This window comes from Lactuca serriola, chromosome 1 (assembly GCF_051521515.1).
Source record: "Lactuca serriola cultivar US96UC23 chromosome 1, Lser_US96UC23_V15, whole genome shotgun sequence".
NCBI classification, from domain to species: domain Eukaryota; kingdom Viridiplantae; phylum Streptophyta; class Magnoliopsida; order Asterales; family Asteraceae; genus Lactuca; species Lactuca serriola.
Genome location: NC_136408.1, coordinates 81,627,771 through 81,699,859, shown reverse-complemented (window position 1 = coordinate 81,699,859; position 72,089 = coordinate 81,627,771). Strand labels below are relative to the sequence as shown.

Sequence of the window (72,089 nt, the reverse complement as noted above, 5' to 3'; positions counted from 1 at the left end):
CCTGGTCCACCCTCCGAGTCTAGCCATATACATCGAGTCTGCAGTGTGATTGGTCCGTCCACTCCGGGCCTTCAATCCACCTGGTCCAGTCTCTGAGTCTACAGTATGTCTGGTCCGCCCGCAACGGGCCTTCAGTCGGCCAGGTCGACTCTCCGAGCCTCGACACGTCTGGTCCGCCCTCTTGGGGCCTACAGCATATCCGGACCGCTCGTTGGGCCTTCGGGACAACCGGTCCGCCCTGGGTATCTTGGCCTACAGCACAAAGCAGGACCCGCCTCAACCCAACCCCAGTCCAACAACCATGTGCACATAAACATACAATCATATAACAATTCACAGTCAACAAGCCGATCTAGCAGATCACATAACATATCATCATCCTAACCAGGATACCGACCTAACCGGTCACTAGCATAGCATCATCCTACATAACAGGATACCGACCTTAACCAGGTCTCTAACATATACCATCCTAGCTACCAGGATGCAAACATATCAAAGCACTAACATAACAACAAATACCCGGATCTCAATCCGATAAAGGGCCGGCCTTGGTGCCTTAGACCCTGTTGATATAGTGAGGATAGCTCACCTTGCCACTGCCGAAACTCTGAACTGAAGAAGCAGATTCTCGAATCACCGACTCACCGAAAATCCCGAACTAGCCAACATAGCACAAATAATCATTAGGCTAAGCACAGTACCCTTCCAAGGATAAATTGACCAATTTACCCTTAACTGATTCCGGCCCAACACTAGATAAGCTCTCAAGCCCATTATTGGCTTAATTTACTAAATTGGGCCCACCTCACCAAATGGGCCTAGACCCATGGTCCAATATAATTAATGGGTCCACAATACTCCATCCATAATGTCCAGTCACGGCCCAAAATCGATCAGCCCAAAAACAGCCCAATCCCTAAGGCCCAAAATGAAAAACCCAACATAGGGAGTACGCTAGGCGTACCCTCCTTCGTACGCTGGGTGTACACGCTGATTCGCAACTGGGGATCAGGGCACTGACCCGCTACGCGGGGCGTAACTTCGCTGCTCATTAAGTCCACATAACTTGTTAATAGCTTAAGCTCTTAAGCCTAAACTTCAGATCCTTAGGCCAAATATGCCTAAGATTCATAAAGTCTCAAACTTTATCACTTGGGACGTCCATAAAGATCTTAATCCATTAAGACCTACTTATCTCACACATGGAGCAACCACATCCCTTGGGACCTCATTTTTCTCACTCAAGACCTCTCCAAAGGTCTGAAAGGATAGATAATCTCGACCAACTCGAAACATGCATCAAGATGAGGACTTTTGGGACAAGAATGATGTCAAAACTTCACAACACTTAGATCTATGCAATACAAATGACAAGCAAGAAGCTTTATACCTCAGATAGGCTCCAAAGGATGATATCTTTCCAGATCTATAAGCTCCAGCCACTCAACTCCTTCTTTGACAACTTCCTCTTTCTTTTTCTAGCCTCTCCTTTGCCAAAATAAGCTTTCCAAGGCCAAACACACCCAACAATGGAGGTGGAACGGCTATCTAGGGTTTCTGAGGTTAAGAGAGAGCTTATGGAGGCTAGGGTATGAACCAACATGCTCCTTATATAGTGGCTGACCCTAATTTTAGGGTTTTAGAACTCTGAGAGTACGTTGGGCGTACCTCTAGTACGCTGGGCATAGTCAACCTTGCACCCGCGTCCAATTACACACTTACGCTGGGCGTAACCCAGCTTACGCTGGGCGTACTCGGTGTGTCCCAAATTTCATATTTGGCCCTCTTTTTCCACTTTTCCCACAAGATGACCAAAATACCCTTCCTCTTAAATCCCGGGGACTCACAAATAAGTACCTTTAGAAACGGGGCGTTACATATGTGTTTGGATTTGTCACTAACCTTGTTTTGTGATTATGGTTTTGACAAATTCACATGGATAGGAACACATACACCATAAAAAAATCTAAGTGTCATAAGGTTTCTCTCCAATTCATGAAAATGATTGTGAGGAAACGCTTTCACTAAGTAGATTTTAAAGAGTTAGCAATTGTGATATTTGCATTCTCAAATTCGATTATGACTACGACATCCCTCTTCATAGTTCAAATTGTGAGAAATGGCAAAAGGTCAAAGCATTTGAGACTTATTGTTGTAAGTTCTAAAATTGTTTGGATACACATGTGAGCTATCTAAGGAAAGGTGTATGAGTTTGTGAAGCCTAGATAAAGTTTTATCGAAGTGTCTTGTATCAGAAATATGAACTTTGGTAAGAAAACCAACAAGTATTGATTTCTAGAAGTCCAACTTATTTCCGGGTATATGTCAATGCAAGTGGGAGCATAAGTGTTATGCTAGTAAGATAATAATTATTATGCTAGTGGGAGCATAATTATTATGGTAAGTGTTGCACTATAAGAAAAAGACCCTTTTACGACGCGCAAACCACGACACTCAGTGATTTATGTTACGCAAAAGAGAGTGACATTAAAAGAGTGACGTCTATTCAAAAAATTTAAGGATTTAGGTCACGCATTATTGCGTGACCTTAAATTAGTGTCTCATGTAAAAAAGTTAAAAACACAGAGGGCACTCGTGCGTCCTCTGTGAATGTCGTTTTATATTTTTTTTAAGAAACGCGCGTCTCTAAGAGGGAAAATGAAATCCCCAAATTTTTTAAACCCCCGCCTTCTTCTCCTACATTCATTTCCATATGACTCTCATATCTACCCACATCCACTGCCTCACAAAATTTTCACAAGCTAACGATTCCAGAGCCTGCTAGCGATTGGGGGTTATTTTCACATCTGCTCTACTTCCCATCGTCCATCTACTTCTACCCTAGATCCGACGATTGAAGAGTACAAATATGTCTAGGGTTTTATTTTATTTTAAGCTTCCACTTCTCCTGTTTTCTCTCAACCCAGTATGTGCGAGGGTCTTTCGTGGTGATCGACCGATGGTGAAACGATTCAGCGCCAAAAAAAGAAGCGGCTCTCCATTGTCTTCTCGATTGAGTTTTCTAAGGATTTACATCGGTATCTCAAATGACTTCAACTATTTTTGCAGATTTCTTCTCATCTGATTTTATGATTTCGGATTTCTTATTGGCGACTCATTTCCTCTCCCGTCGAGTTCGAAATTGTCACTCAAGGAAGTAATGGCAGCGGAAGATGATGAAGGGCCTTCAATGTTGCTTTGTTTATTACACTGTGGTAGCGGAGATGACGATGTTGTTGATAGCCCTAAACAATAGTCATCTTAAAAGAAATTATCAAAGAGAAAGGTACGTATCCGTTCTAGAGTTCTTATATAAAATTAGGTCATCTGTACCCTTCTTGGGCGCAAAATTGAATCATTTGTAAATCGCAATTGGTACAACAATATTTCTAATCTATCTTCGAAATTTGTGACGCACCTACTAGTTTATATTCAAAACTAGGTATTAAGTCCAATGATTTGGTCTAGTGGTCGGTTGCAATGGTTTTAACTCCAATTGCTGCCAAAATCAGACTTCCTTTCTTACTTGTCATGTGTGCCTTCATGGGAATTGGTGATGTTGGTATCTGATTCCAGTTCTTGTTTCATTAAAGTCTACCACTGGATCGATTTAATCTTTGGTTACAAACAACGTGGAAAACCAGCAGTCAACAACGTCGTCCGAATTTAGTCCGCCAATCCATCCCTGGTATACTATTTTTAATTGGATTGAATTTAATATAAAATAAATTCCATTTTCTATTTTGTATCCTTAATATGAAAATATTTACCATGCAGATCCAAAATCTACGGGTGATACCAAGTTTATGGATGGATTTGGTAATGTTTTTCAAGCGTATAAACTTTGTATAAATTCTCAACTTCAAATTTTAACTAATTTAGCTGCTCCACTTGTATTGCAGAGTTAAGTCTTGAGGAGGCTGAAGATGTCTCTTTCAAAGAGGTTAGCTTAGCTTTGCTCATTGTTTATTTTAATAAATTTTTATTTTTATTAAAATAAATATTTATTGTTGTTGTGTGCAAATGCAAAGGCTTGGCTGACATACTTTTGGAGAAGAGCAAAAGTTCATGGTGTAGAAGAGGATATAACTGAAGATAGGCTTCACTTTTAGATTAGTCGCAGTGCAACTTCTCCCACTTCTCATGATGCCGATGATGGTAAAATTTAGGAAAAAAAACATTCTTCTTCTTTATGTAAGTATTTATTTAAATAAAAAAAATAATAATTTAAATTGATATGATTTTGCAGTTGAAAGAGGGTTAACGGAGCTGAGGAAGTTGGGAATAGAACAACAGCTCTGGGAAGCTTCTCGCAGGGAAATAGACCAATCATCATCTTTACCAGTTCAATATTCAGGAGAAGAAGAAGACGCCACTTTGTAATTCATTTTTATTTCGTTTAATTTCTTATTCCAAAAAAAATTAAAAAAAGAAAATGAAATTTTTGCTGTTTGAGTGTTGATAAAATGAAAACTATGAGAGTTTGTTCCAAGTTTTACAACAATGCAGACGCCTCGTAGAATTGGTAGCCCTTTGGCTGAAAATATTGAACTTGGAGCACAATGTTTTACAACAATGCAGACGCCATCTGGCAATTTTCTTGTTTCATGTGGCAATTGGAAAAACAGCTTTCAGCTCATTTCCCTTAATGATGGAAGATTAGTGCAGAGCGTCCGACAGCATAAAGATGATTGGTCTATAGGTGACACCATATCTTATTACTGTGCACTTAAAATACTATTCATATTTATGTAATCAATATAAGCAATAACCAAGTCAATTAGGATCATAGATGTGGCCAAAATTATAGTTTTTTTAAATCACGTTATCATTATTTTTCTTATTCTTGTATATTTGTTCTCCACAACTATGGTCCATGGTTTGGTATCATGGGGGCAGGCCTATATTCAGTCACCCTTGCTGATCTCAAGAATGCTAAACAGGACATTTCATTTAATGTGTGGACCTACTAGGTTTGTTGTTAACTTTTACTATTTGGGTTTCTTTCACATTTGACACATAGTTTTGAGTTGTTGCATACTTTTAATTGCATTTAGGTGGGAACTGAAGGGGAAAGACTTGGACTTGATAAAACAAATGCTGCTAATAGTTCCTTATGGACCCATGGCACTGAATTGCCTACTAATCAGAGTCTCATTTGGTATAAGGTATGTAACCCTTCAATCATTAATAACAACAAGACACCACTACTTTCAATAATCTAATTCTTTTTTTCGTTATATATATTCAGTCCACATTCATTGCCCCTGAAGGAAAAGGTCCTCTATCAATGAACCTTGGAAGCATGGGAAAGGGTGAAGCTTGGGTCAATGGGTTGAGCATAGGAAGATATTGGTCAACTTACCTGTCACCATCAACAGAGTGTACAGATAATTGTGACTACAGAGGAACTTATAATGCACAAAAATGTCCGAAGAAATGTGGTCAGCCAGCCCAAATTTTGTAAGTAATTTATAAATATACACAGGTGATTGTCATTTTGGTTGTAATATATTCTCAAATAATATAATATATGTGTAGATATCATGTACCTCGGACATTGGTGCATCCTGGTGAGAACTTGGTTGTTCTTCATGAAGAGTTGGGTGGCGACCCTTCCAAAATTTTTGTGCTCACACGAACCGAGCTGAAAGTTTGTGGCCATGTATTGGAAGATGATCCGATTCCGGTTGAACTCTGGAAACCCAATTCCAATTCCAGTTCTCAAAGCCCTCAACTCCGATTGACATGTGATCAAGGCTGGAAAATTTCATCGGTTGGTTTTGCTAGCTTTGGGAATCCCAAAGGGGATTGTGGTGCTGGATTTACTCAAGGCAGTTGTCATATTGACGTTTTATCGATCGTTGAACAGGTACCACAATCCAAACATTTTTCTCAATTGTGAACATACAAACCGTGTGATTTCTGTTTTCTTTTGTTTCACTTTAAATATTTCATTAAGCTTATGTTGATGATCAATGCAGGTTTGTATTGGGAAGGAAAAATGTTTGGTTCCTGTTTCAACAGCTAAGGATGGGAGTTTACTTTTGTATTCCATTCAGAATCCCCAGCTTCATAAGATCACTGTTTCCAGGACTTTAATTAAAGCCAGACCTACACCTACATCTCAACACATGTTTATTTTTTCTTTTACTAAATGTATAAAAAGTTAAGTCCTAATCTTGTATAATTTTTACCTCATTTATTGTTTATTTTGTTTCCCCAATTATGCAATCATTTTTTTTCCTATTCAGGGGGCGCCCACTATACATGCTCAAAGGGAGATCTAGAAGACACTGTTGTCGACTGTTGAGTGCTGTGTCTGATCTTTCATACTTTTTTATAGTGGAAATGCAAGGAATAGCAATGTACTTTCATTTGTATGTTTACTTTAGCATCCTACTTTAATTTTTTCTGTTACAGAATTGTATTTTCAGTTTTTTGTTTTTATTACCCCATTGTACTCTAAAAATTCTACCCATTATTTCTACCTTTGTATTTCAAAAAAAATCTTATTAGGAAATTGTAGTTTGAAAAATCTACTAAATCACATAAAGGAAAATCAATTTGTATTTGAATGACAAACAAATAGAAGTATGTAGCTATATTTCATAGTTCTTTCCCCATTATCACAACTTTTTTCATAACTTATAGTGTTGTTTTTGGATTATATATGAAGGGTATTTTAGTCATTTAACTAGTAATAATATTGTTCAGGCATTCTGGGACTGTGTTGAGAAGAAGCAACTTGGATCCACTAAAGTTGAATGGTCAGTAACAAACGAATGGTCTCCTGATGGACTTTATTTCATGACTGCTACAACAGCTCCAAGGCAACAAATTGACAATGGGTATTATTATTATTATTATTTTTATAATGGGTATCATATTTTAGTGTTTGTTTGAACTTTGAATATATATATATATATATATATATATATATATATATATATAATTGCTAGTAATTTATATAATTGCAGTTGAAGCTTGGTACTGTGAATCCTGATGATCTTGGATATGTTGACTCCATTTCTGTAGAGGAAGTCGGTGGTGCTAGGGTATGTATGATTATGAAACATCATTTCTCGTTTGTTTGGTTTGGTGACTGAGACTGATGTCAAGAGGAAAAAAATTACAGTTTTTTATAAAGACAAAAATGCCCCTGTTGTTTGTTGTGTAGGTGACTGTTGTAAGAAACGAACAAGGTGGGAACTCTGTGACAACTGTTTTGCTGCGTGGAAGTACAGATAACATACTTGATGATCTGGAAAGGGCTGTTGATGATGATGTAAATACTTACAAGGTAATCTGGACCTTTTTTCTTTCACCAAAAACAATGAGAGGGTAGTTTGGGAAATGAAAGGAATTTTTTTTTGGAAAAACCTAAAGTGAGAGTTAATAATTTTGTTGCTTCTTGTTTTTGCATTTAGTAACAAGATAAAATGCATTACTGTTTGGATAAATTATTCCTTGTATTTTTTTTAGGCGTTATGCAAGGACGGTAGAATTGTGCTGGGAGCTGCAGCCACTGAAATTGAATTAGCAAGAAGACTGAAGGAGTTTTCTTTCTCGGAGACAGGGTAGGTAATCTAAATGATTAGTTTTTGTTTTACTAAATTTGTTTTTTGATTGATGATTGATATGATGCAGATTAGATCAATATGCAATTGGAAAATTTGCAAAGAGCTTTGAAATGATACCAAAAACATTAGCTGAGAATGTTGGGCTTAATGCTATGGAGATCATATCTACTCTATATACGGATCAAGCCAATGGAAATGTCAAAGTTGGTATAGATTTGGAGGAAGGAGCATGTAAGGATGTCTCCACATTGAAGGAAATCATATCATTATTTCTTGTGTTGTGCTTACAGGGTTGATGAAAGCGAATAGCTCTCGAGTTAGAAGAGGAAAAGAAAGCGCAAGCTGAAAGAGATAAGATGCTGCAAATGCAAGTGTTGCATTCTTCATTTCAATTGTTAGTATGAAAAACATAGTAGATTAGATGAATGTAAATTTATATATTGTAAGAAATAGAATTGTATAACATTAAATTTTATGTAAGGGATTGTATTTTTTTGTATATGGTATTTTATTTCTATTATGAGACATTAAATGAAAATCTAATTTAAAAATTAATAAATATATAAATATTTTTTTAAACATTTAGATTTACGATACGCAAAAATGTGTGTCATCTTCATTTATGACATAGCCTTTCTTGACAGTGGCTTTCTTGATACGCATTGTGTGTCATTAACACGTGCGTCGTAAGGTTACGACACACGAATGCATGTCGTCTTCCTTTATGACAGGGCCTTTCTTGATACGCTTTGTGTGTCGTAAACGCGCGTCGTAAATGAACGTCGTAAATGCGCGTCATCTCTCTTTATGACAAGGCCTTCCTTGACGCGCATTTGTGCGTCGTCTAAGCCCTTTACGACGCGCAATGAGTGTCGTAAAAGGCTGTTTTTCTAGTAGTGTTGCAAGTTAGCAATGTTAATTATAGAAAATAAAGTTTTCAATTCGCTAGGTTGCAAGGTTGAAAAGTTGTTTTGCTATAATTAAGGGAGAGGAACTTATACGTCATTTCAATTCTAAAATATTAGATTGAGATTTTAATCAAATTTAGTCAAGGATTTATATGAATACCATGTTGAAATGCTTGGAAATTCTATATATGGAAATATTATAGCAAAAGACTAGTCAAGTATCATGTCTTTATGTAAGACATTATGAATCATATCCCATATGCTTCAGGTATAGGATCGATTGCATATGCTGTAATATTCATGTGTTCTAAATTTTCCAAATGCATAGGGCATTAAGAGGGAAAAAGGACTAGAACTGGATATGACTAAAGATATTAAACAACTGTTAAGAACAATCCAAGGTTCAACAAAGATTGGTTGCTTATGGATAGTTGGAAGTATGGTAATGGATGGACCATATTGAAATTGAAACTTATACTTTATTTCAATTCTAAAAGATTATATTGAGATTCTAATCAAATTTAGTCAAGGATTTATATGAGTACCATGTTGAAATGCTTGGAAATTCTATATATGGAAATATTATAGCAAAAGACTAGTCAAGTATCATGTCTTTATGTAAGACATTATGAATCATATCCCATATGATTCATGTATAGGATCGATTGCATAAGTTATAATATTCATGTGTTCTAAATTTTCCAAATGCCTAGGGTATTAAGAGGGAAAAAGGACTAGAACTGGATATGACTAAAGATATTAAACAACTGCTGAGAAAAATCCAAGGTTCGCCGAAGATTGGTTGCTTATGGATAGTTGGAAGTATGGTAATGGATGGACCATATTGAAATTGGAACTTATACTTCATTTCAATTCTAAAAGATTAGATTGAGATTTTAATCAAATTTAGTCAAGGATTTATATGAATACCATGTTGAAATGCTTGGAAATTCTATATATGGAAATATTATAGCAAAAGACTAGTCAAGTATCATGTATTTATGTAAGACATTATGAATCGTATCCCATATGCTTCGGGTATAGGATCAATTGCATATGCTATAATATTCATGTGTTCTAAATTTTCCAAATGCCTAGGGCATTAAGAGGGAAAAAGGACTAGAACTTGATATGACTAAAGATATTAAACAACTGCTAAAAAGAATCCAAGGTTCACCAAAGATTGGTTGTTTATGGATAGTTGGAAGTATGGTAATGGATGGACCATATTGACATTATTATGAATTGACATGATTCTATTAACAATGCGTTGTCATATGGCAAATATGGAAATGTTTTCATAATGGGAGTTGGATATCAAGAATCTATAAGAAAGTTAGAAACTTTTATGCAAAAAGGATGTTCAAAGGAATGTGCTTTGAAGATGAGACTTCAGATCTATGCAATTGTCTTGTAACAATATCCAATGGAAAATGTTGTAATTGACAAAGTCTCTGTGACTTGTGTACATAGTCATTACAAAAGGATCACTGCATATAAGTTTAGAATCTAACAAATTACAGTAAGTGGCAAGAACTTGGAATTCCTACACTTACGATAAGGATTTGGAATTGTGAAATGAGTATCGGTGGAAATGTTTACAATTGATCTATTTCACAAAGTAATGAACGTAGGTAAACATAGTGTGCATGCTTGGAGCATGGGATAGCTATTGTTTTAATTCAAGTATTAGTTGATAAATCAAAACAATATACAATGAATAATGTGTGATCAATATGGTGATTACATAAAAGGTGTTTTATTTACACTCAAAAGTTTTGGGGCCATATAGGATTATTATTATTATTGTGTTTCACTTTGCATGTTTTGACTTCCCGAATAATAAGATTATTCAAACCATCCACAGTCGATCATACTTTGCAAGTAGGTAATGAGATTAGACTGTCATGAGTTGGCTTGTATATTGTCTAAGGTGTTAGACATAGCAAAAGTTTGCTATACCATTCATGAGTGCTCCTGAAATAAGATTTGAGTATTTGATTCAACCCGCGCTCAGTAACTTGATGGAATTTATCACGAGTAATTGTGAGATGATAATATCATATAATCTTCAAACTAAGATATATGAGTTGTTAACTACGAGTTGGTTGTGCATTGATGATACGAAAACGCACCAGTAACTTGATCTTATAAAATATATCGTTGTGCATGACTTAATGAGCAGTTAGTACAAGCATATAATGTTGAAGTTTATATGCTCCTTTTATCCTAAGAGGATTAAAGGCGAGATCTTGGGCCCCTCGATGAGTCTGTTTTGACTATGTGTCGGGCCCGGTCAAAACTAAATTGATGTGTTCAGTTATGTTCTATGTCAAACGAATCGGAAATCAAGACACGAGTTGTAGGACAATAAGGATGACTATGTTCCATGTATTTGTCCGCATAGATATCTTGAGAACAGAGGAATATATGATCCCTTATTTGAAGGACGCGTCACTGACTAGGTTAGAGTTCAACAACGGATTTTGAAAGCTTACGATTGCTAAGCCGGGTCCTAAAGTTGCATTGGCAGTTACAGTTATTAGACTTATCCAAGTGGGAGACTGTTGGATTTGGAGTCTAAGCCCATAACTATAACTGGGATGTACTTGACCCGATTGTAGCATGGTCCTTTTGGGTTGCCTTCACAAATGCAATGTGATAGGATGGACTTTTGAGAATAAGGTTTTTTATGATTTATTAATATATTACAAGTATAATATATTAATATGAAATCATATTATTTGATTAGTATTGATCAAGAATTAATTTGGAATTAATTTTGTGATCAAAAGAGACTAATTAAATACATGGGGATTGATTGTGTAAATCAATGATTCTTATAGTGTGGGCTAATGATCCATGGTAATTTAGCATAGGATAAACCAATGAGATAGTCCATGGAGGTTTTAACCCACGGAGCCTAAGTAATATGAAAGGTCATTAGGGTTTTCAAAGATGTAACCCTAGCACTATAAAAGGCACACCCTCATGACCAAAATGGATTACACGGATAACCCCATTCATTTTAAGAGAGTGAAGTTGATTTTGTGCTAAGTAACCTATTCTCTCAAGCCTCCTATTTCATATTGGTGTTTGTGAACCATTAGAGGTATCACACTTGGGGAGCTCAAGCTTTCAAAGGTCAAGAACTATAAGTCCTTCTAAAAGCTAAGTCATCTAACTAGTTGTATTGTTCAATTATTCAATTGTATGCTAGTTAGGGAGTATGCTTTGGAAAATTGAAAATATGCATGTATAATTAGAGAAAACATGGATCCAAATCATATAGGGTTGCAAGTGCACCATAGGAGTGTTACAGTGCTCAAAACCCAACAAAAACCACAACCCCCAACTATAAATCATGCATTGGATGGTTCGCCTCATGAGGGTTCAACTGCCTCGAAGTGTAAGCGATCACGTGACCCTTCTGCATCAGAACTGTACCCAAACTCATGATCGACACATCATAATAAACCATGAAGTCCTCAACACCCTCCGACAAGCTCAAAATCAGCGCCTCACACAACCTCTACCCCAAGGTCTCAAAAGTTGCTTGCTGCACAGGCCCCCACCAAAAAGTGACGGTCTTCTTCATCAACCGAGTTAGAGGAACCGCTATCTTGGAGAAATCCAAAATGAATCTCCTATAGTAACCTTTGAAGGGGTCTTCCTCTTCTTCCCTTTCCCTTTCCCGATTCCCAGAATAGGGGTGGTGGTAGGAGTAGGAGTGGTAACAACCAATTTACCTTTGAGACCACTTTCGGCGGTCTTCAAAAGTCCATGAAGCTTGTTGAGTGTGACCTCCTCCTTATTCATATGATAGGTCATTCGGAACTGATCATAACATGGAGACCTCCTCCTTGTTCATATGATAGGTCATTTGGAACCTAGGTAAGGAGTGCAGTATGATATTAATAGCCAGCTCCTCAGGGAAGTTCACATTCAACTTCAGTAAACGATCCACAAAACTTTGCATTTTCTGCATGTGGCCCGTGATGGGTTCAACATCCTTCATTCGGGATGTTATCATGGAAGATATGATTTCATACCTCTCTTGACGAGCACTTTGATGGTATCTATCCATCGGGTCCATGTGCATCTCAAAAGGGTAAAAGTCCTCATAGGACTTTTGGATTTCAGTTGTCATTGTGGCCAACATGATACATGCCACCTTAGTGGCATCTCTCTCATGAGTCCTTAAGTCAGCGATCTCTTGTGGAGTAGCAAAAGACTCATCAATTTCCTTCAGCTCCTTGTTGAGGACATATTCTTTGTCCTCATAATGTGTGACCATCCTGATGTTCCTGGTCCAATCATTAAAGTTGGAACCATCAAAGATGACTCTCCCACAAAGATTCATGAGAGAGAAGGAGCCGGTAGGGTTTAAGCTAGAAGCATTGTTGGAAGACATTTGAAAAGAAGAAAAGACAAGTTTAGATTAGATAAAGAATCCTTAATAAGACACCCAAATGTAATATTAAGGCTAGGACCCAACACAATATTTTATAACTTAGAAGAGGGATGTCGTAATCCAAGCTACAAAATATTTGAAGGTCGGCGAATGACAATTCACCAATTTCCACCATGAAAAATGAAATAAATTATTAAGTTTTAATGAATTGAAATTCCTAGATTCTTTTGAGATTCATTGAACTTTTCAATGGCATGTTTAAATCTCGATTGTGCCCTTCAAGTTTGTGACTGGGATGTCGAGGATCACAAAACAAGGTGTGAATAACCATGCAAATTAACATGGTACTCTTAATTTTATCACCTAATCGATGTGCCGATTAACCACACGCGATCCACCAATCTATGATAAACATTAAGTTACCCATTGCCACTCTTACTAGTCCATGTTAGTGTGCCGGTTAACCACACACGCTCCGCTAATGACTTGGTAAGGTAAAGAGTGTAATTTCATGGGTTAGCACCAAATTCACATTTTCCTAAACTAACTAAGATTGGGAATTTATAAAACATTTAGTTACTTTATAATAATCAATATACTTAATGAGAACTAGTGTCCTATCCTACCCGTTCGGCTAACGACCCTCCACCAGTCAAGGAAGCGGTGGGTGAGAGTGGACACCCATTAAGCTGCCATTTTATAGGCAACAACCTTATACCCCCCTTATAGACCGGCTTCGTGAATTACGCCTACTAACGGTAAGACTGACTTGATCTTATACAAATTCTAAATTTTGAGGGAAAGTTTTGAAACTATTCAAAACCTTTCATTTCTATAACTTATGAGTTTTAATGACTTTAATGGAAAAGACTCTTGGAATTCCATAACTTGAGGACAAGTTATGGAATCCATTAAAAGGTATTCATGATCAATAATTAAACTAACATTCAATGTCAAATAATCTATAATCTATCAAAACTCATAAGCATGCATAGTCCATATCAACAATTTTCAAGAATCATATGAACTTAACATAAAACTTGAAAGTTTGATAATTATCTTTGAAATTGGATTAGCATGATCATTACAACATCAAAAACAGGTTTATAAGTTCAAAAACAGTTAAGGGTAATGATCCTAGTTCAATTCCAACATTCAAACTCGAAATTTTGCACTATGGGCCTCCTACTCGTCGAGTGCATGAAGCTACTCGACGAGTAGGATGAGATTTCACATGGACTCGACGATTTCACTGAACAGTGAGCAGAAAAATCGATTTTTTAGCAATTTGCATCAAGTATAATTGAAAACAAGCCTAGGCTCTGATACCACTGATGGGTTTTGAGCATTCTAACACTCCTATGGTGTGCATACAACCCTAGAAACCTTGGATCTATGTTTTCTCTATTATACATGCAAACTTTCCTTTTCCAAGGTTTCATCCTAACTAGCATGTGATTGGGGTACATGTAATATAAAAAACTGGTAGGATGACATACCTTTTCTTGTGGTTGATTACGTGGAGCTTTAATAGCTTAGCACCAATAATGTGAATGCCTCAAGTGGAATCAAAAATCACCAAAACAACTTGGAAGACTTTGATAGAATATGATGCACTCTTAAAATCGGCCCACCCTTGTTATCTCACACACTAGTGTCATTTCAAGTGCCAAAGACCTCTTTATATAGTATGGTGGATTAGGGTTACATCCATGTAAACCCTAATACCCATGACCTTTCATTTCCATAGGATCCATGGGTTAAAAGCTCCATGGACTATCCATGGACTTCCATGCAAGCTTAGACCATCCTAAATGAACATTGGCACATTCTATATATATATATATATATATATATATATATATATATATATATATATATATAAGAGTACATATTTAATTAGTTTCTTTTTTAGTACTAAATTAATTTCAAATTAATTCTTGATCAATATTAATTAAATAATATGATTTCATATTAATATATTATCACTTATAATATATTAATAGATCATAAATACACTATTCTCAAAAGACTATCCATACAAATTGTTCGAGTGAAGTGCAACCCAAATGGACCATGTCGGTTCGGGTCAAGTACATACCAAATATAGTTATGGACTTAGACACCTTATCCAACACATAGCAGTAAAGCCCCAATCCAAAACCGTACTATGTCGACATATGCAAAACATAAACATAAACATATAATCAACAAGTACATGTAATCATACAAATCTACCAATCTAACAGATCGCTACCGCATAACAACATGATATACACAAGCATACATAACACAATCTAGTGGGATGACATTGTTGCCTTCGACCCACGAGTACAGTGAGGAAAACTCACCTCGCAGACTAAAAAATAGTTGCATAGATCACTGCCCCAAAAGCTATCTCTACAGGTCACTTATACTATTAACAGGGACCCAAATCTCAAAATACTATTCAAATTACCCAAAATGACCTTAGGTCAAACTTGGTCAAATTCTTGGTCAAAGGTCAAAGTCAAAAAGTCAAAGGGTCAACAGAGACTGAGTACGCCCATCATACTCAGTCACTACAACTTAGCGTAGCAGATCCTTGGCCTGATTATAGGGCCTTTTCCCAGTATGCTCCGTGTTCCACCAGCTACGCCCTATGTACTCGGCTTGATTCAAATTTTCTTCATTAAGTGCTTCATCCATTAAGACATTACTTCCAAAGTTCAAATGTAGTCCCAAATATCAATCTAATTCATAAAGTTTCCAACTTTGTGATTTTCCATGGCTAGAAGTTCAAACACCAAAACCCTAACTTAATACACAAACCAAATCATCATAACTCTTGCATGGAAAGGAGAATGGGACCAAGATCACATTTTTAAGACTCAAAGCACCCAAAAACGTCTAAAAGGACAACTCATTTGGATTAGAGTAAGGCATACTCATGAATACCAAGATTATGGGACCAAAATGCATAAAACTTAAGAACTTGGCAAGATCTAAGGAAACATTCATCAAGTCTCTAACTTTATACCTTCTGGAGTTAAGAAAAACAATGTTGTCTCTGAATCTAAAAGCTTGAGCTTCAACAATCAACTAGCTTGGACTTTTCTTTCTTTCAAAATGCACCTAAAACACATAAAAAGGCTCAAGATTTGCTCTAGGGGCTAGGGTTTCGAGTTGGAGGCTCAAGAGGGTGGTGGTTGATGTTAGGAAGGACCCCAAGGAGTTGGAGTCCTTAAATAGGGCTCAAAACTACGAAATTAGGGTTTTAACATTGCGGAGGCACACTTAGTGTACCATAAGTTATGCTTAGCATAACCCCCTAAAAATGTGTCCCCTTCAGCCTAGTACGCCCAGTGTACTACCTAGTGTACGTCCAACGTACTTCCAGACTTCCTTTTCTAGCTTAACTTCAAACAGCCATAACTTCTTCGTTTCAATTCCACTTTCGATGATCCTTATATCTAGGGGTGTTCGCGGTGCGGTTTGGAGTTGAAACCGCAAACCGCACCGCACATGCGGTTTGAGATTTTTGGAAACCGCAAACCGCACCGCGAAATCTCTAAACCGCATTATGTGGTGCGGTTTCATGCGGGCGGTTTGTTTGCGGTTTATGCGGTTTGATAAGTTGTTCCAATTTAGAACTTTTGTTGTTAATCATTCCGTTTAAACACTTTCAAATTTTATTAATTATATTGCATACCCTTTAAAATGCATAGATATTGCAAATAAAAAAAACCACATAATCTTTTTCTAAGTTGTTGTGACTTATGAAATTGATATCATAGTCTTTTAAGTCTTTAATTATCAAATTTAACCATCACATATAGAAAAAAGTTATTCGACAGTATGAAGTATTTGGTGATTGGAAACTTTTGATATATATATATATATATATATATATATATATATATATATATATATATATATATATATATATATATAATTAATTAATTTTTATTAATACAATGCGGTGCGGTTTGAACCGCAGTTTGGTAATTATAAACCGCAAACCGTGCCGCATAGTGCGGTTTGACAAAATTACGAACCGCAGACTGCACCGCGAAATTCTAAACCGCATTATACGGTGCGGTTTGGTGCGGTGTGGGCGGTTTGTGCGGTTTATGCGGTTTTTTGCACACCCCTACTTATATCCATGGAAAGGTATCGAAGAGCTTTACAATTATATCTTGATACTTACGACTAAAAACATCTCAAACTAAAATCCTTAATTTATGCAAGAAGCCCGAAACATAACATTTCCCATTTTACCCCTCAGCTTCCATCAAACAATCCAATGTTTAAATCAATTATCCAACATCATACACCTCCAATAGAGTCTAAACTCCATTACATTGAAGCCCAAGGCCTCTATTTGATCCATTTATTGTCCACAATCCTAAAATAAGAGCTTCTCGAAATAGGATGTTACACTTTGAAAAGGACTTCGACCTTTTAAGTTGCCTGCATTACCCGATTGATGGTTTTTGTACTAGGTTATGGGGTTGGATTGAAAATTGCCTAAATTTCTTTATAGCTTTGGTCTTGGTCAATGTTTTAAATGACGTGAGGCGTGACGTATCGTCGAAGTTAAGCCTCAAGCTTTACGAGTCATGACGTTCTTCAAAGCATGTTAAGTCGATAGTTTTATGTACATAAAATGATAAAAAAATCACATAATTATATATATATATATATATATATATATATATATATATATATATATATATATATATATATATATATATATATATATCTATCAAATTTTTATAAGTGACATGTGAACACCTAGGAAGGTGTTTGGGATTACTTTTCAAAAGACTTTTTTTAACTTTTAGCTTTTCCAAAAATTTAAAAACTTGAAAAGGTGTTTGATAATTCTAAAAGTCCTTTTAGAATGACTTTTTGGCAAGAAGAAAAAGTAGTGATTTTAAAAGTTAGAAATTACAATTTTTTTATGATTTTTGGCTTTTTAGCCTTTTTCCCTCAAAAAATAATTCAAACACATTTTAAAACATTTTTTTACAAAAAGCTATAATACAAAAAGTCATTTTGTTGAAAATGACTTTTTAGACTAAAAAGCAATCCCAAACACCTCTGATGTCAAAAAAGTTAGAGTAAATTACACGAATGGTCTTTATGGTTTGGGGTAATTTGCGTGCTTAGTCCCTAACTTATTTTTTTAACTCGGAAAGTCCTTACTGTTTGTTTTTGTTACGCGCTTGGTCCCTACTGTTTGTTTTTGTTACGCGTTTGGTCTCTACTGTTTGTTTTTGTTACGCGATTGGTCCATCTCTTACCTAAAAAGACTATTATTTAAATAGAAAAAAAATTGTGGGATAGATAAGGTAAGGTGACGGGGGTTGAGGTGTGTTTATTTTAAAAAAATTAAAAATCAAGGGCAAAATAGTTTTTTTAGATAAGAGAGGGACCAAGCGTGTAACAAAAACAAACAGTATGGACCTTCCGAGTTAAAAATATAAGTTAGGGACCAAACAAACAAATTACCCTAAACCATAGGGGAATCATTTGAGTAATTTACTCAAAAATTTAACAAAGGCTTCACGTACAATAAAAAGGGTGTTTTGAAAAAAGAAAAAAAAAAATTGTGGAAAGACACACCTAACCAAGCCTTTTTGGACGCCACGCCTAACACTTACCCTATTCATATTTCGAGATGACGTACCCACACCTTGACGCCTTGGCGCTACCATGATACACTTTTTATAACATTGGTATTGGTTAATGGTAGCTATACGATTTACGGCAATGAGATCTACTATCTCCCTTTTTTATTCATTATCATCATGATAGGTCTCCATATCTTTTTTAAAAATGTCGTTTCTACTTTTATTCTCCAAGGCACTCTCATAGGTAAGGTAACAACGAGTTAGTCTTATCTCAATTTTACGCAGTTGATGTTAATTACATAGGAAAATGGTCCCATCAAAATGTGCAAAATATTGTTGAAATTTTGCCTTTTCTTCACCTTGCTGTGGGATTAAAATAACTCTGTAAAAAATTACTTAAAGGGTGCGGGAGTCGATTTTCAAGAGGTTGAAGACTTAGCTTCGATCATTAGATGTTGCCTAGCTTGTCTTCCATTCATGTACTTAGCCTTACCAGTGGAATGTAATATCGCACGAGTGGCAGGATGTAATGTAAGCCTCTCGTTGAATGGTTCTTCAAAAAACTTTCCAATTAAAAAGTAAAAATGTTTTCTATCACAGGGAGAACTACTTTGATAAAGTTGGTTCTAGGAAGCGTTAGTGTTTATTTCATGTTTATTTTCAAAACTTTGAAAATAGTTCTCAGTCGTTTAGAGGCGTTGAGAAGTTTTTTTGGGGTTGGGAGTTGGGCAAAAATAAGAAGAGTTGGATAAGAAATGTTTGGCTAGAAAAAGAAGGTAGGCTTGGTATGTCTTTACGTGTTTAATTGGTCTCGTCTCTACAAATGACATTGGTCATTTCGAAAAGATACTCGATCTTTATAGTTTAAGGTAATTAAACTTATTCATATTTGGAATGGGGCCTTAGACCACCGGGTATGGGCAACGCCATACGACGTTAAGTTGACTTGGCAGCCCCATAACGACGCCATAACGTGTGTACACCATCCCACCCCTCCCGTTATTAGACGTTACGTGATCACTCGTTGCTATGGTAACGGGTGGTAACGTGTAATTTTTGACCGTTGATATCTTTTCCCCCGTTTAAAAACGGTAATATTGCCGTTTAAAAACGGTAAATTCAAAAAAAAATACTAATTAATTTTTTTAAACTATATAAATACATATATACCATATTGTTTTTACCTACACTTCTATTTCTCTATATCTATATCTAAATATCTATATCTATTTCTTTTATCATTCAAAACACAAACACAAAAATCAACCCAAAAACAAAAACCAACTATGGATCAAAATCCAAATACTCCTCCTCCAAACACAAACACATCCACTTCAATAGGTTTTGCGAGATACGAGGGCTACATTAACCTTCTCAACTCACAAAACTCACCACAATTTTCATATTCCGGCAATTTTTTCAATCCCGTCTCATCCCCACTACAATTCTCTACCTCGCCTTTTATGCAACAAACTGCAAACATTTAAAAAGACCTTTTTAACACATTTGGTCTCATGCGACAAACAATCACACAACCCATACCCATGCAAGAAACGGTTATCGAGACGCAAATCGGGGGTAGTCAGAAAGCATCGGGAAAAAAAGGAGATCAAAAAAGAAAGGGAAAGAGGTCGTGGTCGGGGAGGAGCAAACGGAAGCACCTCCAACATGGTGGACACCGAAGGAAGAGCATGCGTTGGCGGTGACTTGGTGGGGGACTTTAAAACAACCAACTTTGGAGAACGATATGAGGAGAAATGCTTTTTGGGAAGTCATGATTGTCAAATTCCGCACAATTTTGAACAAGAATGACACATATCGCAATCATGATATGCTTAGTGGCAAATGAACTCAAATTAGCCGGAAGTGCATCAAATTCAATTCCATCTACAACAAACTTTCTTCGCAACGGCAAAGTGGTGCGAATTAGTTCGATGTGTTTAGAACTGCAAGAGAGGAATATCACGTGCAAATGGGTTACGTATTTGAGCACGAAAAAATTTGGGAGATCGTGAGGAAAGATCCAAAATAGATGAAAACGCCAACATCATCGGAACAACAATCAAAGAGGTCTTGTGGTTCGGGTTCGGTTGACGTTTCCGACGGATGCACAAACATCGACCTCAACGCGGACACCGATGAGCTCCCGGACGAGTTTGACGACATCAAGGAAATCTCTCCGCCACGACGACCGATGGGCGCGACAAAGCGAAGTACGCTCAACGACATGCGGAGGAGAATGAAATTCGGCTTCGAGAGCACGCGGAAATGAAACAAAAATTCGACGCCCACACGGAAATCACAAATAAAAGTATGAATTGCAACGTCAACATTTGGAGTTTCTACGTCATGAATCCGAGCAAGATCACATATCGAAGGATTTGACAATTCTTACGACAAACGAAGAAAATATGCCACCAAGACGAGCTGAAGTGATACGAAGGATGAATGCAAAGATCGAGAAAAAGTACTTGGACAACGAATAGTTTATTGGTGTTTTTTGTTAAATTATCATGTGTTTTTAGGACTATCGTGTGTTTTTTGGTCAATGTTTTTTTTTTGTTTTGTATTGTGTTTTTTTAAGTTTGTATGGTATTTTTATTTTACTATTTTAATGAAATTATGTTTTATTAATTTGTATGTTTTTTTATATATATATGACATAAATAAAACAAATTAAAAATATATGAAGTAAATTAAAAAAATAATAGAAATTAAAAACATCCACAAAAAAATTAAAAAAAAATAAAAGAAAATAGTAGGTGTGTTATCTCATGTTATTTGGTGTTGTCCATTTCCACATTGGGTGTTATATTACCAAATTGTGACTAGGATGATGAGGTAGACATTTTTGGTGTGGTAACATGTAATAACATATTGTCCACACCTAGTAGTCTTAGAGATAACTCCCTTAGACTAAAAGTTCATGGTTTTTTTGGAGTAACATAATCAATTCTGTTAACAAACTTCAAGAGTTCAAGTTAAAGGAACTAGTTTAAAATATATGATATTTAAAAAGTGGAGAACAATTCTCAACTTGTTTTTGGGATGATATTTGGGTATGTGAAATTCCTTTAAAGAACTATATAATACTGATTCTTGTGCCAACAGTTGTGGTTCATACACTATGTCCAGGCGACTTGTCATCGCTAAAGCCTATATCGACGACATGTGGTCTATAAAAAGTTGTCAGTATAGGTCCGCCTATAAAAGTCGAAAATGTCGTCGGTACAGGTGTCGTCGGTATAACATTGTCAGTCCAGACGACATGTCGTCTGCAAAGGGTCGTCAGGATTGATTTTCAAGGAAATTAGAAAAAGTTTTATTCGCACCCTATAGAGACGACTTGTCGTCGGTAAGAGTGTGACACTATAGAGACGACTTGTCGTTTGGATAAGTATGAGCTATAGAGACGACTTCTCGTTTGTAAAAGTGAAAACCGCTTTTATAGTTGGAAAGATATACCGACGACATGTCGTCTCTATAGCCATTTTTTTTAATATCTTCCACAAGTTTTGTTACATATACCATTTAAAACAAATCCAAAAGGGATATTTGCAGAATAATATAAACATAACTTAACGTATCATTAAAATCCAAAAGCACTTAATAAACAAAACATATCATTCAAATTCTACTACATAACAAAATAACAAAAAAAAAAAAAAGTTTTTAACAAACATTGTTGTTATTACCATTCTAAGTTTCCTCCTCCTCATCATCACCACCATTATCAACATCATCAAACAAAATAACAAAAAAAGCAAGTTTTTAACAAACATTGTTGTCATTACCATTCTAGTTCTCCTCCTCCTCCTCATCATCATCATCATCATCCGCGAGTTGATTTGATGTTTCGGGGTTATTTTGTGGAACCATATTGGGATTAAACTGGAATTGTGGCATTGGTTGTGGTTGGAAGTTTGGAATGAAAGACGCGAAAGTGTTATTAAACATTTGGTTCATTTGTAGCATTTGTTGCTGCATGAATTGAATTTGTTGGGATAATACAGCAACTGGGGGATTATCTGAAGATTGTGATGTGGAAGCTTTGGAACATTTGGTATGTTCATTTGGAAATAAATCATTGTTGATGCTTGGTTTCCTTCCAATTCCGCGAATATGCCCACGTCTCTCACCGAGGGCACGAGCGAGACATTGTTCTTCATTTAACTTTTCGTTCTCCTCGAGTTGTGATTGCATCACTATCTTCTCTTGTTGAATGTTTTCCTAAGATAAATAAAACAATAAAAGTACATTAATTTAAAAAAATAACTAAATTTATACACTAAAATAATAATATTATACCTTAAACTAACTAAAATAATAATAACATATTTATCAAACAACTTATTAACTTTGTTTATTACTTATCTAAACTACTTCTGCTTGTGGTGTACACCAACCCCAACTTTCTTTAAATCGCATCTGTCTCCAACCGTCAATATGTTGCGGGTCTTCTCCTCTTTCTAGAAACCCAATGTCATGTAAGTAGGCATAAACTGTAGGCAAAACATGTCGATACGAATTCACACACGTTTTACACGAGCAACGCACTTTGCCTTTAGAGTTGACATGTTTCTCAGCAATCTTCATAAAGTTTTTAAGACCTTCCAAGTATTTTGAAGACATTCGGTTCTCTCTAATCCAACTCTTATCGATCGTCATCATTGTTTCACTTTTAAAAATTATATTATATATATAGTTATCGAAAGTTAGATTGTATTTGTGTTAGATAAATAAATATATACCCGAAAACGGATAGAGTATTCACAAGTATACAAAAAAATATATACTCGAGAAGTAAAAATCAGATTGATTGGATAGAGTATTCACAATGGTTATGAAGAAGAAACTTAAACTAAAAATCAACGATTCAACGTGTTTTAATAAGAAAATCATATTAATTTGATTTTGTATTTAATTTAATTTAATTTTAATATTAATATTAATTTGATTTTAAAACTAATTTAAGTTGATTTTAATTAATTTATCTTTACTTCATAATTATTGTAAAATTACTAAAAGTATGTTGCTATTAATAACCTAATTAAGCTAAAGCCATAATGACCAACATTAAGTCACTAATAAAATTAAACACTTTGAAACCATATTAAACACTTTACAATACAAACAATAGCATTTGATTACATCAAATAACTCAAGATAATACTTTTTAAGGTAATGTTTCTAACTTAACATAATGTATACATGAAGTTTGTTTACTAGTTCTATAAGGTTGCACATAAACTCAAATTATAAAGATCTTATAGCCTTTTATCATCACTTTTACTTGTAGATAAGTAAAATATATAACATTGTATGCACATAGAAAGCAAAATGTGCCCAATATATATGCACTTAGAAAGCAAAAAAGCAAAATGTGGCCTTATACCCTATTTTCACATATTTAACATTTAGACATTTAAGATTTATGCAACATTATGGTGCATAAACAAATGCATATACATATCATGGTTTATTGAAAAAAAATCGTCACTGTAGTAGCGTAAACAGGAAAAAAACTCAATAAACTAACCTCAAAAGCGGTATTAGAGATTGGTCAATCACCGCAAATCCTTTTCTATGGAGCAGTTGAACCTTCTTGCTGGCCAATAGAGAAATGGGGCAGTGATTTAGGGCTCCAAATTATTACAAATCAAGCACCAAGCTATTACAAATTAAGAAGCAATGAAGGACCGAAACACTTACCTTTATGGTGGCTGATGAACTCGAGTGCTGGAAACGCCCTGCGATCGCCGACAAGCTTGAGAGAAAAATGGAGTTGGTCTCGACTGCAAACAGAAAGCTAAAAGGGGTTTTTGTTACAGGGAAACACTATACAGACGACATGTCGTCTGTATAGGTACCCAAATACATCGTCGTTTAACTTCACGTGATTAATAAATAAAAGAAAATAAAAAAAAAAAGATTTCATGCGGATCGTTCCCACCTTTTCAGACGACATGTCGTCTCTATAGCATAAGAAACGACATCGTTTTCCAGTTTCTGCAACAAGGATAATAAATAAATCGAAATTAATTTTAAATCATCCTATACCGACGACATGTCGTCGGCATAGGATGACAAAAACGGTGGCGTTTTGACTTCCTGCTACAAGGAATTAAAATAAATCAAAATTATTTTTTTAGATCCTTTCCCAGACGACATTTCGTCCGTAAAGATTTTCGATATACCGCCAACAATTTCACGTTTCCCGTCGAGTTTATACAGACGACTTGTCGTCTGTATAGCTCTTATTACAGCACCTGGTTCCTGGTACGTATTTCTTGTGGCTAATATTTTAATTTTATGCATTTTTACCTTGGACTCGAAGAGTTGAAGGACCAACTCGCCGAGTAGGAGCGGGATAAGGCGCGGGGTTTGAACTTTGTACTCGGCGAGTCGGTCCCCGGACTCGGCGAGTAGACCCTGTTTGGACAAAAACCCTAATCCGGGCGTTTGCACCCTATTTAAACACTCTAACTTGGCCTCTTCAGTCCCTAACACTTCCAGAGAGCTGTAGAGAGAAACCCTAGCCCCCATATTGTTCTTAAGAGTGATTTTGGCCTTGTGGAGAAGGATTGGAGCTTAGAGAAAGGAAGAAGAGGTTGAAGTGTGCAAGGAGGGGAGGTAGATCCGGGATCTACACTATGAGAAGCTTCCATTTAGGTAGAAAATTTATTACCTTGATCATTAGTTCATTAGATCCCCTTTTGTCCCAAATTAGTGGTTTCAAGCCCTAAAATTTTAAATTCCATGTATTTATGCTTTAAGTTTTGAAAGGACTTCAGATTGGGACCTTATGGACATCCTAGAAGTATAAAGTCTCTGTGGTTGGGGTTATTGAGGTCCCTATTGAGTGTATGACCCTTTAAGAAGCTTGGATTTGCCTTCTTGAGCTCATAGGGCCATGCATGCACGTAAAGTTTTCAACTTTACGTGATAAGCATGCCCTAGGAGCTTAGATCTATGGGTTAGAAGCGTTGCATGTCTCAATTTTGGTATGTATGGGGAGTGGGTCGTAGGGACTCGGCGAGTCCCAAAGTGGAACTCGGCGAGTTCTATGAAGATGGTCTTAGACTCGGCGAGTTGGAAGAACAACTCGGCGAGTCCTATGAAGATTTCCTGGAACTCGCCGAGTTGTTCTTCAAACTTGGCGAGTCATATGAACTTTCACTAAGTAAGAAGGGATTTAAGTGTTGAAGGTCCAACCCTTCGTATCTGCACGAGGGGTCAACAGGGTAACGTAGTCCCAAAACCCCAAATCCTCTTGCGGATGTTCTGGTGAGGATTGGAAGCGAGTGGGGGACCTGCTCATGGAACTCGGCGAGTTGCTCTCGGACTCGACGAGTCGGGCCACGAGTCGGTTCCATAGTCCCGAGTAGTGAGTCAAGGGGTGACTCAGTGAGTGGAGAGAGGGACTTGGTGAGTATGACTAGCTTAGTAGGAAAAGGACTCGGTGAGTCTGTGCGACGACTCGGCGAGTCCAGTCAACTGGAAGTTGACTTTGACCAAGAGTTGACCTTGGACCAGGGATGGGTCAGTCAATTGACCTAAGGGTATTTACGAGTGGCTAATCTATGTTTATGGGTTTGTAGCCGGAGGATTACCGGTGCAGCAGCCAGACGTCTAGCAGTCAGACCTTCGGTAGCTACTCTTCGAGGTGAGTTTCCTTCCAGTAGTAACGGGTCTAAGGCACCAAGGCCGGCCAGTATAGACGAGATGTTAGTATTAGAGTGTGGGTCGAGCCCGTATCTCTTGGTTGAGTTGATTATGATATATGCCAGTATGATAGAATTGTCTATAATCGTTGTCTGTGTGATACTTGTATATTATGGGTTAGCAGCTGAGTGTGGGCGAGGCCCGTATCTCTCTGAGAGTGGAGTGTGGGCGAGGCCCGTATCTCCTAGATAGTGGAGTGTGGGCGAGGCCCGTATCTCCCAGCTAGCGGAGTGTGGGCGAGGCCCGTATCTCCTAGCTGTTCATTGTATGTTTGTATGGTATGAGGTATTATGGGGGGAAATCACTAAGCTTCATGCTTACAGTTTTCAGTTTTGGTTTCAGGTACCTCTTCTTCGAAGGGGAAGGAGCTGGCGCGGTAGCGGCCCATCACACACATGCCTCGTATTCCGCATTATGAGATCTTCATGGGGATTTGTACTCTGACATTTATTATGTTTTATGAAAATGTTTTTCAGACATGCGATATCTTTTATGAAATGTTATGATCGGTGAACGTTTTATTTCTAATGTTTTACTAAGTATATGTTTTAAAAATGAAATTTTTGGCTCGTATTTTTGGGACGTTACACTTATGGTCAAAGACAGATAGTCAATGTTTGAAAACCCTGTACCGACAACATGTCGTCTGTATAGATCGACTTTTGCCGACGACATGTGTCGTCTGGATAGGAGTCTTCTTCTGCATAGCTCTCTATTCTTGTAGTGAGAAGACAATGTGGGAAGTCATCGGATCTAACTCTAGGAAGTCACCTAATCTCGTACCCATACAAATGTGAAGGACGATCGATGATTGAAGATGAAGATGTGAACGAAGACATGGTCGACACTGCAACAAGTGAAGGTGGAGACTAACAATGGTGGACCGATGGATTGATTGGTTTCAATTAGGGTTCAACATTTTTTTTAAAAATACATAAAAAAAAAAAGCCATGTTTTAGTTTTTTATTTTAAAAAATAGAAAAAGCCACGTGGACCAAGTATAACCGGTGAAATCACTGGAATCAAATATTCAAATTGAATAATTCTTCTATTTAGTACGTAAGATGATACTCTAAGGATTATTGTGAAAAAAAAATAAAAAAATAAAAAAGAAATCATTATTGATCAAATCGAGAAAAAAAAAAGTTTAATAAGAAAATTTTAAGAAACTGAAAAGAAACTGGGCCAAAAGCTAGTTTTGGGATGAAGGCTGGTGTTGGACTAAGGAAATTTTAAGAAATTGCAAGCTGGCCCATGGAGCTTTAGAAAATCGATTTCAGCCATTGCTTAATTGCTTTTGATTTTCAACTTTAGGAAAATATATAGAGGTCTATAAATTTTATAAAATCATAGCTGTTTCGGAAGTTATAAAAAGTTTTAAAAAAATAACCGTGGACCAGTGGCATAGCCACATATCTTTAAGAGGGTCCTAGGACCTACCTAAGGTTTAATATTTTATTGAAATTATATAGAAATTTATTATATTAGGACATACCTTTCGGTATTAAAAAATATGAATGACCTATCTAGTTATATATGAGGAACCAAAGGGTGGCAATTTATGACACAACACGACAAAAATACACGACACAAAACGAAATTGGGACGAAACTGAAATTTGAATTCGTGTTCGTGTTAACTATAAAAAACACGATGTCGTATCGTGTCGTGTTCGTGTTCAAAATTCGACACGAAATTGATACGATTTAGCAGTTCTTTATCGTGTTTGTCGTGTTTTTCGTGTTATATTTGATAAAATATTCATTAAATAAACTAGTTTTTAGTATATGATATATTTTTCGTGTCGTGTCGTGTTTGTCATTTTTTAATTTCTTCGTTTTTGTGTTAGTTAAAAAAAACACGACATCGTGTCATGTCGTGTCGTATTCGTGTTACATAAAACCTTGTCGTGTCAGACAGAAACACGAAACGATAGCACGATTTGCCACCCCTAGAGGAACCATATAATTTTTTGTTCTAAATCCGTCACTGCATGAACCTTTTTACAAAACGATGGTTTGACCATAATTTTGGGATCCTGCCATTTTACTTCAAAAGTTGTAGAATTTATATTGGGCATGAAAATAAATATACTAATATAAAGCTCCCAAAAGTTATTTGTCGAATACGTCTTTACACTTTAGACGTAGGTTTAATGTCTGCCTTCCTCTCAATCAAAATGTGGAGGTATACTAACAATAAAAGTTGATTGATTGATTTGTAGATCATATTTGTATAGATTTAAATATGATTAGGTTACGAGATTTTAATATTCAACAATATTATGCGTTTTTAACAATACCTAAAATATTAACCTTTATAAAACCATTAAAATAGAATGAAAAACGTTTTGACCAATTATATAATTCGTTAAACCCATTTATTTTACCAATCGCCACCACTAAATGAGATAATGTCCGTTTAACTTTTATTCTGCAATATCGCACAATATAACCATAATAACCGATTGACCATTCCTATTACAACAACTACATCACTACATCATGTAATAATTATTATAATGTATACGGTGTTTCAATGGCTACTCCATGATTTGTTTTGTCTTAATTTTTCTAGATTTTCCACCAACTTTAAAGGTGGAAAGCTTCTATTTACATAACATCATTAAAAACTTACATTATTGATGTAGTATAGTTTCCCCACTTAGTGTTGTCAGAGTGGATCTGAGAGTAAGGTGTTGTTTGTTTTTTAAACTTAAAAAGAGATGGACCAAATGTATACGGTCTGCAAGAAGAAAACTGTTTGTTTTTCAATCTCTGCAAACTTTTGAAAGATAATTGATTATTTTAAACTTACAAGACTTTGAAAAATAAAGATTAATAAATAAATTTTAATAACTTACATACAATGTACAAATTTTAACAATTTCCATTGCATTATCGAGTAATAAAAAATGTCATTTTAAAGAAATTAATAAACAAATTTTAACAATCTACATAAATCAAAATAGTCATAATACATTACGTTAAAAAAGAATCCTAAATAATCCAAACATCAAATCCAAGGTCTGAATCACATTCACCATGATGTCTTTGGCCATAAATCTCCATTCATACACTATGCTAACATCTCAAATAGCTGGCATCATGAGAATATTTTTAGTTGGTGCATTACTCTCATCTTCATGCTCCTCATAATTAATTTGATAGAATTGTCCTTGAATTAGTCTGAAAAATCAATCATGAGATTAAGAACAAATTAGTCCCAAACATGACTACTATACAACAACAGTAGTTACCAATGTACACAAACAAATCATACATGCATGATGCAGGTTTCATAAAGACATTTGAAGAGATTACAATTACAAATAAGGGATAATAGTTTTTCAGCAAATTGCATATGAAAATACTTATTGCAAACATTTTCCAGATTTCAACAACATATAAACATTTGATTTTATAGTTAAGCTTCAACAACAAACCATAAAAGAGATTACATACAGAGAAAAATAGATTTTTTAGAAGTAATGAACAATACTTTTTCAGAATTAAGCAATTATGTATGATTTTAACAAAGTAAATACATGATTTCAACAAATATACACATGATTTCAGGTTACAGAAGTGATTTCAGCAAATATAGACATATGATTTCATTTTTCAACTTAACCAACAAACCCTAGAAGAGAAAATAGATTCTCAGGGAAAATAGATTCAAATGATTTTTAGAAAAAGATATATCGGTGGCAACAATCAGCGACATTGGTGATGGTGTGGTGAGTGACGACAATGGTGAGCAGAACTCTGACGATGGCGAGCGGATATCGAGGTCAACATCGACGAGTTGTGGTCGGAAGCGAAGCATTTAACCTGCGACGGCGTGGAGGCTTTCACTAGCGTCGACATCAAAGGCTATAGTCGGCATTAGAAGAGAGAAAGATCATCTCCGAGCTAGGGTTATCTCATAATCGATGGAGGGTTTTTGGGTGAATAGGGAAGACATGTATGTAGAAGAATTCAACATGTTTTTTTGTTTATGCTTAAAAGACTTGTGAAGACCTTAGAAGCCATTGGTCCATATATGTGCCAAGAAGACCTCGCGCAGACCTTTCTAGGTCTATCCACTTTCGAAAAACAAACAGTTTGCGAGGGCATATGTTTGCACGTGGTCTGTGCGGCACTGACATAAGTGATCGCACAGATCTGTAGACAAAAAACAAACAGCACCTAAGACACATTGACAGAGGTGTCAAGACGGTACCGATAGAAACACTAGAAACCCCACTCCACCTTCCCAGTACCGGAAAAAAAAAACAATGTCGTTTCTTTGTATCGAATTGCAGTTGCGAGTCTAGAAAGGAAACCTATGTGGTTCACAATTTAAATGAAACCTATATATATAAAAATACAATAATAAAAAAAATACTAATATCAGGTTAGGTCGTATAAGCAAAAAAAAATTACAATTGTAATCGTCAAGGTCTAATATCTTGAAATATTTCACAATTTTATCATCAATAATAGTATCTGAAACTATTTATCTATATATGACACTAACGATTACCCTAAAAATTAATCACTTTTTTTTTTAAATATGTGACACAAATATCACTCAAAAGTTTTATTGTGTTATTTCATAATGGGTAATTAAGTATTTAGGATGTTAAAGAAATAAAAATTGGATTTAATAGTCTTAATTTGTGTTAATTTCTTTGTCAATCAAATTAAGATATGTCACTAGTAAAATTTTAGATAGGTCACAAATATATTTATATATTACTTATAACAAAAAAAAAAAAATAGATGGCTCAAGTGACCCATCTAGATAATATGTATATTAACCAATGTCGAATTGGAGTGATCACAAAGGAGAAAGGTTTGCGGATTGGAAAATAAGGACTTTGGAGGGAACACCATTCCAACGACTTGGAACTAACAATATATCTATTCTAACAAAAGAATAGTTTTATTCTCCTTTTGACATGTGTCACCATATTAGGTCTTCATAATTAATGCATATTTTATTTTTCTTTTGTCATGTGTCACCTATTATATCTCCTAATTAATGCATGTCATTTGTCAACCTATTGATTATTCATTTCAAATTTCAAACTTCAAATTTAAATTTTCAACTCTAATTACATTAAATTAGTAACATTAGAATAAAAATAAAAATTAAATTAATACAAATTATAAAGTTATAATTTTACATATTTATTTAAATCAATGATTATAATTTTATATAACTAAAAAAATCTCTTAATTAATAATTTATTTAAAATAAATGATTAATAATTTTGAATTCTTTTACTATTAAAGTTTAATTAATTTTGTAACCGTGGTTTCCACGGGTTATAAACTAGTGTTTATAATATTATGGTCCCTATACTATTATACTCACATCATACATAACCGACCTTGACTTCACCACTTAAAGACTTTGATCCATTGGTCTAGATTATCCATTACTCATTTTAAAGGAACTCAATATAGGATTCTACAAGTTCAAATAACTTATCTAGAGCTTCACATCTAGCATGGCAATTTCTTTATATCATATGTTGCACAAGATTCTATCTAAGTTAAGGCATAGCAATTCTATGAGTCATTCAAATTTTTCCATAACAAGAGTCTAAGCCTAGGAGTGGAATGATCCAATCCTAATTCGCTTAAACTATGACTCTGATACTACACTGTAACACCCCAATTTTTGTGAACTATTTCAAACTTTTTAAAATACTATGGTTATATAAATCATTTTGGGTGTTAACCAACATTTGATAAAATTTGTTCCCACAAAAACATTTACGATTAAAACCTTGGGTGTTACTATTGAGGATCATACAACCATAGCAAGCAAATATAATTACATCAATACATTAATAATGAACTTAACAAGTTCCACTCCATTCTCTATCACATGACTTCAAACTTCCATCTATCATCTTTCTCCTTGGATATAACCCATAATACATGGCATTAAAAAGAGATAGGTAATCAAAAAAAATGTCTCGTGAGCTACGTGGGTTTGTGACCCAAAACATTTATCACATTTTCATTAAAAATATTCCATATTTTCAAAACATATTTCAAATAGACATTTTCCATAATTTGTTCCATATCAAAACATTTCCTTAGTCATAACATATTTCGAATGACATTTATTTTCACATTTCATTCCTTCTTTCATTAAGGGCTAATTATGGTATTAAACTGTTGCCATTTTTATACTTAGAGTCTATGTCCAACAAAGGAACCACTCCCAAGTCTAGAACAAAGTAGAAAGAACAAAGCAATCCATCAAGACATCATTTTCATTAAGACATCTATCTCGTGAAGGGAGGCGTCGCCCCGATAGATTCCTCTAGTGCCTCTTACAAGGTATCATGGCTCGGCTAATATATTCTTTTCATAACTTTCTAATTCTTTCCATTTTATTCATTACTTTCCATTTCTTTACATTCTTTTCATTACTTTCCATTCTTTTCATTACTTTCCATGCTTTACATATTTCATACACTTGTATCAAAATACTCATTTCAAAAGTAAAGCATTTATATTTCAAAACATTTCAAACACGTTAACAAAACATTTTCTCTTCCAAAACTTTCTTTTATTTCAAAAACATTCTTGCCTTCAAGGCATTCTTTCAAAATATTATTTCAAAAAACATTTATCACTTTCATTTCAAAACGTTTAATATACCAAAGCATTAGTATTTCAATATTATAAAATTATTTTTTCATGTACCCAAAATGGGAAAAATACCAACACGTACTCACCTAGTTCTCAAATGTAGATTACCACATTCTTCTAGTTCAACTTCACAAGCAATCACCCCTTAGATACAACCTATACAATATATACATAAGTCATTAAAATGACCAAAAATACCCTTGATAGCTTCCATTACTAAATTTTATTATTTTAAATCATTCCTAATGTAAAAATACAAATGTAGGCAAAAACTATGTGTAAATTCGAGTCCGTATGCAAAAGTTATGAAGGAAACAACTATCTCATAGTCAGAGACTTCTATGATCATAGAAATTAAGGCATAAATTTCCATGGGACGTGTTTTCATGTCTGCACACACATAAAACTCGATTTTTTCAAAATAACACCTTACTTTCCGTAGTTCTTGAAGACCCTTTTCCTGTAACATTTCGTTTAAAATAAAATAAAATAAATAAATAAATAGGTAAATAAATAATTAATAAGCCCTAAAACCCTGAGATGTATTTTATATTTTTATTTATTTTAGCTCTAATTACGTTATATTTTATCAGTGTTAGCCATAAGGAGTTAAATGATATAATTTCCAGAATTTGGGGTCTAGATTATAACTTTAGGACCTGGAATGTGAAATATTTTGTAGAGGGGGGTTGTTGGGTAATTACTAGATTTAAATTGATAAGAAAAGAGAGGGAGGGGCTGAAAGTATTAAACTGGCCAAATGTTTGATTTGGACGGGGGCTCAAAACCCACCAGTCTCCTTCCCTCGTCCCTTACACACCTCAAAATGCTAACTTTAACAATCTCTCAACTGCCACACTTATACCTTCCAACCGCTGCCACCACTCCATTGACGACATCATCAACCACCGAAGCCAACCACCACAACCATCCTATTGCCGACAACAACTAGCATCGTTAGGGGGAGCTTGAGACCGATGAGGAGTGGAGGGAAACCTTCGCGTACTGCTGCTTCTTCGACCAACCTTCACAGTCAACACCGCCAACTTTGTTGTCATCGATGTGAGTCACCAAACCAACACTGTTGTTAATTTTGTTGCCTACGACGATGAGTACCGCGAGATAGATGTCGTGGTTGTTGCTATTCTTGATTGGGATCACACTATCTTCTCCTTTCTCCATTTCCTCTATTGTTGTGTCGCCGCCGCTGCCACTTCAGCAGCTGTTTCGTCTTGTTGTTGCCCTCCGACCGCCGCCGGCCACCGCAACGGTGGATAAGTTTGGGTACGAGTTCAGTGTTGGATGCCCGTGTTATGTGTCTTGTTATTGCATGTCGTGTAGTGGGTGTGTGTGCTTTTGGGTTGGTCAGAGATCGTAAAAGGACCACCATGGCAGCCAACCATGGTGGTTGTTGCCCGTTTGCTGCCTTTTCTGCCACCACAAGCCACTGTGTGTGGTGTTTGTGTGTGTGTGTGAGAGATGTATGGTGTGTGTGTGTGTGTGAACTTATTTTATTGGTATGATGTTGTATGGTCTTGGTTTAGCCGGAAAATCAAAGAAAACCCACCACCACCGTGAGGAGGTGGTTGCCACCTCCTGTCGCCGCCGGCCACCGTTTTTGGTGGTTTTATTGGCATTTTCTTATTCTTTTTTATGCTAGTGTGTGTGTTCTAGGAACTTGTATGTGTGTTTGGAGTGTTGGAATTATCACTCGAACCGTCGTCGTGTACAGGTGACAGTCGCCTCCTGCCACCATGCACCGCCATCGACCACCACTGTCCGAGGTGGTAGTGGGTGGTGCCCAATTTATTAATTATATATTTATTTAATTAGTTAATCATTTAACTTCAGCTTTTGGAAAGCCTAATTAGGGTTTAGAAAACCCTAATACCAAGAAACCCTAATTTTGGTGTTGGTCGGGACCCGCGTTAAGACTATTAATTAAATTTAAAATAATACTCCCTCCGTCCCAAATTGATAGTCCACTTTTGACTTTTTAAGTCTTTTTTCTTTAACTTTGACCTTAAATATTTTTATTTGTTTTATATATTACTTGATAAAACTTATAACAATGAAAAAACATTTAAAATACAATCCATTCATATATTTTGCATCAAATATTATCTATCAAAAACAAAAATATTTAAGGTCAAAGTTGAAGAAGAAAGACTTCAAAACTCAAAAGTGGACTATCAATTTGGGACGGAGGTAGTACTTAAGAATTCTCCACAATTAACTTAATGCAATATTGTACTTAATGGATTAAGTCCTTAAGGGTTTAAGTGTGGAACACTAACCCTAGTTATCATTTTATGTGAAAACCCTAGAATCGGGGAGCTCTATTTGGACAATGATTGGGCACGTATTTAGGTTGTCGATTTAATTATTATTTCACATGATAATGACTAAGTCATACCTTAATCAGTCATAACCTCAAGTGATTAAGTCCTTAATGGGTTAAGTGTTCTTACTTAACCCTAATTGTCATTTTATGTGAAACCCTAATCATCATTTCATGTGGGGTAGTCACTGTTGCAATGACTATAACTTCTGATTAGGTATTTACTCAATTATCTTGTTGTAGGTGATTGGAAGTGAGTTGAAGCTAGTAAAGTTCTTCGTTGCTATGGTGGGTTAGCTACGTGCATATCGAGGTGAATTTCGACTCATTAAACCTATGGGTCAAAGGCACCAATGTCGGCCCACTAGTTTTGGATATATAGTAGTAGAGGGATACCCTAGGGACTGTATATAATCATGTAAGATAGACTGGGGACTCTTGATCTAAGCTCTCTTACCTTTTCCTTGTTTGATTGTGGTTTTAGAGTGGGATCACTTGTCCGGGTGACTATCTCACCTCTGAGTATATACGACCATGCATTCCTTGGATTGTTGATATTTAGTATGTTGTTATGCGGTAGTGATCTGCTAGATCTGTGTTATGGTATTAATTATGATGTCATGCCGTAGTGATCTGTCAGATTTGTTTCCTAGTATTGAGTATGTTGTTTTATGGTAATAACTTGTAGAGTTGTATGTTATCTGTGCTTGCTGGTTATTATCTATGGAGTGCCCTTTTCGGTGGTCATGTAGGATAGCCTAAGAACTCTTGGTCTAGGCTCTCTTGCTTGTTCCTTGTTTGGTTGTGGCTCTAGAGTAGGACCATCTGTTCGTGTGGCTATCTCACCTCTGGTTACTTATGGTTACGCATTTTATGGGGGTTAGCCGGTAGTGGGATTGTATGTTGTGAGAGGATTAGTAGGCAGTAGTGAGCTATATGATTATTGTTTGCCTGTATTATGTGCCTACTTGGTCTTTATTGTTCATATGTCGACAAATTATGTTTGGTTTGGGATGAGGAATCCTGCTTTGTGTGGTAGGCCAAGATACTCGGTTCGGGTTGGCTGTAAGCCGTAGGCACAGAGGCTCGGGAAGAGAGGTAGGGTTGAGGCAGTAGGCCAACAAACACTGGGTATTCTAGCTTGATAACTGATTGGACCTGTTGTATATTGGCATTCCAACCTAGGGTATTCCATCACGAGGATGACTGGACCCGGAGGTTGACTGGGCCTGGGGTATTCCAACCTGATGGTTGACTGGACCCAACATGTTTGATTATATATGTGATATGTTTATATGGTGGTATTTTTGGGGGAAACTCACTAAGCTTTATGCTTACCCAGTTGTTTGTGGTTTCAGGTATCATCGGTTATTGCTGGAAGAATAAGATGGGACTGTACACACTCATTAGCAACATTGAAAATCTCGCATTTCTATAATAGTCTGATTTTTAATAAATGTAATTCAGAACAAATGGTTTGTTTATTTAATGGATTGATAAATTAGGAAGTTTTTATCTTAATAAAAATGAAAATATTTTGTTGTGAAATTGGGATGTTACAAGTTTGTATCAAAATCCTGGTTTGAGTGAATTGGATGAACACTTGTGTGAATCCAGTCTCAAACTAGGATATGAGAGTTTTTGCAAAGTTATTTGAAAAATAAATTATAATAAAAGAGTTGGGTTAAGGGCATGGGCTCGATCTCTTGTCATGTTCTTTTTTGATTGTTGGTTTGGGGTCGGGAACGTGGACCTTGACTTAACTTTGATTTTTCAGGAAGATGCGGTGTGAACAGTCAACCTGAGCCCGAACAGGAGAGTGGTTCCCGAAATACCCATACTTGTTATATTTGCTAAGTTTTGATCTTGTTGATACTTGATTTGTTAAAAAAAACATGCTAGTGATAAACTAGGGATCTTCAGGAACTGCATGATAGAATTGCCTGATGATATGATGCCTAATAGCCTAGGGTTCTTCTTGTATGAAATTGAAATCATTACTGTAGTTTCTTAGTGTATGCAACATAATTATACATAACTAAGATTCTATAGCCTGAGAATGTTTTGTTTTGGCTTATTTCATGTTCTTGTTTGATGAAGGGTGTGACATCCCCAAAATCTCGGCCAGAAAAGACCGATTTTCATTTATGCTTTTAAATATTTTCAGAGTAAATCCTTTGATTTGAAAGAGTTGCGGAATTTGTTCCCAAAAACAAAACATGATAAAACAATGTTTACCGAAGCATTTCATAAAAGAAATGTATTTTCATTATAATCAAAACTCGGGGTGTCATGTTCCGATACAGACCAATAAGCATAAACGAATACATTACAAGTCATTTATCAAATATAAACATATGCAGACTTGTAAACAAAACAACTTGATGGATCATCCATCTCATGCCCTTCCGCCACTTCCTGTAATACAATTTAAAACTGAGAGGGTCAAGCTTGGGAGCCTGGTGAGCATATAGGGTTTTCAACCCACAATAAATATCATATTTAATTTTTCACCAACCAACAATAACCCAATTACCCATTCCCGTTATTCTCACTTTAATGTCCCTAAAACAACTAACATAAGGGACCTAGTCTAAGAATATTTCATCGGGCGACAACACATGCTTCGGGGGTACCTCAGCAATATAAGTCAAATAAGGCAACCATGAGGGGGATGGAGTACAACGAATGAACACCCAAGTTCATTAACACCTACAGGTGGCGAACCTGCTAATGTTTCCACAAGACTGTCTAGAATAGCCAGTGGTCATCATCTAAACTCCGCTAGATGACTCAATCAAACAACAACGAGGCCTCTCATCTGTTTATTACACACCAACTATCTACCCATGTTCTACCCAACATATTAGTAGATAAAAATATACATTTTTATACATAGTTTAAAAACCTGTATAGCATGCTTTAATCAACACATAATCCACATAACAGAGGAGGCACACACACATAGCACATATCTCATAGAGAATAAATCATATCTATGAGATAGAAGAGAGTGAATACACATTCACACATATAAACAACAAATTACTATACACATAGCACGTATTTTATAGAAAATACTTAATATTTATGCGTTAGAAGAAGGTAACTACACACTCACACTTATAAACAACAATATACTTAATACACTCGAACCAAACTTGTATTATTATCGTGTTTATGAAAGTTAGTATACACTCACTTGATCAGAAGATGATCGGAAAGCACTACGACTTGCAGAAGTAGTAATCCACAGCAGATCTGGAAGATCTCCTCGAAAATCGAACTTCTCGCGGGCAGAGCTTCGACTCGGGAACCGCACTTCTCGGGATTTTCGGGATCTCGGGACTTGCCTCAGGGCTCGGGAATATTACCGGGGCTTCAGGGTGGAATCGGCACGCAAAATGAGGCAAAGGACTAGAGAGAAGAGAAGAAATGAACAAAACTTTTGGCTGCCTTCGGATCCCCTTTTATAGTGCTGGACCCTCGCACAAACGCGGGGCGTACAGGGCTCCGAAATCGTCACTGCATGCGTCATCCGAAATGTCGACACTCTTCGGAGTACGCGGGGCGTTCTTGCGTACGTGGGGCGTACGTCGGATCGGTCCGGTGACTGGGCTTCGGATAAGGCCGGATTAAAAGATTAAAAATAAATAAAATTTATTTAATAAACTTCGGAAATTCATATCTTCTTCATACGAACACCATTTTCGACGTTCTTTATATCCACGGAAAGGTGAGACTACGCTCTACGACTTTCGTTTAGACTCCGTCGGCTAATTTTGACTTTATTTTTATTAATTATTTTTAATAGGCCGGGACAGAAACTTTCGTTATAAATTCATAACTTCTTCGTTTGACGTCCGTTCTCGCCTAACTTTTTATCGCTTCGATACCAACAATGAGATCTTCGATTCTCATTTAGATTGCTTCGGCTAAAAACCGCTCGATCTCAAATCGAGTATTTCAGGCTGCATACCGCTAAGTCGGAACTTCGATAAATCATAACTTCCTCATACGAAGTCAGATTTGGGCGTTCTATATATATTCGGAAACCTCGTTTCAACTACTACAACATAGATCAAAGATATTAAGTTTATTTTACACTTAAATTTTGACGCTTATTTTTATTCTTAATTAATCAAACCACATAATTAAGCAATTAAGCACAAAACACATAATACTCAAATAATACAATCTTATTATTTCAAAACGGGTTACAAAGGTTAACCTGGACCATTACATTGCTAAAAGTGGCAAGCCCGGAAACACAGGCGTTACAAAGCTTTAGGTAGAATCAGGTATACTCGAGTGTTGCAGGATTGGTGGAAGTTTCATGAACTAGTTGTGTAGGGTCTGTCGACCAGTTGTGTAATGTCTAGCCTTCATATAGGATGATAGGATAGAGTGTATGTGTATTTTATGGGTATTGTTAGGTTTGGTGTGATGATCTTCTGAGACAAATACGGGTAGGTGTGGAAGGAAATATAGGCTCGTACTACCGGAAGCACATGACCCGTATGCATAGCAGGGAAGTCACAACCCATAGTGTTTTGTTGGTAATTGGTTCCCCTGATGTTATATATGTTTTGTCTAATATCTTCCCGGTTTCTTTTTAGTATGGCGATTACGAAACGATTTGAGGATGGATCCGGATCAGAATCAAATGGCCAGGATGTGCCAACATTGAATGAGAACCATGTCAGGGAGATCATTCGTGAGGAGGTTGTTTCTTTTATCCGGGGGAAGATACCGGAGTTGGTTGAATCTATCAAGGCCGCTATGATGGAGTACTTTAATGACCGATATGCTCCACTTTCTAAGGTTGTTGTTGTTGCAGCTGTTGGATTTATGTCTAAGGCTGTAACTATATTTGGTAAGTACTTGACCCGATTGTGCATGATCCTTTTGGGTTGCCTTCACCATAGCAACTTGACAAGGTGATTTATATAGAGAAAAGAGATATTATTATTAATGTATTATAAGAATAATATATTAAAGGAATAATAATGTTATTTGATTAATATAAGTCATATATTAATTAAGAATTAATTTGGTGACTTAAGGAGATTAATTGAATAAAGGGGCATAAACTGTCAAATGTGTGATAGTTGTGTTTAGGGCTATGAATCCTTATGGATATGGGAAGGGACGATTTTAAGGATATGGATATCTTAAAAATCGTCTAAGGCCTTATCTAGAAGGATCTTTGGATTGCTCTGAGGCGAAGTTATCCAATTAGGGTTTAAGGTGAAACCCTAGGAGCGCATAGTATATATAGACCCTTAGGGTTGGAGAAATCGGCCACTGAATATTTGTGGAAACCCTGGAGCCGATTTCTCACCTCTCTCCTTCTCTCAAATCATCTTCTTGCTAGTTGGTGTTTGTAAGCCATTAGAGGAGTGACAATTGTGACTCTAAGCTCCAAGAAGAAGAAGTATCAAGCAAGTAATCCGGGGTATTGTTCTAGATCCCAATTCATATGATTAGATTCAATAGTTTACATTAGATCTAGTATTGTAAGTCTTGGATTCAATGCATGTTCAATTAGAGAAACCTAGATCCAAGCAATTAGGGTTTGCATGTGCACATAAGAAAGTTCTTATGGCTCAAACCCATCAGCAGCCACCGCGACTGTTGTTTCCATTAGGACTCAAGGAGAGAAGGATTTCCAGTATCGGGACTTCGATCACATGAATCCCCCGGAGTTTGATGGGGTCTAGGACCTGATCATGGGGATAAGATGGTTACCTAACGTGGAGGGTTGTTTCTTCAAATGTTCTTGTCTAGATGACCAAAAGGTCAGGTGTGCTCTGAACCTTCTTAGGTTGGGGGCAAGGGATTGGTGAAGACTGGTGACTAGTTCTTATACTCCTGAGCAGAGGGTCATGATGACTTGGGAGCAGTTCTTAGAGATGTTCCATGCAAGGTATGTTCCCCTGGTAGAGAGGGAGAGACTGGCCAAGGAATACCTGGATCTGAGATAGACAACCGAGTCGGTAACGGAGATCACCAAGATGTTCAATGAGAGGTCTTTATTTAGTCTTGAGTTCGCTGCTTTAGAGCATGCTCAGATGACTCAGTATTTGATCATGCTCAAGATGGATATTTGACAGTTCGTGTCTATCCAATGTTATGGCTCTCTCGTTGAGCTTTAGGATGTCATGAGGAGGTGAGAGATTGAGATAGAGACCCAGGTGAGGGAGTAGTTTCAGGCTCCGGATTAGTCCCAGCTCACAGCAAAGAGGTTCAAGTCTGCTTGCCAATGATCAGGATCAGCTGGAGGGAGGCGCAAATCTGTTGCATGTCGTCGGTGTGGCAAGGAGGGTCATTTTGGAAGAGACTGCAGGCAGAGTGTGCGAGTTTGTTTTCATTGCGGTCAGGAAGTCCACATTAGATCTCATTGTCCTTTTTTCAGTGAGATGCTGGATCCTACGCCCTTAGCTTGGCAATTACCCAATGGTCATCAGGGAACCGTCGGGGTTTTGAGGACCGAGATTTGAGATTGGCAGTTCTTTTATTTAGCAATTGTGGTAGTATTGGTATTTATCTATCATTTTTGTTCGTGTTTCAAGGTTCGATTGTAATCTTAGATGATCGGTTCAATGAAAATATTCTATTTATCTTTGTTTAAATTGATCACTTGTTATGTATGGATTAATTGTCTTGGTCCTCGATTTATTACACCCCTAATCCAGCAACACCAAGAAAGGAAAGGAAAGCCCTAAGTCAAAGGGGTCAACTCATCGAGTCCAAGGAGGAACTCGACGAGTCAGAGCGAGTTCCATGTCACATATTAAGTGTCTGACTCGGCGAGTCAAGTATGGGTTGGGAAACCCTAATTTCGGGACTTGGTGCCCCATCTAAGCATCCTATTCTCCTCTTTAGGGTTTCATTTACAACCTCTCTAGTCCATAACCAAAACCCTAGCCACCCAACTTCATTACTTGAGCTTTTGTGAAGATTAAGGTCCATTTGGAGTGTATCTTGAAGGTTTGGGAGAAAGGAGTAAGGAAGGAAGTGTAGATCCAACCTCAACCTCGGTTTGGCAGTTGGTAGAAGGTAACAAGTCAATACGTTGAGCATTCATCAGATAGATCCCCTTCTTGGCTTAGATTTTGTTACATTGGATCATTTCCAAGGCCAATCCGAACATTTAGCCTTTGAGGACGAAAAGGACTTCAGATCTGGGCAATTATGAGCTTTAGGGGCTCTGAGTGGGTAGCTTTACCCAACTATGGCTTTATTCCATGATGTAGACATTCATTTTAGCTCGGATTAAGTGTTTTAGCTTCTTAGCACCTTGCATGCACGTAAAGTTAGCAGCTTTACGTGTAATGCTAGCCTTAGGAGCCCAGATCTACGAGTTGGAAGCAATGGAACGGACTGTAATTGACAGAATGGAGATGTCACAAAGTGGACTCGGCGAGTCGATTCATGGACTCGGTGAGATGAGCCATAAACCCTAATCTCTTTTGGTTATGAGTCAGAACAGTGAGTGAGTGGTGACTCAGTGGGTTGGACAGGACTAGGACTCGGAGATGAAAGGACTCGACGAGTCATGGGGTAACTCGGCGAGTCGAGTCGCGAGTTGTAGGATTTTTGGAGGTTATGAACTCGGTGAGTCATTAGGCAGACCCGGCGAGTAGGGTCAACCTGGAAGGTTGACTTTGACCAAGACTTTGACCTTGAGAAGGACTTTGACCATAGTTAACTTAGTTTAACTTCTGGAGGACAGTTTAGGGCTAAGTGTTATTTTGGTATTGGTAGCTCGGGGAGCTAGAGGAGCAGTGGTTCGAAGAATTGTCGAATAGCAGCCAGAGGTCTCAGCCAGTCTTCAGTTGTGCGAGGTGAGTCTCCTCACTATGTGAATGGGTCTAAGGCCATAATGTCGGCCCATGTAGTTATGAGTAGGAAGACCCGGGGGTTAGCCTTAGGCACTATATGTTAGTATGTAATTCCGAACCAAGGTCCGATGTCGGGCGGGTGCCCGAGGAATGTTTGCATGTTAGATTATACTTGTTGTCTGTGTGATACTTGTATGTGCCTGGCATGGAGGTGGGTGTGGGAGAGGTCCTATATCTCATCCTTAGCAGAGTATGGACAGGGTTCCATATCTCATTAGTAACAGAGCAGGGGCGAGGCCCGAGATAGGAGATGAGTGGGTGTGGGCGGGGGCCCGTATCTCACTAACAGCAGGAGCATGGACGGGGTTTCATGACTCACTAGTAGCAGGACAAGGGCGAGGCCCAAGATAAGCGAGGCCTTAGTACAAGATTATAGTAGACTAAGTTAGCTTATGTGTTATGAATTATTTATATGCTTGTATATGTTTAGCGGCCGGGGCACAGAGACAGGTGGGGCCTAAGAGATACAGATTTGTATACCGAGCGGGGCTCGAAGCCAGGCGGGGCTCGATGTAGCGGGCGAGGCCCAGTGCTTGCAGTATGTAATTATGTATGGTATGTGGTAGTTTGGGGAACTCACTAAGCTTCGTGCTTATGGTTTTCAGTTTTGGTTTCAGGTACTTCCAGTAGCGGAGGGAAGAGCTCGGGATGATCGCATGGCACCCACCATTTTTTATTCAGTCTGGGATGTTTTACTCTAATAAGATGAATATTTTTTGAATTAATAATTTGATTTGATGTTACGACTTACATTTATGGTTTGAAAGCTATGGTTGATAATGATTTAAAAATGAAATTTTTGGACCCGATTTTGGGACGTTACACGATTGTATGCATATTGGAAGTTGTAATGTCATGTGGCTTCAAAATTTTCGTATGTATGTAAATATCAATGGTTGGGGATCAAGTAATAGAGTGTGGGTTAGTTTGAGTATCGAAAGACTATGAAGTTCTCAATTCCTATCATATTTCAAGTGAGGTAGAGTGGAACCTCGTAGCAGGAAGACTTGGTGTCAAGATTCGGTTTTCAGTCAGATTGCTCTGAGTTTTAGACTTTTGCGCGACTGCTAAGTCTACCGGTTTCGCGACAAGATCATCGTCATCTGTTTAATTTTCCCTTCGATTCGTATTTATCTTAGTCGTGATAGCGTCTATAGGGCGTGCTTGTGCTTAGGCCCTAAGGTGTTAGGAGTTCAGGTAGAGGGTTGCTTCTTTGTTATCGTCGGATCGGGGGTAAGCCCCAGTGTTGATAGTGGATAACTCAGCTAGTTTGTCGGGGAAGAGTAAGAGTGTGGTTCGGTTCAATAGGAGGTCAGTTGATTTTCAGTGCAGTGATGCCCTTTTGGTGCGGGATTAGAGTGTTGGCGTTTGGCCGAGAAGCTCGAAGACCGATTGATTTTGCGAATTTTTGTTCATCTTGGTTGTTGTAGGGTAATGCATCATGAAGTAGAAGCTAGAGCTGATTTTGAGGACGAAATCTAATTTAATTGGGGTAGAATTGTAACATTCCATTTAAAATACAATAAAATAAATAAATAAATAGGTAAATAAATAATTAATAAGTCCTAAAACCCCGAGATGTATTTTATATCTTTATTTATTTTAGCCCTAAATCCGTAATATTTTATCAATGTTAGCCATAAGGAGTTAAATGATATAATTTCCAGAATTTGGGGTCTATATTATAACTTTAGGACGTGGAATGTGAAATATTTTGTAGGGGAAGGGTTGTTGGGTAATTACTAGATTTAAATTGAAATGAAAAGGGAGGGAGGGGTTGAAAGTGTTAAACTGGCCAGATGTTTGATTTAGACAGGCGCTTAAAACCCGTCAGTCTCCTTCCCTCCCCCCTTACACACCTCAAAACCCTAACCCTAACAATCTCTCAGTCGCCACCCTTATACCTTCTAACCGCCACCACCACTCCTTGACGACATCCTCAACCACCAAAGCCAACCACCGCAACCATCCTATTGCTGGCAACGACTAGCGTCGTTAGGGGATCCAGAGACCGACGAGGAGTGGAGGGAAACCTTTGCGTACTGCTACTTCTTCGACCAACCTTCACAGCCGACGCCGCCAACTTTGTTGCCACCGATATGAGCCACCAAACCAACACCGTTGTTGCTTCCGTTGCCGATGGCGATGAGGACCACGAGATAGACATCATGGTTGTTGTTATTCTTGATTGGTATCATATTATCTTCTCCTTTATCCATTTCCTCCGTTGCTGAGCTGTCGCTGCCGCTCCAGCAACTGTTTCAACTCGCTGTTGCGCTCCGACCATCGTCGACCACCACAATGGTGGATAAGTTTGGGTACGAGTTCAGTTTTGGATGCTCGTGTTATGTGTGTTGTTGATGCACGTCGTGTAGTGGGTGTATGTGTGTGTGTGTGTGTGCTTTTGGGTTGTACGGAGATCGTAAAAGGACCACCATGGCAGTCAACAATGGTGGCTGCTGCCTTTTCTGCCACCACCATCCATCGTGTGTGGTAGCTGTATGTGTGTGTGAGTTATGGTGTGTGTGAACGTATTTTATTGGTTTGATGTTTTATGGTCTTCGTTTGGCCAGAAAACCAAAGAAAACCCACCGCCACCGTGAGGTGGTGGCTGCCACCTCCTGTCGCCGCCATCCATTGTTTTTGGTGGTTGTATTGGGATTTTTCTTATTCTTTTTGGTGCTAGTGTGTATGTGTGTGTGTTGTAGGAACGTGTATGTGTGTTTGGACTGTTGGAGTTGTCACTTGAACCGCCGCCGTGTGCAGGTGACAGTCGCCTTCTGCCGCCATGGACCACCGCCGACCACCACTGCCCGAGATGGCAGTGGGTGGTGCCCAATTTATTAATTATATGTTTATTTAATTAGTTAATCATTTAACTTTAGTAGTTGGAAGCCCTAATTAGGTTTTAGAAAACCCTAATATGAAGAAACCCTAAATTTGGAGTTGGTCGGGACCCATGTTAAAACTGTTAATTAAATTTAAAATAATACTTAATAATTCTCCACAATTAACTTAATGCAATATTGGACTTAATGGATTAAGTCCTTAAGGGGTTAAATGTGGAACACTAACCCTAGTTTTCATTTTATATGAAAAACCCTAGAATCGGGGAGCTCTATTTGGACAATGACCGAGCGCATATTCAGGCTGTCGATTTAATTATTATTTCAACTGATAATGACTAAGTCAAACCTTAATTAGTCATACCCTTAAGTGATTATGTCCTTAATGGGTTAAGTGTTCTTACTTAACCCTAGTCGTCATTTTGTGTGAAACCCTAATCTTCATTTCATGTGGGGTAGTCACTATTGCAATGATTATAACTTGTGATCGGATATTGACCCAAGTATCTTCCTATAGGTGATTGGAAGTGAGTTGAAGCTAGTAGAGTTCTTTGTTGCTACAATGGTTAGCTACGCACATATCGAGGTGAGTTTCGCCTCATTGTACCCGTGGGTCAAAGGCACAAATGCCGACCCACTAGTTTTGCTTATTTGTTAGTAGAGGGATGCCCTAGGGATTGTATATAGCCGTGTAGGATAGACTGAGGACTTTTGATCTAATCTCTCTTTTATGTTCCTTGTTTGGTTGTGGTTTTAGAGTAGGATCACCTGTTTGGGTGACTATCTCCTCTCTGAGTATATACGGCCATACATTCCTTGGATTATTGATATTTAGTATGTTGTTATGTGGTAGTATGCTGTAGTGATCTGTTAGATCTATTTCCTGGTATTGAGTATGTTGTTTTATGGTAATAACCTGTAGAACTGTATGTTATCTGTGCTTGTTGGTTATCATCTATGGAGTGCCCTCAGGGACTGTCGGTGGTCATGTAGGATAGCCTGAAAACTCTTGGTCTAGGATCTCTTTCATGTTCCTTGTTTGGTTGTGGCTCTAGAGTAAGACCATCTATTCGGATGGCTATCTCACTACTGGTTACTTATGGTTACGCATTTTATGGGGGTTAGCTGGTAGCGGGACTGTATATTGTGAGAGGATTAGTAGACAGTAGTGAGCTATATGATTATTGTTTGCCTGTATTATGTGTCTACTTGATCCTGATTGTTCATATGCCGACAAATTATGTTTGGTTTGGGTTGAGGCAGTCCTGCTTTGTGCGATAGGCCAAGATACCCGGAGCGGAGTGTCTGTAATTCGTAGGCATGGAGGCTCGGGAAGAGCGGTAGGGTTGAGGCGGTAGGCCAACAAACCCTGGGTATTCCAACCGATGGCTGATTGAACCTGTTGTATATTGGCATTCCAACCTGGGGTATTCCATCCTGAGGATGACTAGACCCGGAGGTTGACTGAGCCTGGGGTATTCCAACCCGATGGTTGACTAGACCCAATGTGTTTGATTATATATGTTATCTGTTTATCTGGTGGTATTTTGGGGGAAACTCACTAAGCTTTATGCTTACCCAGTTGTTTATGGTTTCAGGTATCATCGGTTATTGCTGGAAGGAGAAGGTGAGACTATACACACTCATTAGCAACATTGAAGATCCCGTGTTTCTACAATAGTCTGATTTTTAATAAATGTAATTCAGAATAAATGGTTTTCTTATTTAATGGATTGATAAATTGGGAAGTTTTTATCTTAATAAAAATGAAAATATTTTGTTGTGAAATTGGGATGTTACATTTCCCATTCACTTTGTACCATTTATTTAGGTTCTCACACATGTTTAGGATGTGTTTTATCCTCTAAAAACACTCCACTTAATCCATTAAGTGTTCATTGAAACCTTTAAGATCACATAAATCCTCAAATTCCATAAGAAGGGTTAACTTGTCCATTGATCAATTTGGCATTCTATAACTAACAAATCTTGTTCCAACTTATTGAACACTCAAATGAATGTTGTCAAGTACATGAACCAACATTTAATCTTATTTTAAGTACATAAACTAACAATGGAAATCCTCAATTTCATTCCATGTTTCCCAAATTACCCTTATAGCCAAACAATCACTAGAACCGCTTATAGATTAAGAGATCCTTCACGTTTATGTTCCAATTCTATCTCTAAAGTGTCAATTCAGATCCATGAATTACATTCACCTATAAGATGCTAATTATCATGTAGTTATCCTTAGATTGCCCAAAATGCCCTTATAACCAATTATTCCATAAATTTAACTATAAGTTACTCAAGACTTCATGTTATTGGATTCAAATCATACTATTAGTATCAAATCATGTTTATGAGTATCCTATACCCGTCATAGGCTCATATACAAAGGATTTCATTGTTTTTATTCTAATTCCCCTCAAATCAATACAAATTCATGCTTATACTTGATTCTACCATCATGGATGAATTATTCTAATTGGGTTTTTTGCTATTAAATATCATCTAGGTCGTAGAATCTAATCCCATTTCATCATGAATAGTAATGTCCCCAATTTGGGCTTCTTAGGGTTCATGAGGGTTTTCACTAATATCCTTAAATCCATCAATATGATGACTGGATTGAGATTGAGATCATCAAAAGCCCTAAAGGGAGGTTAGAAAACCAAACATTAATCATTTTAAGAAGCTAATTTCGACATTGGGATTAGAACCACTTCACAAATTTGAATTCTAAGCTAAAATATGAGAATATTTTTACCTTTCAAGCCTTGATTCTTTCTCTCATTTGCTTAATTGTTTCATTCTTCACTTGGATTGAACCCTAAATGGAAAGAGAAAGGAGAATTGCCATTAAGGGAGTTCTTGGATGCATATCACGAATCTAGAACAAGGATGGAGAGGTTGTGCATCTTATTTCCTAATTTTTCATGTTTGATCCCTTTAGTTTGCCTATTTTGGCCAAAACTCATCAAACCTCAATATTTGTGATTTTAACTTAGGTTTTGACATAATAAGTCATTCTTCGTCTATTTAATAACTTTAGTAGTCCCTTCCATTAATTAAGTCAACCCTTTGGTCAACTCAATTTTCCAACTTTACACTTTTGGTCCTTTAATTTTTAAAAATGTTATTATTTCCCATTTTTAACTTTCCAAATTTCATATCAATTAATGATATGATTAACCCATAATGATTTAATTATGTAATCATTCTTTATTTAATTACTTAATTAATTTAAAACTCTAGTCTTAAATTTAGGATGTTACAATAGACACACCTTCGGCTGGAGGGAGTGGTAGCATTCTTAGCATTCTGCAACATCATATTTTTTTTTGAAGCCACATAAGATAGAGAAAATGGTAGCATTCATGTTATGAAAAGATAGGGAGTGACAACATCCAAATGGTGTGTTATTTTTTTTAATATGTTTTATTTTGAAAAAAAAAAAGAATCGGCCAATCACAAACCTTTGACCTCACTTTCTCTTTTCTCTCTCCTCTCGCTACACTGGTGGCAAGGCATGGTTGGCAAGCCCTTGGCACAAACCAATGGCAGTGTTTGGCGAGGGTGGAGCATGTTGGCAACCCCCTTAGAGCTTGCCATCTCTCCCTAAAGTCTTAATAGAATTACTTCTTTATACATATAGAATTGTATTTCTTACTTAACATATTTATCATTTAATTTAATACAAAATATTAAAATTATCCTTCTTATTCAAAATTTCACATGTTTAAACACTTACAAGTTTAAAAGCTTGAGTAAAATGTATGTTGAGATATTATTCTAACATCAACTTTATGAGACAACTTTCATCTTTCATCGAAACATATTACTTAACACATTGTTCATTGATTTAAGGTCCATCAAATCTTATTTATTTATATTTTTACACTTGAAGGTCAATTTTCTAGAATGACATTGTGACCAAGATGATAGATGATTAATATGAAAGTCATATCAAACGTAAAAACAGTAACGTTGCTTTGAAATTAGTCAATCCTAACAATATTTGGACACTTGATTTACATATTTGGTTGTACTTTACAAAATTTTAATATTAAGATATTGTAATCTAATATTTGGTTATTATGTAATATTTTAATATTTAGGTGTATGTGTAATAAATAAAAAACAAAATATTTTTTTAAATACAAGGTTTATATTAGAACAAAACTAGCAAGAAGTTAGATCACGTATTCATTGTCTTTTCATCAAAACATATTATTTAACACATTATTTAACACATTGTTCATTGATTTATAAGTTCGTTTTGTTTATATTTGACAAAACTACAAATTTGGTCCCTATGGTATTCAAAAAACTTTGGATAGGGTCCAAAAAGTTTTCAACTTGCATGGACCGTCCAAAATCAAGAATTTACTGTGATTTTGGTCCAAAATAATTTGAAAAGACGGTTTTGTCCTTTTATTTTCTTTTTTGTATTTTTTATAATCATTCTAATACTTTTTAGTTTAAGAAAAAGGAAAAAAAAAAGAATTATCCCCCACCCCCACCTACCTCTCTCTCTCTCTCTCTCTCTCTCTCTCGGTCGTGCTTTTTCTCAATTTGTTTTGATTCTCGTCAATATGAGCTTTCAAACAAGAACCAGTTGTGTAATGATTGTTAAAATCTGGAAGAAGTAAGAAAATCAAACCCAATTGTATGTCTGTTTTCGATTTTGATATGTTGTATGTGAAAAGGGTGATGTTTCTGGAAAAAGGTGTGGGTCGGAATCTACGGGCAAAAAAATTGAAGAACAAGAACAACCAGATGCGTTCGCCTCCGAACTTTCACTCCATTTCACATTCGATTTCTTAAACTTCAACATCATAACTCGAAGCTTCGTCGCCGATTTCATCAACGAAACACGAAGCTGCGGTGGCTTTAAATTAGTCTCCGTCGTCTGGTCAACAGGAACGAAACCGCCGTTGAAAAACAACTCATCGGAGGGGGAAACCGAAACATTCGCATCATTCGTACTATCGCCACTGGAACCAGACAAAAGCGTGAACTTCAACTCCCTCTCATCTGATTCCTCTTCATCTTCTTCATCCTCCTCTTCCTCGCCATAATCGACATCGTTTCCAGTGCCACCATCTTTCGTATCCTTATCATCTCCTCCTTCCACCGGTAAACTGAACTCCAAGTCAAAAAACGGTCTGTGATCATTCTCGTCGTCTTCGTCGTCTCCCGTGTCAGAGGTTTGGGTGCTGACTGCTGTAACAATGGTGGTGGCGGTGGGTGAAGCAGCGGAAGTTTTTACGTTAGCATTGGCGCTTCCATCACCGCCATTACTCCTCCAGTACCTTAGCAAGCTGAAAGCTTCCATAATTGGGAGAGCCAGAATACAAAGTGATGATGCTTAAGGTGTGATTAGGGCTTGGAAACCCTCAATTGGACCTTAATTCCTCACATTCGATGTCGTGTCCGTCATTAATAAACGTGGAAGGTAATATTATCATTTCCTGAAATCTCTCTTCTCTTCTTCTTCGTTGATTGCTCATGTACGACATCCTCCTCTAACTACATTTCTGGTTCTGAAGATGATGTTCTTGGGAAGAAGAGACAGGTAAATGAAGAGAATATTAATAAAATGTTGGATTTCATTTCCACCACCACCGGTGATGATAAACAGCAGGCATGGACAAGTCTAATGCCCCGAAAGCCTTTGTTCGTGTCCCTTTTCTCAAATCAAGATGACAGATGGTGTTTATGAAACTCATATGCAGGTGACCAAGGAGGTGTCGATATTTCCGATTCTAATTATATTTTGATAATTCATGGTGCCATGGAAGCTTCAATGTTTCGTAAACAATGTGTATATGCAGTTTAAATTGCAGGTGAAGTGAGGTGAGGAAGATGGGAACAAGAGAGAGAGAGAGAGAGAGAGAGAGAGAGAGAGAGGGGCAGAGAGAGAGAGAGAACGGTGGGGGTGGGGGATAATTCTTTTTTTCTCTTTATTTTTAAAATAAAAAAGTCTTAGAATGATTATAAAAAATACAAAAATGAAAATAAAAGGGCAAAACCGTCTTTTCAAATTATTTTGGACCAAAATCACAGTAAATTCTTGATTTTGGACGGCCCATGCAAGTTGAAAACTTTTTGGATCCTATCCAAAGTGTTTTGAATACCACAGGGACCAAATTTGCAGTTTTGTCTTTATATTTTAACACTTGAAGGTCAATTTTCTAGAATGCCATCATGATTACAGACGATTAATATGAAATCCATATCAAATGTAAAAAAGTCAAGTTGCTTTGAAATTAGTCAATCCCAACGTTATTTGGACATTTGGTTTATATTTTTGATTGTATTTTATAAAGTTTGAATATTAAGATATTGTAATCTAATTTTTGGTTATTATATAATATTTGAAAATCATGTAATAAGTATTTGAATATTTACGGATTGGTGTATGTATAATAAATAAAAGATAGAATACTTTATTTTAAGGACAATGCATATATCATAACAAAACTAGGAAGTTAGATTAGTGGATTACTAGTTATATATATATATATATATATATATATATATATATATATATATATATATATATATATATATATATATATATATATTAGAATGTTCAAATGAGAACAATTATAAAATAGAGAACAAATATGAACCACATATTCTAAATCTGCCGTTTAAACGCTTCAGCATATCGAGACGACGGAATATATAATATTCATATATGAACAAATATGTGTCTATTCACACATAATTATTCATATACGGAAATGTTGGTTGGTGGGGGAGGTGATGGTGACGGTGGGTGACAGAGGTGCTGGTGATGATGACGAATATTCATATATGAATAAGTATATACTTATTCATATATAAATAAGCATGTGTCTGTTCTCAAGTGATTATTCATATATGAATATGACGATTGGTGACAGAGGTGATGGTGGTGGTTGTGGCAGTGGTGGTTGCGGTGGCGAGAGTGGTAAACACGAGAATATACTTATATTTATACTCACATATGATATATAATTATATTCATATATAATAAGGATGTGTTTATTCTCAAGTGATTGTTCATAATGAATATGAGGGTTGGTGGTGGTGGCGGCGGCGGCAGGGGTAGCAGTGGTTGTGGCAGTGGTAGTTGCGGTGACGATGGTTGTGGTTACGATGGTGGTAAACGCGAGAATATATTTACCTTTTATATTCACATATGAATATTATATTTCTCTGTTGCGTTAGTAAACGAGAGACTTTTGCAGCAAGAAATAATATGTGACCAGATTTATTCTCGCGTTCTCAATTACATAATTGTTGTCATTTTGAACCTAAGTGTGTGTATATATATATATATATATATATATATATATATATATATATATATATATATATATATATATATATATATATATATATATATATATATGCAATGAACCTTGTAGCAATTAAAATGTAAAACTATATTCAACAATTATTGATTCATAAACCCATTAAAACTTTAAAATAAAGTTAACTAATGAAATGAAATTTTGCATAATAATCTCATACGTATTTAATTACCTAAAATGACTTACTGAATCTAGCCACTAAATTTATTCATATGTATGCTTTTAAGATTTTGTACTATGTAGACATGTATAATATGAATAGTATAAATCTTTAAACAAAGTAAACGGTAAGAAACGACTATATACCTACGAGACAATATGAAAATTGAATAGTATATACTAGGTGTGAGACCCATTTATTACATAGGTTTATTTTAAAAAAATTAAATATAAAATATTAACAATTTGAAAAGTTTAAATTTATAAGAAAAATAAGGAATCATTTGAATTATTAAAATTAAAGAGGCTTTAATGTAGATACATTACATATATAAACCATTTTTAATAAATACCTTACATATATATTACCTTAGATATTAAATATGGAATTTCAATTTAATAAAATGAAAAATACAATAAAATGACAAGTGGAAAATAGAAAATTTAAAAATGTTAGAAAATGACATGTGTCTAAATGAATGAGAAGATGACGGCAAAAAAACCTTTCATTTATTATAGTAGATTCCATCTTTCTATATAAACAGATTCAATCTCCGCTTCACCACCCATCATTTCTTCTATCTCTTCCATCAGAAATGAGGTTCCTGGTAATTACTCTCCTGCTGATATTGATGGTGGCAGCCACTTCCTGCTTGGCCCAAGAACACCACCGGAAAATTTTGAATGATGAAACGGCTCACGAGATCCACCAGCGAAAGCTCAAAGAAAGTACAGACAGCACTGTTAACAACCACCACTACATTCCCCGGTCGGAGTACGGCAACGGTGGTGGCTCCACCGATGATGCAAACCTGCTAAACCACCATTACATTCCAAGGCAAGACTTCAACAACGACGGTGGCTCCCACGACGATGAGATGAAACCGTGAAAGCATGTGGCTCTGCTTATGGTGGTTGTACTTGCGGCTTAAGATGGTTGTATGTTATGTTGGTAGTAGGACCATAGTGCTATAAATAAGAGGAATGTGGTCAATGGTAGGTTATATTACTTGCTATAAATGGAAATTATTTCCTTGTTCGCCAAGCGTGTTTAACCATTTAGCAAACGAAAGATAAAAATCAACATAAAGCGTCAAACGATTCATACACAAAAGAACATATGAAACTGTTCAAATGGTTATTTGTCACAAATGAATTGTCTGAATATAAATAAATTACTATTTTATAATTCATTTTAAATGATGTTAAATAGCAAATGTATATAAGAAAATCATAAATTGAAATTACAAATGAGCATATAACTTTTTTTAATATATTAACAACTTAAATTGGCTATAATTTTTTAATAAGTTCAAATATACAAAAGCTTAATTCCATAAAAAGAACACGAGACACTAATCAATATCACTTTCCAATATTTAAAGAATGACATATTAACTTGCAATAAGAGAATTTGAGAAGTTAAATTAGACAAGAAGAATTTGTCTATGATGTTTTTTTTTATCCTGTAGTTTATAAAAGTAATTTGTGTATGGTGATAGTTTAGGGCCAATATAAGACTTTCCAACGTGAAGAAGAAAAAAGAAAATAAAAGGCAATGACTTTGAAAAGAAGAAGAAGCAACAATGTAACGTCTGGTTTCGTGAATGTATTTAACTTTCAAATTATTGGAATTTATAGAAGAAGTCGACGAGTTGGATGCCCCAAACTCGTCGTGTTGGAATGTAGTTGGGTCGCGTGATTAAGTGATCAACTCGACGAGTTGGGAGATCCCAACTCGACGAGTTGGCAGCAAAGAATGAAACTCTAATTTCGGGGTTTTGCGTCCTATTTAAACACCTTAACCCCAGGTGTTGGCCTTATCTTCCAGCCTCCATTGTCCCTTAACCTAATCTCGAAAGCCTAGGGCATTTTTGAGTGTTGTGAGCCCATTTTGAGTGCATTTTTGTGTGTTGAAGCTCTTGGAAGGAAGAGGAGCTTGGTGCAAGTTGGTGATTCAAGATGGAGCTTCTAGATCTCGGTTCCCTGCTCCATTTTCAGCATATTTTTGGTAAAAAAAGTCTCAACCTTGCTTAGTTTATGCTTAGATCTTCTTCTTAGGATTATTTTACATGTTTTGGACATGTTGGAGTGTGTGATGGGAGTTGGACATGCCACTGGGGCAAAGTCCTTCAGATCCAGAGTTCTAAGGAGCTCTTATGACATAAATGTGCCAACTTATGGTCTTAAGGGCTTCATGCATCCATTAAGCCCTTATTATGGTCTCTTCTAAGCTTTTAAGCTTCCTATAGCATTGCATGTGAGTAAAGTTGGAAACTTTACGTGACCTTTCAGCCCTTAAGGTCCAGATCTGCATTCATGAGCTTCATCTTGAAGATTTGGTGATTAATGTTTAGGCCCTTAGCCTCTTAAGATTAGGGTTTGAGTTTATACTCATTAGGATGGTTCTTAAGGGTAAAGTTGGAAACTTTACCCTTCTAGGCGTAATTTCAGTTGAGATCTGAATGGGAGAGCTTTAGTTTCAAGATTTGTGGCTTATTGGTTTAAGGGGTCTTGTTGACTGAAGAATTGGGCGAGTTCATAGGTGAACTATGCGAGTTTGATTGATTTTTCCCGTTTCTGCTGGCTAAAGGGGAAACTCAGTGAGTTCATGGGTGAACTCAGTGAGTTGAGCCGGCCTTTCGCGATTCTGTTGATTCATGAGGAAAGTCGACGAGTTGGGTCAACTCGGAGCGTTGACCTTGACCTTTACCAAGTTTGACCTTTTGGGCTTTGGTATATTGTTTGGTATCTGTGGGATTGTTCTGTTTTTGGGGTTGAGTAGAGCTGATTTCCGAGGCCGAGATTTATCCAGTTACCTTTCAGCATTCGAGGTGAGTTTCCTTATCAGGTTTAACAGGTCGAAGGCACCGATGTCGGCCCATGTTTATGTTATGCTGATAGAATGCTAGTTGTCTTTGTGACTCTTGCATGTATCTATGTTTATATGTTTTTGGACTAAGGTCGGATGTCGGGCGAAGCCCGATGACTATCTGTATGTTGTTATATTACATGTGTATGTGTTTATATGCTTTCCGAGCTCGGCTCGATGACCGGACGGGGTCCGATGACCGGGTGAGGCCCACTGTATATTTGATATGTGGTATTTTGGGGGAACTCACTAAGCTTTGTGCTTACGGTTTTTAGTTTATGCTTCAGGTACTTCTAGTTCCAAGGGGAAGAGCTCAGGATGATTGCATCGCACACACCATTGGGATTTTATTATGATGTTTTACTCTGATTTATGACAAATTGATACAATGGTTTATTACAAATGTTTGGATGATATGGACGTTTACTATTTTATCTATTATTTAAATCAAAATTTTTTGGGACCATATTTTTGGATGTTTCAAAGAACGTAGAGCAAGGAGATGTTTAATATTCAGAGAAGACAATATGCAACAAAGGATATGGTCGTGACCAGTGGCGGATCCAGGATTGAAGCAAAGGGGGATCCATTATACATAAAAAAAAAACATATATAGGAATAAAACTCTAATTTTTTTTAGGAATTTGTAGGTTTCTGCAGCAAAAATATGTTAAGGTGGGGCTTTTTCTCAAGAATAGGTGCCATAAAGGAGGGGTTTTAGCAAAAGTAAGATTTTTAAAGGTTTTTTTAAAGTAATATATAGTGGTGGGGCACATTTCCAAGTAGGGTGCAAGGAACCCACTCCTAACATGCTGCATCCGCCACTGGTCGTGACTACGCAACAAAGGATATGGATGTGGCATTGTATGTTATAAATTTAGAATCTGAGATAAAGGATAATTGAGGTAAGTAGAAATGAACAGAACATGGTTTGATGTGGAGAAAAGAAAATACATAATTGGAAAAAGAAATACTTTAATTACCGCTTAATATTAAGGACATCATTTCCCCACCTTAATTCATTAATCATTAAGACATTTACTTAACATTAAGTAAAAAAGAGACAACTATATATAGCTGAACCATTAAATGCATTAGACCGGTCGATGTGGGCAACGCCTATTGAAATTTCTAGAAGAAAAAAGAACAAAACGGGTGTTATAGGATTTTATGGTGGTAACGGGAAGCAACGGACAACCTTATAATGCGCAAAAATAGTGAAGGGTAGCGGTGTTTGTGGTGTTATAACGTGCAAAAACGCCCCCATAGGTGTTGCCCACACCTAACAGCCTTAAGTAAAAAAGAAACACAATCTTAGTTTCTTCTCTTACCATCAAAACTTAGCGACTCCAACCCTGTAATTGTCGTTGTTAGTTGGAGGCCTCCATTGGAAATATAATACCACCTCAAAAATTATTTCCCTAAAATTTTCGACAATCTATGTAACTCCAACTAATTCATGATTTCCACATTCAGTATCATATCCAACAAAGCTATAACACAAGTCCAAATTAATGTTATTTCAATATTCCAATCATTCTCATTTTGTCATCATTTAGATTCATATTATTGGATTAGGTGTCTAAGTCCATAACTATAGTGGATATGTACTTGAATTGATAGTAACACGGTCCTTTTAGGTTGCGTTCATACTAGCAACTAGACAGGATAACTTTTTGGAGAGAGAGGTTAAATTTATTATTTGATTAATAAATTGTAATAAACGATTTATTAATGTATTATGAAAATAATATATTAATTAGAAATCATATTATTTAATTAATATTCAATCAAAAATTAATTTGGAATTAATTTTGGGATTAAAGGAATTAAATAAAAGTGCATGGACTAAAAGTACAATTATTCAATAGTTGAGCAAAATGGTCCATAACCTTCCTATGGAAGGAGGTGGATGAATATATATATATATATATATATATATATATATATATATATATATATATATATATATATATTTATATTCTAGAATTTCTAGATTATCGTATCTTATATGCATAATTAAGGAGGTGAATAATTAACAAGTTTGAAATATTAATATTTTATTCAGATAAGGCTTATCCGTGGTATCCTTGGTGCACTATATAAAGGATCCTTCACCCTTGGAATTTCGTCCATCCTTTCCAAGTAGAAGAATCCAAAATTTCTCTCCTCTCTCATCCCATCCTCTTGTTAAGTGTTTGTGAGCCATTAGAAGTGTGACACTTGTGACACTTGCTCTCAAGCTTCATGTAACACCGTAAATTTTCGAACAAATTTTTCATTTTAAAATCATATAATTCTCATAACACATATCACAAAAAAAAAATCTCTTTTATTTAATTTATAAAACACAACTCCATAATTGCTTGATTAATAATCCAGGATCCTCAAAACATAACTCCTTCTCTGGTGTGTACAATCAAGCCGGTGTCTTCCCGTGATCCTGATAAAAACCTTAAACACAAATCACAATACACAGTAAACACAAAGCTTAGTGAGTTCCCCAAAATACCATGCACAAATAATTAGCCACTCGAGGCTACAACTCTGTAAGACCCTCTGGTCAATGTGTCTTAGCGGGACCCTCCAGTCCTAAAACTCGTTGGACTCTCCGGTCCGGTCTAAGTGAGAACCCTCTGGTCTCATACTCTGATGGACCCTCCGGTCCTAACTCTGATAGCTCTGAGTAATATACAACATAAATCACAAAGAAATAATGCAGGATATCACAATACACAATATAAACACATAAGGCATCTCAGTCACAGAAAATACCACTCATGGTAAGTATAGTTAGAAGACTCGCCTCGAAAGCAAGCAAGTAACAGTCTCATACTCAGAATTCTCGAACTAGCCTCCGCCTAACACATAGGATAAACATCTCTAATTAGTACTCTATTCATACTCAAATACACCAAAGGCTATTCTCTCTGTGTGTGTGTGTGTGTGTCTAACTCTTGAAGTGGATAAAAGACCATTTTACCCTCCATGGTCTCCATTACTCATGATTGACCTAACCCTAAAGTCAAATGAAGTCAAACTCGAGTCAACAGTCCATGTTTGACTCGACTCGCCAAGTGCACCCTTGTGACTCGTCGAGTCCACTCATTTCCTCAGAAGTCTCGTGAAAGTCTAGTTCAACTCGTCGAGTTGACCCCCAACTCTTCAAGTTATTGCATGATTCAGCTCTTCGGGACAAACCCTAACCAACTCGTCGAGTCGGCTCATCGGCTCGGCGAGTTCATTCAGACCCAATGCTCATTCAGACGATTTAAAATAGATCTATCACTCCAAACACTAGATCTGACATCTCAAATCTCAATAGTCACGTAAAGCTTCGATCTTTACGTTTATGCATGATGTTATTGCTCCAAAAATACATGCCCTTCATGAATGATTAAGCCCAACAAGCCTCATAAGGATGAATAAAGTTGGGACACCTAGACTCTAAGGACCTCACAAGGTACGGATCTAAGGTCTAGACTCCTTGATAACTCATGTTACTCAAAAACCCAAACAAAAGATAGCAAAAAGCCCTAAAACTCCATAGATATGAGATCTATCCAAAATAAGAAGAAAGGTGAAGACTTCTTACCTTCCTCAGGAGCTCTAGACAGGAAATCACTGGATCCAACCTCACCGCCAGCTCCTTGCTTGATAACCTCCTCCTCTTCCTCAAATGATGCAAAAGAACCTCAATATGAGCTTCTTTCTCACTCTCTATCTCAAAAAGAAATTAGGGTTTTCTCTCAGGGGTGTAGGATAACCGATGAGGCGGAAATGGGGACATAAGTTCCCTTATATAGGCCCTAACCCTGGGAAATCAGGGTTTCCCTGCCTAGCACCTACTCAGCGAGTCAGTTTCCCGACTCGTCGAGTCCACTCATTAATATCATGCGGATATCTCGACTCGACTCGGCGATTTGGACCCTCAACTCGTCGAGTCTCTCCGCAAATTTCCAAATTACAATACACAATAATATATCTGAAAATTCGGATGTTACAATTCTCCCCCACTCGAATTTGATTTCGCCCTCGAAATCGCCCCTCTAATCACATAAATCGAACCCAATAACTCGAAAAGCACCTATGAAAAGACCTCATACCACTCAGATATCTTTCCCTATTGACACCTGAATCCAAACAGAAACTTCAAAAACCAGAAAGGTCAAACCCGTTTACTGCCATGATACCCTCTCTGACTCCCCATAATCTCGATACTCTGGTGGCATGTGTCACTGCTAGACTACCCTCTCAAGATATCACCACGTTATTCGCTACTCGAATAACAGATCCCGATAACTCACTACCCCTCCGATTCTTTTGTTGCGGCTAATGAAACTAGTCAACACCCTAGAAATAGGCTTCCGATCGATTACCAGATATATTAACATTCTAGGTCATACTCCAAAATGAAAGGATCACATCACACCAGGGACTCATCCACTGAACTGCAATCAAAACCCATCTGAACAATGAATTCTCAACACCCTGACCTTGAACACAAGAAAAGATCATGCTTGCTCAGCAATATCCTCTGACATCTACAAACATGAACCTATGCTCCCTCCCAGATATCCCTTTCAACACTGAGCACCCGGTCAACTCTCTACTCCACGGTTGAACCTCCATAGGTTACCCATAACATGCCCCAAAAAGTCTTACTGACTTCCTTTTCTCAACAACTATCTCGACCTATTATGACACACAAGTCACGAAGTTCGCTTTATGCCAAGCGAATACTACAATCCAACTGAAATCGTCTCACCCCCGACCCCTGTCGTTTACTACTCATTAGCTTCATACATCTTGCGGTCCGTTCCATACAAACGAGCTGACCCACAGAGGTCTAAGACATCAGATGACACACCATACCTCTCATAAGGAACCCACCTCTAAGCTCGGAATCTCATATCTCCTTCATAATACACCACTAGATCCAACTCAAACTCGAGAGTTTGGCCCGACGCGAAATTGGAACCACTCGTCCCAATGAAGCACTCAACTCATAACCCATGACTCGCAACTTTCGCGTACATCACTACATCCAATTCTCGCTGATTACGATAACCACACCTTAACTCAGAATACAACAACTCCCGACCATTAGGGAGACCCTAGTCTCGCCCATGGCCTGACCACCAGGTTCCCACAGACTCAATGATAAGGCTACCCAAGCCTAGGAACTCCTCTGCATCATGCTCTGGCTAGTGAGAACTACGGCTCCTCGCAACTCCAGAACGCTCTCCCTCTGATCGGTGAAAGCTACGGCTCCCCGCAGTTTCACAACGTTCTCTCATTGCTTGGCGAATACTACGACTCCCCGTAATATCGCCACATCATCTCGCTAACTGGTGGATACTAAGGCTCCCTGCAGTATCACCACACCCCCTCGCACTAACTCATGGATGTTGTAGCTCCCTGCAGTCTTACAACACTTTCTCTTACCACCCCACGATCTCATCCTCCAGTCGACGCCACACTTCGTCCACTAACTCATGTTCTGCATGCCGACATAGATAGGTGCACACACACCCATCCAAGATAAGCATCACTACTCCTGATGGCAACCGCCATGACAAAACTCCTTTTCTCGCTGCAATTCACATTCTTAAATAATCTCACTTGATATCAATTAGCCGAAGGGCTTCCACTGGAACCATAGATACTTGCTACATCACTTGCCATCTCTTACCTCAAAACTCAAAATAATCCGAAATTTAGGACATCATACTCGGATACCTCGGTACACCATCACAGAACCTCACGATGTCTTGCCTCTATCACTGATCTCATACTCACGACATCATACTCAGATACCGCATTGCTTTCTCGGAATCTTGCAACTGATCTTCCTCTCGTACCACTTGTAACCTCAGAATACTCCATCCCTTAATTTGAAACACAGAGGCATCGTCAATGGCTCGGAACACGTTGACGAAAACCCGAAGCTTCACCCTCTACTGATCACCACCCATACAAAACTACTCATACCGACTATGAATGTGGTTGACAATTCAACTACTGCCCCCTCCTAGAGTGTAGATCACAATCTATACCTATACCTGCAAATCTCTGCTATTGCACCCTGAATTCAGCGACCCAATCGCACTCGAAATCAACATTTGCAAACCCGAAAAATCCCTGACCACAATAAATTCTCTGACCAATGGCCACTTGTCATGGATCTACCCATCCTTTCTTAAACGTATACTCATACATCTTCCCGTCTGACACCTCGCCCCATCCACCAATAACCCATGTCTCATGTTTCTGCACTGCAGATCCCCATAACCATTTCTCTAACCGCACTTGAACATATCACTGATCCCCTCACTAGAATGCCCAGTTCTCCCCACTTAGGGTTCGAACCATCACCAATTGGCATACATACAATCTACTCCATAGACTGCTTCACCAGGTATATTACACTTGACTCTTGAAACGTACTACATAATCACTCCAGGACCTTCTCGATGGAACCAAGCGATCTCCAAATATCCTGTCTTTAACCAAAAATCTCGGAATCCTCCCAACGTGACTGCCTCTATTCATCTCGAAGCCTTAGATCGACACACTGTCGAGTACCCCACTGTTCCGTATTAGATCTGACTCTCGATCCGGAAATGATGCACTAACACACACTTCGAATTTGACTCTTCGACCCGCTTCCTAAATCGGAAATAATCATAAAAGAAATAAACCCCACTCTCATTGTTGATACACAACATAGACCACGAGGGCCACTGCCCCGATATACTCCTTTTAACCGCCGGGAACTGCTAATAACAGTACATCACCCTCAATAAGGAACTTCCTTGTTTTCATCCATCTTAGTCCCACTAATGACTCTCTCATGAGATAATAATACCTCGCAACAAACATACTGCCCAAATACTCTGGTGAAAAGGTCGCAACCCCTTGCTACCCTACAGGGTCTACCTCCAACTCCGAAACCGGAAGCTCAATATCCCTTTCGCTTCTCACAGAAAATAACACAACTCTGGTCACAGGAAGTGACATCTCTGCTATCGGCCGACTGCTCAGTTCATACTGTAATCCTCCATAAAGCAGCACCTCTACTCATCCTTGAGTCTTGCGACTCCAACTGACATCTCACCAAGATCTCTCGGAAACCAAGTCGATTTCCCCCTCAAGGTCTGCTCCATTGAAACTCGTTCAACATGGCCCTCTGGTCGCACACTCTGTCACATCTGATCCCAGTCTAATCAATCTCAACGGGATAACTGGTAAAACCAGAAGCACTATCTGCCACAAATCATGGTACTCGAACCATGCTATCTTCTCTCAATCTGCTACTTAGAACCTATGGAATTTTCCCTGTATCGAGTATGGGTCCTCTGCTTTCAGTAGTACGGGCCCATACTACCTGCCACATCTGCCCATAATTTCCACATGGATCATCCTAGATTTCCTAAGTAGCTGCTCAACCTCCTCAATCACTAATCCTGTCATACTTGGTCACTCTCCTGCGAATACTCTCCTCTATCAGCATACTCATCTGACAAAGGTCACTCTCTAGGCTCTTCCTAGGTTCTCACACTTCTCTGCCGTCAGCTGCTGAAGAACTCCTTATAATGCCATCCATCTACCTCCTGAATATCGTCATATTCACTTAGTAGCTGACTCCCATCATCAAGAGTTCCACAAAGCACGAAGCAAGCAACATTCGGGCATCGAATAATCTCCACTAGCACGTAAAACCACTCTAGGTTACAACTCCACTTTCTCTACACACACTCAAAGGTGTCACCGAACTCAAGCAACTCTACCCCATGCGGGTATCTAACTACTCTCTCAGTAGGCTCCTCCAATGCTCGTCTAGGTATCTCTCCTAGATTACTCCGCTACTCAAAACTCTCTTTGAAAGATTCCTACTAGATAATCTTACACCGCGCATACTCAAAGCACATCACAGATAACAGCAACTCCTAGGCTAAGGCATCACAAATCAGGCAACTCTAGCCCTAATATATGAAATACCTAGCCTATCTTCTAGCATGCATCACTAATATCTTAATAATAACTCATAACACAAATAAGTAAGGGTATTTTGGGAAATCACTGTTCGGGCTCTGGCTGATTGTACACACTGCTCTTTCTCGTTTTCCCCCTAGAAACTCTTGCTTGTTTTAGAAAATCATTTCTTTTGAAAATTTTTCTCGATTCCTCAGTTTGAGTCCATACTTACCCGAAGGTGCATCCGAATCCCTCAAACCAAGGCTCTGATACCAAATTGTAACACCGTAAATTTTCGAACAAAATTTCCATTTTAAAGTCATATAATTCTCATAACACATATCACAAAAAAAATCCCTTTTATTTAATTTATAAAACACAACTCCATAATTGCTTGATTAATAATCCAGGATCCTCAAAACAAGCCGGTACCTTCTTGTGATCCTAAGAAAAACCTGTAACACAAATCACAATACACGGTAAGCACAAAGCTTAGTGAGTTCCCCAAAATACCATGCACAAATAATTAGCCACTCGAGGCTATAGCTCTGTAAGACCCTCCGGTCAATGTGTCTTAGTGGGACCCTCCAGTCCCAAAGCTCGTTGGACTCTCCGGTCCGGTCTAAGTGAGAACCCTGTGGTCTCATACTCTGATGGACCCTCCGGTCCTAACTCTGATAGCTTTGAGTAATATACAACATAAATCACAAAGAAATAATGCAGGATATCAAAATACACAATATAAACACATAAGGCATCCCAGTCACACAAAATACCACTCATGGTAAGTATAGTTAGAAGACTCGCCTCGAAAGCAAGCAAGTAACAGTCTCATACTCAGAATTCTCGAACTAGCCTCCGCCTAACACATATGATAAACATCTCTAATTAATACTCTATTCATACTCAAATACACCAAAGGCTATTCTCTTTCTCTCTCTCTCTCTCTCTCTCTCTCTCTCTCTTTCTCTCTCTATGTGTCTAACTCTTGAAGTGGATAAAAAACCATTTTACCCCTCCATGGTCTCCATTACTCATGATTGACACAACCCTAAGTCAACCGAAGTCAAACTCGAGTCAACAGTCCATGTTTGACTCGACTCGCCGAGTGCAGCCTTGTGACTCGTTGAGTCCACTCATTTCCTTAGAAGTCTCGTGAAAGCCCTGCTCATCTCGTCGAGTTGACCCCCAACTCGCTGAGTTATTGCATGATTCAACTCTTCGGGACAAACCCTAACCAATTCGTCGAGTCAGCTCATCGACTCGGCGATTTCATTCAGACCCACTAGTCATTCAGACGATTTAAAACATATCTATCACTCCAAACACTAGATCTGTCATCTCAAATCTCAATAGTCAGGTAAAGCTTCAATCTCTACATTTATGCATGATGTTATTACTCCAAAATGCTAATACATGCCCTTCATGAATGATTAAGCCCAAAAAGCCCCATAAGGATGAATAAAGCTGGGACACCTAGACTCTAAGGACCTCACAAGGTCCAGATCTGAGGTCTAGACTCCTTGATAACTCATGGCACTCAAAAACCCAAACAAAAGATGGCAAAAATCCCTAAAACTCCATAGATATGATATCTATCCAAAAAAGAAGAAATGTGATTACTTATTACCATCCTCAGGATCTCTGGACAGGAAATCACTGGATCCAACGACCTCACCTCCAGATCCTTGCTTGATAACCTCCTCCTCTTCCTCAAATGATGCAAAAGAACCTCAATATGAGCTTCTCTCTCACTCTCTAGCTCAAAAAGAAATTAGGGTTTGCCCTCAGGGGTGTAGGATAACTGATGAAGCGGAAATGGGGACATAAGTTCCCTTATATAGCCCCAACCCCAGGAAATCAGGGTTTCCCTGCCCAGCACCTACTCGGCGAGTCAGTTTCCCGACTCGTCAAGTCCACTCATTAATTTCATTCGGATATCTCGACTCGACTCGGCGATTTGGACCCTCAACTCGTCGAGTCTCTCTGCAAATTTCCAAATTACAATACACAATAATATATCTGAAAATCCGGATGTTACAATTCTCCCCCACTCTAATTTGATTTCGCCCTCGAAATCGCCCCTCTAATCACATAGATCGAACCCAATAACTCGAAAAGCACCAGTGAAAAGACCTCATACCACTCAGATATCTTTCCCCATTGACACCTAAATCCAAACAGAAACTTCCAAAACCAGAAAGGTCAAACCCGTTTACCGCCATGATACCCTCTCTGACTCCCCATAATCTCAATACTCTGGTGGCCTGTGTCACTGCTAGAACACCCTCTCAAGATATCACCACGTTATTCGCTCCTCGAATAACAGGCCCCGATAACTCACTACCCCTCTGATTCTTTCGTTGCGGCTGATCAAACAAGTCAACACCCTAGAAATAGGCTTTCGATCGATTACCAGATATATTAACATTCCAGGTCATACTCCAAAATGAAAGGATCACATCACACCAGGTACCCATCCACTGAACTGTAATCAAAACCCATCTGAACAATGAATTCTCAACACCCTGACCTTGAACACAAGAAAAGATCATGCTTGCTCAGCAATATCCTCTGACATCTACAATCATGAACCTCCGCTCCCTCCCAGATATCCCTTTCAACACTGAGCACCCGGTCAGCTCTCGACTCTACGGTTGAACCTCCATAGTGCCACACCCCAAAACCTGAAAGGCGGAAACGTTCTGGGGTGGATGACGTCATGTCAAGTATCACAACACATGCATTATAGTAATCAAAGTACAACAAAACATTGCATTAATAGTAATATTTTTACATGGTTCATGTTACAATACATCAAGTAATACACGTAAATATATATATATATATATATATATATATATATATATATATATATATATATATATATATATATATATATAGGTGCAGCTTGGCACAAAATAGTTTTCAACAGAAGCTCCTGGATTGTACCTGTCTAATGCTGACCTAAGAATACAAGTTATTTGAAAAGCGAGTATCAGCATTTTTACAAATGCTGGTGAGTTCATAAGCATTTAGTGACATTTTATTCAAATAACTTTATGTAAGTGGTAGTTTTCAAGTATACAGTGAAATAGAGTCCTTTCCAGAAATTCCTATATTTCTATTTAAAAAGCAGTCTTCTACCAAGACTGGTCAGAGTTATGTGGTAAAAAGTAGTTTTCCCTTAAAAACTTTCATTATCAAAATACGGGATTTGCTTTTTAAGAAAGTCAGAGATTATTAGGGAAAATAACATATGCCTCAGCAGTGAGGACTGCTGACTAAGGCAAACGGAATCATAGACTCCAGGAGAGTATCGAATGAACGACACGCCTGGCTTAGTCTAACAGAAAGAGACACAGACCCCAGATGGTACCAAATGATAGGTATAGCTAGCAAGGTCTAAAACAATGAATATAATGAATACAGTGAATACAGACCCCAGACAGTATCAAATGAATGATACGTCTAGCAAGGTCTAAAACAGTGTGACTCCGAGAGTGGGTTCCATCATACAGTGTAAATTGCTGGTGAAAAACCATTACCTTAAGGCCATGAATTATAAGGTAACCTGGGATACTCGTAACCATACTAACCGACACTAGAGTACCTGACGCCCTACAAGCGTCTAGAGAATATGACATTTGTCACCCCTTGGCTTGGTAGGCTGTGGACTGTAGCTAGCAGTCAGGGTGTGGGGGTGTCAATCCCGTATAGATCTATACACACAATGTCCGCTCTCCCTACAGGAGACTCTGGTTACCAACTAGATGACAGAGAAGGCCGTGTCCCGAAGATGCATCCCAAATAGTGGGTAGTGTGTTTTCAATATGAGTGTTGAACTGGAGGTAGAGACTCTTAACTGAACTGACTAGAGTAGACCTATATATCTATGCTTGTGTACATAATATATAACTAATGAATCAAATGGCCTTTGGATGGACAACCGATCCCACCAGACCACATCTCAACGAAGAAAAGGAAATAGGGCGGACAAGCCTTCCTAAGTCCTTCAATCATTATTTATATGCATCTATACAAGCACAGACATACATCTAACTACGCTTGCACACAAGTGGAAACGTATCGTGAAGTATAAGCGCATCGTGAAGTAGGAGCGTATCGTGAAGTAGGAGCGTATCGTGAAGCAGGAGCGTATCGTGAAGTAGGAGTGTATCGTGAAGTATAAGCAAATCGTAAAGTATAAGCGAATCGTGAAGTAGGAGCGTTAACCAATATAAGTGAAGTAGAAGAGATAACAAGTATAAGTGAAGTATAAGCGTAATAAGTATAAGTGAAGTAAAAGTGATAACAGTATAAGCGTATCACGAAGTGAAAGCGTTAACAAGTAGGAGTTTAAACTAAGAGGGAGTATCAAAACATGGGAGAAAAACCCTTATTCTTGAGAAAATCACGACAGTGTATTCTTTTGTAAAAAGGAGTTTGAAAACCTGTAGAAATCCTTTGGAAATTTTTCATAAACCAATTTAAAATGAACTTTGATAAAACAGTATAAGTAAGAGTTTTTGAACAAGCGAAAACCTTTTAGAAAACCATTCATAGTGTCCTACTTGGTAAAACAATTTACAGTGTGGTAAATCCTTGTGCATGCGGGTTATCAAGCACAGATGATTGATATGATAACTGGCATGTTTAACTTTTATTCCCCCCTATAAAACATGTAAAAACATTTAAAAGGTTCATTCAGGGGTATGAACTCACCTGGTGTACGTGGATCCGACGAAGGCGCCGGTTGGGTGCTCGGTGTCAAATAAAGACTTGAACACACTTAGAGACCTATTTTACATATGATAACATATGTTCACATACAATTAGTATATTTAATACTAATTAAACAAGTAGACGCACTCTAAGGAGCGGAAAACACTTTGGTTAAGTGTTTGGGGTGTCCCGGGTAACATCTAAGGGCTTGAATGGCCTAGGAATGGAGTTTACTCTTCAAGAGTAAACTCTTTACTTAGAGTTCACGGCCCCGGGACACTCCCCATGAGTTTACGGTCGTAAACTCATGGTGAGGGTGTTCTAGGATGCTTAAAGGTCTTATCTCAATCGTGGAATTTTGCTAGGTCCAAATATAAAAGGTATGAATGGGTTTGATGCACTTAAATGGACCAAATGGGAGTTTACGGCCCCAACCATGGGAGTTTACGGCCGTAAGCTCCCAAGGACATCTTCCTTGTGTGTTTTAAGGGCTTAAGTGGTAGTGAATAAATCCTATGTATTTTTCCAAGTTAAATGAAGGAGTTTGGGCACCATTTGGGCATTAAATGGGAGTTTACGGCCCATGAACCACCCCTATGGGAGTTCACGGCCGTGAACTCCTATCCCTTTGGTTTTATTGAAGTTTAAGGCCCTTATAACAATGGTATTGCATTCAAGCTATTTTTCCAAGGTCATAGGGGGTGTTTGGGGCATTTCTAGCACAAAACCTTGAGTTTACTCCCCATGAAGAGGAGTTTACGGCCCAAGCATGTTCTTGGGCAGTAAACTCATGTTTACTCCCCAAAATGCTAGTTCAAGGCGTTCTAATTCCGATTCCATAAGCCTACAAGTCATATATAAGCCTTAGGGACAAATTGGAGGGGTTTTGGGGCTTAAAAACCCCATTAAATGGTGTTCACGGCCCTAGAGTGTTCTTGGGCCGTAAACACATCTTTTTGTCCCTATTTTATGATTTAAACACGAATTTGCATGCTAGATAAGTTATACAACGAGTTAGGATAGTTTACCTACTCGTTTGGGGCTCGAAACGGACGATTTTTGGCTCGGGAAAAAGTTGTAGAGAGAGAGTTTAGAAAGAGAGTAAAAAGGTTGAAATGGAGTTTACTCTCCCTTATATAGGGGTTGGAGTTGAAGCTCAATGGAAATCTACCCGATACTGTCGTTATACGGGACTTTTAGTCGCACCCGATTTAGTGGTCGTAATAATAAAAACTAACTTTTTCCAAATTACTATAGAAATGTAATTTAAGTGTTTTTATTTACTTTATTACGACTATAACAACATAAAAATATGAATAAATAAAACATTTATTTATTTGGCAACCTCTAATTAACGGAACTTTTATAAAATGGAATATTCCGTCAACGGTAACGGGGTAATGTAACGGAATAAACTTTGGGTTGTCATATCATCCCCCCGTTAGAGGGAATTTTGTCCCGAAATTTAGGTCTAGGCAAGGAAGTAGGTATGAATGATCAAGTAGAGGTAGGAGGGTGCTTCCTATTCGTTAGGGTTCTACTTTCGCTTCCTAGGTCATATAGTCAGTTCATTAAGGACTATTATATGAAGGACGACGACGTGACCCTAATCGATCTGACATATATATTGATTGCTGCTGAAGCATAAATGCTTAAGAACACAATCAAGCGAACGTGTTTGAAGGATCTGTCTCCCAAGTTTCCATGGACATTGATAATGGCAACATTGGTAGTCCAGAAAAGGTTTCTCTTCCCAATGGAAAGGGATTAGACAAGGTCAAACCATTTGACCATATGGTAAAGAGAAAGGCTAATTCTAAGATAGTCCTATGTGCTATTCCTGAAAAGTCTATATGTTTATATTGCCAATTGAAGGGACATTGGATGCGAAGCTGCCCTGACTACCTGAAAGATCGCAGAGATAGTAAAGTCAAGTCATATGACTCTACTTCAGGTGCATCCACTATCTAACTCCATTATTTTATTAAGCTCCTATTTGTGGATTCTTAATACTTGATGTGATAGTCACATCTTAATGTTTTGCAGGATCTAAGAGAAAGAAGGAAGCTTGAGAAGAGTAAGCTGAATGTGATCGTGAGATGGTTTGATGATCAGATTTTGGAAGCTACTGCTTAGGAGTTATGATAGATTAATAGATTGTTTAGGAAATATCTAGAAACATAGTTTTCATATATTTGCATTGTAAGGCCAATTTTTTTCACTTATTATCAATAAAAATGAATTTTTTGATTTATTACTATATATTTCCTTGTAATGGCATTTATGAAAATTAGTGGTTATATGTTTCTATTATTAGCATTGTTAAAAAGTGGATTTGATTCTTAATTATGTCATTTGTGGAAATGTCATTATCAACTAGGTGAAAAGGAATTCTCATCACCCAAGTTTCAATTGGATAGAAACTTGGAGTCATACAATTTGAATTGTGTGATGTATGAGAACCTTGATCATTGGAAGATCATGACTAATTCGTTGACCACATGTTTATGTGAGTCAAATGAAGGGCTATCGGATCTAGTACATATTAATATGGACTCTTGGGATCCACCATGAAGGATGATAACTCTATTCGTCATGGTTTACCGATGTTTCAGTAAACATGGTTGTGTTTATAAGATTAAGCATAATTCTAACACTTTTGAAAAGTTTCAAGTAGTGGCAGAACAAATAAGAAGAACATACCTATTGGGAGGAAAGATAAAAGTTTTTCCAATCTGAAAGGAAAGGAGAGTACTTTAGTATCATGTTTTATGATAATCTTAATGATTATGGACCCATGTCACAATTGATCCTCAAAGAACATCTTAGTGAAATTGTTTGACTAAGAAGATGAATCAAATATTGTTGAAATGGTTCAATCAAGAGATGAATCATACTTCGTTTCCAATCAAGTTTTAGAGTCATACTCTAGTATCTACAAATCGTATCTTGAAGCTTACTTCATACTAATTAGGT

At 37.4% G+C, this 72,089-nt stretch overlaps 1 protein-coding gene across 1 annotated transcript; it reads right to left on the bottom strand.

Annotated features, from left to right (window-relative positions):
* Window positions 1–50,667: 50,667 nt before the first annotated feature.
* LOC145057786 (putative membrane-associated kinase regulator 2) lies at window positions 50,668–51,364 on the bottom strand. Its single transcript, XM_079005689.1, has one exon. The coding sequence runs from the start codon at window positions 51,346–51,348 to the stop codon at window positions 50,668–50,670; it is 681 nt and encodes a 226-aa protein (XP_078861815.1). The 5' UTR covers window positions 51,349–51,364.
* Window positions 51,365–72,089: the final 20,725 nt, after the last annotated feature.

What these genes read in the sequence shown, in the direction of transcription:
- LOC145057786 (XM_079005689.1), bottom strand. Translation starts at nt 51,348, where the DNA reads ATGGAAGCTTTCAGCTTGCTAAGGTACTGGAGGAGTAATGGCGGTGAT.